This window comes from Humulus lupulus, chromosome 2 (genome assembly GCF_963169125.1).
Source record: "Humulus lupulus chromosome 2, drHumLupu1.1, whole genome shotgun sequence".
In the NCBI taxonomy this organism is placed as follows: Eukaryota; Viridiplantae; Streptophyta; class Magnoliopsida; order Rosales; family Cannabaceae; genus Humulus; species Humulus lupulus.
Window position 1 is genome coordinate 126,515,584 of NC_084794.1, and position 72,089 is coordinate 126,587,672.

At 38.4% G+C, this 72,089-nt stretch overlaps 2 protein-coding genes across 2 annotated transcripts; both read right to left on the bottom strand.

The window, feature by feature from the left end:
- Positions 1 to 12,184: 12,184 nt before the first annotated feature.
- On the bottom strand, positions 12,185 to 14,197 carry LOC133818477 (uncharacterized). The gene is made up of 5 exons (XM_062251362.1): positions 13,879 to 14,197; positions 13,566 to 13,780; positions 12,993 to 13,163; positions 12,585 to 12,820; positions 12,185 to 12,502 (listed from the first exon to the last, which is right to left on the bottom strand). The coding sequence occupies exons 1-5, from the start codon at positions 13,946 to 13,948 to the stop codon at positions 12,247 to 12,249; spliced, it is 948 nt and encodes a 315-aa protein (XP_062107346.1). The 5' UTR covers positions 13,949 to 14,197; the 3' UTR covers positions 12,185 to 12,246.
- A 27,517-nt stretch (positions 14,198 to 41,714) lies between these two features.
- On the bottom strand, positions 41,715 to 44,514 carry LOC133818478 (probable polyol transporter 4). The gene is made up of 2 exons (XM_062251363.1): positions 44,005 to 44,514; positions 41,715 to 43,491 (listed from the first exon to the last, which is right to left on the bottom strand). Exons 1-2 carry the CDS (start codon positions 44,225 to 44,227, stop codon positions 42,128 to 42,130), a joined length of 1,587 nt encoding a protein of 528 aa, XP_062107347.1. The 5' UTR covers positions 44,228 to 44,514; the 3' UTR covers positions 41,715 to 42,127.
- Positions 44,515 to 72,089: the final 27,575 nt, after the last annotated feature.

The following is a 72,089-nucleotide window of genomic DNA, read 5'->3' on the forward strand; positions in this document are numbered from 1 at the left end:
CGATAAAAGCTTCCCACTGAAGCAACAATAGCGAAGACAACTGGACGACGATAGAAAAAAGGCACTGAAAGAAGAAGTCGACAGGTTAAAAGTAATCTGATTCATTAGGGATGCTTTTTACCCCAATTGGGTAGCCAATCCGGTACTGGTCCCGAAGCCCAATGGGACATGGCGAACCTGCATTGACTATTCAGACCTCAACAACGCCTGTCCAAAGGACTGCTTTCCTTTACCACGGATTGACCAGCTCGTGGATGCCACAGCAGGGCATGGACTAATGTCATTCATGGATGCCTATTCTGGATATAACCAGATTGCCATGCATGCCCCTGACCAGGAACATATGAGCTTCATAACAAATAAAGATTTATACTGTTATAACGTCATGCCATTCGGGCTCAAAAATGCTGGAGCCACATACCAGCGACTTGTAAACATGATGTTCTCGGAGCAAATAGGGAACAACATGGAAGTTTATGTTGACGACATGTTAGTCAAGTCTCAACTTAACGATAACTATGTTGATGATCTCGAAGAATGCTTTGCCGTGCTCCGGAAATATAACATGAAGCTTAACCCTCAGAAATGCTACTTTGGGGTATCTTCAGGAAAATTCCTGGGTTTCATTGTAAATGCTCGAGGAATAGAAGCTAACCCAGACAAGATCCAGGCCCTGATCGATATGCTTTCACCTCGAAAACACAAAGATGTCCAGAGTTTGACCGGCAAAATGGCGGTACTAAGTAGGTTTATCTCGAAATCTACAGACCGTTGTCTTCCATTTTTCAACCTGTTGAGGGGAGGCAAGAAATTTGAATGGACAGAAGAACGTGAGTTGGCCTTCCAAGAGCTTAAAAAACACCTCGCAGAACCCCCTATCTTATCGAAACCTATTACGGGAGAAGTGTTATACTTATATCTTGCCACTACCAAGCACGCCATAAGTGCAGTGCTCGTACGAGAGGAAGAAAAGGTGCAAAGGCCCGTATATTACATCAGTAAAAGGTTACTGGGGGCAGAATCGAGATACCCCTTGATGGAAAAGCTAGCTCTCAGCTTAATTCATTCATCTCGGAAACTTCGACCCTGCTTTTAAGCGCACCCCATCCATGTACTAACTGATCAACTACTAAGACAAGTCTTGTCTAAGCCAGAAGCTTCAGGTCGACTTCTTAAATAGGCAGTTGAACTCGGGCATTTCGAGATCATCTATCATCCAAGGACGACCATTAGGGCACAAGCCTTGGTAGACTTCATAGTGGAATGTATTGGTATGACCAGCGATGAAGTTATAACCCTAGCCCGCGAGCTGTGGAAACTTTATGTTGATGGGTCATCTAATGAAAATAGATCGGGGGCAGGAGTAATTTTGGTCACTCCAACAGGAAGCAGATTTCATTCTGCCTTGAGATTTGACTTCAACGCATCTAATAATGAGGCCAAATACGAGGCTTTACTGGCGAGACTTCGTATAGCCAAGGAGCTCAATGCTAAAGCAATACATTGTTACAGCGACTCCCAGCTGGTGGTTAACCAAATTTTGGGAGAATACCAGGCTTGTGGCATGAAAATGGCAGCTTACTTAGAAAAAGCAAGGTCAGCATTGGAACATTTCGAGTTTTACGCGATCGAACAGGTCCCGGGAGAGCAGAACTCGAATGCGGACGCCCTAGCCAGGCTCGCTACCTCTACCGAGAGTGACGAACTAAATGTCGTACCAATTGAACATCTCTCGGCACCTAGTATTAACGAGCCCGAGCAGGAAGACGTGTGTATGATCAATTCCGAGCCTACCTAGATGACTCCAATAGTCAAATATCTCGAGACCGGCGTCCTTCCAAAAGATCGGAACCAGGCTCGAAGGTTGATATATCAAATCCCCCGTTACACCATTATGGATGGAAGGTTGTATAGAAGAGGATATTCCATGCCACTACTTTGGTGTGTGACTCCACCCGAAGCCAAGAAAATCATTGAAGAGATTCACGAAGGGTTCTGTGGAGACCATACTGGGGGGCATAGCTTGTCTAAGAAAATCATACGCCAAGGTTATTTCTGGCCTACCATCAAGTCAGATTATTTTGAGTACGTAAAGAAGTGTGATAAGTGCCAACGATTCGCCACAATTCCTCGAGCTCCACCGTCCGAGCTGACTATGATGACCTCCCCATGGCCATTTGCGGTATGGGGAATCGACCTCATAGGCTCTCTCCCAACTGGCAAGGGCAGAGTGAAGTACACGGTAGTCTCCGTAGATTACTTCACGAAGTGGACAGAAGCTGAACCATTAGTAACTATAACCTCCAAAAAGTCCTTGACTTTGTAGTGAAGAATATCATATGTCGATATGGGATGCCGAGGAAAATTGTATCCGACAATGGAACCCAGTTCGATAGTGATCTGTTTACCAACTTTTGCGAAAAAATGGAATAATAAAGAGTTTTTCGTCAGTAGCCCATCCCCAGGCGAATGGCCAGGTCGAAGCTGTAAACAAAACTCTAAAGAGTTCGCTGGAGAAAAAGTTGGAAAAAGAAAAAGGACGATGGCCCGAAGAATTGCCCCAAGTCCTATGGGGATATAGGACTACGACCCGAACATCAACAGGACATACCCCGTTCTCTCTGGCATACGGTTGCGAGGCTATGTTGCCAGTTGAGGTCAAAATTCCCACAATTTGAGCCCTCGCTTACGATCAAGCCTCAAACCACACTCAGCTCGAAATAACTCTTGGCCTGATTGAAGAAAGAAGGAATGAAGCTCTGCTAAAAAATGCTGCATACCAACAACGAGCTACCAGGTACTTCATAAAAAGGGTTTAGGATCGAAAATTCGGTGTGGGAGACTTAGTGCTAAGGCGTGTATTCTTGGCAACGTGAGATCCAGCAGCTGGCGTGCTCGGGCCAAATTGGGAAGGACCTTACCAGATAGAGTCAGTCATCTGACCCGGTGTTTACAAGTTGGCGAGATTGGATGGAAGTCTAGTACCGCGAGCATGGAATGGCGAACACCTACGACCTTACTATCAATAGTATAGGAAGGATGTTGCCTGTAACCATGCTTGTTTATCTGTACTGTTTTGTCTATTTTTGGGTTTTTCCAAATAAAGATTTATTTCGTTTAATATGTTATGTTTTTTTTATTGTTTTTGCAAACTCTCTTAATTTAATAACCTATGGTCACATTCATAGGATATTAAGGGGGCATCATTGGTATATATACCATCAGCTTGAAAAATAAAATAACATATACGAAATACATGCAAGTGTTTGGATATAACCAAATGCGCGAGCTAAGATAGTTTGGATGTAACCAAGCTATCAAACATAAAAAAAACGTACAAGTGTTTGGACATAACCAAATACGCAAACTAAGACAGTTTGGATATAACCAAACTAGATTAAAATGCAAGTGTATGGATTACAAACCTAACACAACCTTAATAGGTTTGGAACAAACCAACCAAAACTAATCGGCAGTAAGTTGGAGCATAACCCACTTCGGATAAGCCGAGACCGAGGCTGGAGTATCTTACAAAACAATAGTTTCGACCTCATAACCTCGGAGAGATAACCGAGGACGAGAAAAAGTAACTAAAAAGTAAGATATAACTAAATCGTTTGCATTACACACCATACAAGTACTTTCAGGTGCATGGTTAAAGTAATATCTGACCTTGACAAATAACGAGATCGGAAGCGAATAATTCGAGCAAACTGTGCATGAATGCATTGAACCTCGAGCTTAAATCCAAACTATGTTTGTATGATTGAACAAGCATATATGACTCTTTAATATAAAATGTGCAAAATATTTCAAACTGAGAAATGTAAAGCATATATATTAAAAGAAAGAGAAATTGTATCAGCCCTACGGGCATAAATTAAAACAATTACAAAAATAAAGGGACGCAACCCTGAGATAAGATTTATGAAGGAGCAGTCTCCTTAGCCTTCTCAGCATCAGCAGCACTAGATTCTCCAGGACGAATAGCATGATTACCCTTTTGAGCCTCTCGAGCAGCCTCCTGAGAAGCCTCCTCCGCTTCAAGCCGAGCATGTCATTTGGCCACGAATCCTGCCTCGAAAGAGCCAAGGAAGCCGGTGTCGAGGTCGGCGTTGCTGGCCCAGATCCTATACATGGCTAAATCAACCGCCTTGTCCTTCTTCTCTTTAAACTCGGTGAGGAGACGAGCCTTTTCATTCTCTATTATCTCGAAAGTGGCGGCCTTATCTTCCTCAAGCTTGGCATTGGCCTTCTCCAACTCCGTAAGCCGAGCATTCGCCTTTTCAAGCTCGGCTGTCTTAGCCTCAACCTCTGTCTTCATAGCCTTGAGCTCATCAGCCATCTTAAGTTGAAGATCCTTTGACTCTTGGGCTAAAGACATGCTCTAGTGCACCTCGTTGGTCAGCTTATAATTAAGCTAAGCGGAGACAACAAGAGCATGGCACACAAAGAGATTGAATTAGAACTTATGATAAGGCACATAAACAATTAAAAGTAAGTTGTGAAAAGTTACCGCGACAGTAAGCTCAATACTCTTATCATAGAGAGTATTGCAGTACCGAGCTTTATTCAAAAACTCCCAATGCTTAGCGTCGAAACCACCAAGGCTCTGACCCACCCGAGACAAGATGTCTGAACCAAGTATAGCCCCGTGGGTACCAGCAACATTGTCAATCTCGAACTCATCAACATGAGGTCGGATCGACAGCATATGTGACTTGGAAGTTGAGGGCTTCTTCGGGGGTGGGCCGAGTACTGGGTGGACTGTGATCGGGGGAAGCGCGGAAGAAGCGGCCGAGATGAATGCATCAACCTGGGCATTCGGGTCCTCGGCTGTGCTTGTAGTAGTCGGAGCTGGTGGAGTCTTCTCAGTGCGCTTGAGGACTTTGGTGGGTCGGTCCGACCTCCACGAGCCTCTCGGGCGCTTACTCTTTTGAGCCCCCTCGCCACTAGCGAGCACGGCATCAAGGTCGGAATCCATGGCACCTGCACAATTGCCATTAAGATTTAGCATGGCGCTAACAAACATAGAAGGGATAAAAAGACAAGTGGAGAAAAACCTAACTGGAACTCTCCCCCGAGCTTGAGCTCGGCGACCACGAAATCCCCCCATCTTCAGAAGAGGCGGGGGGGAGTACCTTCCCTATAGGTGGACGTCAACCTCGAAAGGTCCCTATAGTCGTTGGTCCCATATTGGATGGCTATTCCGTTCCATACCTCGTTCAGGCTATACATGATGTCGTATTTCCTGAGCCAGCTATCGAACCTATGAACCCATTCATCTACCCAAGACCATACATAAAAATGGTTTCTATCGTCCTCACACAATACTAACTTATTGGGTTTATGCTTTAATAGGGAGGGGGACCACATATTCGAGCTTAGGATGACTGTACCTTGCTCATCCAAGCCCGAGCTTAAGGCCTCGTCATTGGCCTCGTTCCCTGATTGCGGACTCCTTTGACGAACTGGAGGCGAAGGCCTCACCTCTCTCCTTGGGGGGAGGTTGCCCGTTGGCAGAGGCACGAGCTCCCAGCGGTCATATTTTTTATTGGACCAATCCGAGGTGGACTGATCCTCTCCCAAGAGCCTGTAAGCTTGGAGCTTGTCTTCGTGCAAAAGATACGAGAGGGATCTCCTGCCGTAAGGGAGTTGGAGCAGAGTCTCTCTATGCTCCTTCATCTCATCAGTGGGAGCAGGGCGATGACAGTTGGCTGGAAAATCAAACGCATTTCAACTAAGTACGGGACTAAAAAAAAATGTTTGAGTACAGAAAAGAAGGAGGTTGAGATACTTACGAATCCGTCTGAACAAGTAGTATCAAGACGGAGCTAGGCCATCTGTCCAGAAGAAGGCCTTCTTGAAGGCAGGAGGATGATTGGGAAGATCCTCGAACATCTTCTTCTCCTTGGGGTAGCTCGAGAGATAATAGAAGCCATCTCCTACCCGAGCTCGGGAGGGAATTCTTTTCAAACAAAAGAGATATAGGATCTCCTCTAGCGATGGTCCTTCCCACTTCAGTTCGTGGTATAGCAACATCAGGGAAAACAGAACCCTGTAAGAATTGGTGTTGAGCTAGAAGGGGGCCAACCCAACAAAGTCTGTGAAGTCTTTGAAGAAAGACTTCAAAGGTAGTACCGCTCCTGCCTTCATGTGCTCCTGGCTCCAAGCCGCGTATCTCAGCTTGTTGTCAGGATTTCCATCTCCTAGAGCGTGGTAGCTTCGCTCGTGGAAGGTCGGGGCTCGACACCTTAGCGAGCCTGATAATCTTGTACCATGAAGGGCCAGGATGTTGGTTATCTGGCCTAATGATGCAATCGAGCTCCAATAATGCTCGGCCTCGAAAAACTCCCTCCTCGGCTGTGAGGTAGAGGGCTCCCCCATCAGTGAAAACTGCAAATCACCTGGTTTGAAGGCAACTGTCACTTTAAACTTAGGGTCGAGGGGAATCGGTCTAGGCTCAGTGTCAGGGTCTGGATGAAGGGCGACCCTTAGTCTCTTCCTTTTCCCTTCCTCGACCTCGTCTATTTGATGTCGGAAGTGCTCTCGAGTGTCCTCTTGTTCACGCCTCAGTTCGTGCTTCTGAATTAGACGCTAGTTCCAAGTAAAAGGAGACTCCAGACTTGGAGCTACTGATGAATAAGGAATCGCGAGCTTTGACCCCCACCACTTTCCTGAATTCTACGACATCTAACAAGAAAGAAAAAGGGTGAGGGCCAAGCGAGCAAGAAATAATGAGAAATAATACCTAAGCTCGAATGATCGAGGCTACAAGGCAAGCTCGATCCAAAGGATGAGGCCAATCTCAGAGCGTGTCTTCCACCGAAAGGAAAGAAGGTGGACATGTTGTGGGGAATCCCAAAATATCAGGGAAAAAAGATGGTGGTTATTAAAAAAGTGATATTTTTGAGAATCGTGCATTCTTCAAAACCCAGATTTTGTACCCGATATCTTGGTGTACAAGATAGGTCCTCAAAAATTTTAAAAACTCAGAAAAAAAGACCATATTTGGGTCTTCCTACATATGAACTGGATTTAGAACTAGTAATGTGGAAACCTAAATCTAATGTCTATCGATCAAAGCATCTTAATGCATTAAACTAAAGAATGAACCAGCACAGTTCCAGTGACTAAGATGCAATAGAGGCAGAAACACCCGTAAAAGAGGAAAAAATATATAAAGCCAAGATCAGATACTTACACAATGTAATCGGTGGGAACAGAGAAATGGATGACTGAACGAGCGATTGCAAGTACGATCTCACCAATTCAAAAAGTCCAACCGTGTTTTGTCTTCTCGGCTTGGAGAACATGCAAGAATCGGACAAGAATGGCTCTGGTATTTTCGCTCTAAATAAATTTCGAATGTAAGGGAAAAATGAAGAAGACGAATGGAAGCTTATTTATAGGCCCATGGAGATGTTGAAAGTCACACCAATCTAGGCCATTGGCCAAATTCCGTGCCAAATCCGATGGCCAGGGACAAGTGACATGATGGTACTGTAAAGGTAGCAGGCGAACGATCGTGGGCAGATTTCCAAGGTACTCAAGTACATTGAGTGAGCAATACCCAACTGACGCGTGTCCATACTCGAGTATGTGTGACGGTGCGGTTCCCGAAGAAAGTAGTTCAAAAGTTTCCTTCTCATAGGATTCGAACTAATACTTTTGAGGGGGCAAAATGTTACACCCAGATTTCGAGACTTGAGGTTGTGACCTCGAAAGCTGGATTCGTCAGGTGTAAGCTCGCGATAGCTAAAATACATGTTCGTAATCTAGACGCCGAATCTTCAAAGTAGGTGGCAACCTCGAAGATGGGTAGCCTCGAAGTCCTTATAAGCTCGAAAGACAGAACATCGGAGGACGTCCATTGTCGGGTGTCCTCGGATCAAGAGGTCCGAGCTTGGCATAGGTGTGAGCTCGAAATAAGGTGGCTTCGGTGATATATACCCACTCCAAGCTGGTCTTGGGGAAAATAATGCAACTCGTAATTTATTCAGAGACCTAGACTGGCATGATGCTAATTGTTGATCTCAAACGACTTAATAGGTCACCTGAGGAGACACAGTCTATGCATCCAAGAGATATTTATTGTTGTAACTTCCCTACAATAAAGGGATATTAACTAGTCGGTTATACGCCCCCTGATCTTCAAGGGACGTTTCCTTGTATATAGGAGTTACAAACTTTAAAGTCATTAAATTTATTAATGTACAGAATAACTTCCCGAAACGTGTGGGATTGTATTCTGAGATCTCCTCTATAAATAGAGAGATCATGTACCTTTGTAAAGGACAAAAATTTTGTGATCTTGAGAGAATCTCTAGATAATCTATCCCTGAAGAATTTCCAGAAATTTCCTAAGTCTTAATAAAAAGGACTCGTGGACTAAGCAGAGTTAACTGCTGAACCACGTAAAAAACTCTCATTGTTTTATTGTATTATCTTTTTTTGTCATAGTTTTTACTGTTTACGTACTCTACATTTTAAGTTGACGAAAAACAGCATTAACAAATAATTAAAAAATAAATTATTATAAGATATATAGTTTTTTTAATTAATCATTATTATTTTGAAAAACTTTTATTAAATAAAATTTTCAATTTCTATATTCAAATAATTTAATACTAGTTAATATTTTACTAATGATATTTAATAAAAAAAAATTAAATCTCTTAAAATAATTTATTATTTATTTAATTAATCATTATTAATTTTTAAAACTTTTATTAAATTAAATTAAATTATTTAATTAGATAATGTTGAATCAAACTTTTATTATTTAATTTATTAAAAATAATTAAAAATTAAAAAAAATAAATTATGATAAGATATATAGTTTTTTCAATTAATCATTATTAATTTTAAGAACTTTTATTAAATAAAACTTTAATATGTTATAATATTAGTTATATATATGATTTAAATTCTCCTTATTCTAATCAATATGTTTCATTTTATTAAGCAACAATATACACGTAAAGTATATATATATGGAAGACTTCTCAATGGTTACTACTCATAGATGAGTACTAACAATTATGATGATGTAGCAATATAGTGACTTGGTATAGTAAGTCACCAATAGGTAAATATATTTTTTCTACATTAATTTCGAATTTAGCTTTTTTTTTTTTTTTTTGCTATAATTAATGTTGTTTCCAACCAATGAGAGACACTAGCTATATTTAGAAATTCACATGCATTTGAAAAATAAAAAGTTTACAATATTATATTTTGATAATAAATACACATTTTTTATCAGATAACCATTCAAAAAACATGCAAAAAGTCAAAATTTATTTTTAGAAATATTAATTAACAACTATAAATATGAACATTTGATCTTAATCTAATAGTTAATATTAAAGTAACTATTCATGGGTAGTAACTATTAAGAATGCACTCATATATATATATATATATATATATTCTACTCAATCATGCATACATCAATATATACCAAATATAATTATGAATTTTTTTTTTAAAAAAAAAAAAGCTCCACAAGAATAACACCACTACTTATCTGTTATATATATATATATATGAATTCTCTTGTAAGAAAATATCTGACTTCCACTACACAGCGAAGGACCAGTCCTTTAGACGTCGAATACCTATGTTTGAGATCCAATCGCTCTTGCAAAACCAAATCTTCACTGCGTAAAAGACCCAATATTGCTTCAAAATAAAGAAATTAATAAAAAAACGCATAATAATATCCTATACGACACTAACCACAGAGGGGCGTGGGGTCCGAAACTCCGGCGTGGCGTGGGGGCGGTGGTGGTGCTCGGACGGAGGGGCGGACTGAGAATAGGGTTGGCGGTGCTCAAACAGAGGGGTGGTGGTCGTGGTGGTGCTCAGACTGAGAGGAGAAATTTTTCTGAGAGAGAAGAGGAGAAATGGGATGGACGGACGAACCAATTTTTCATATATAACATTATTACCGGTGGGGACCCACTGCTATTAATATTCGCCCGCCGGTAATACACTATTAGCGGCGGGTCCCGCCGCTATCACTATAACCCATCGGGACAAGGGTTATTAGCGGCGGGAAGGGTTATTACCAGCGGATAGTCTGCCGCTAATTAGGGAAAATACCCACCATTAATAAATTTGAAACCGTCCTCTTCCTCGAGCATTGTATTAGCAGCGGACTACCCGCTGCTAATAATGGGTAAGTCCGCCACTAATAAAAAAAATTAATTTTTTAATTTAATTTTCCCATTATTAGCGGCGTATTCAGTACTCTACTGCTAATAGCATGTACATTACCGGTGAACTCCACCTCTAAAAACATTTTTTCTTGTAGTGTTAATTAATTAAAATATAAATAAATAAAAAGGAAAATTACATCCGGTACGGCATTTAAATTTTTTTTATTTATACGATAATATAAATTAATTACCAAAATACGGTGAATTTACACCACTTTGATACATCTCCTTTACTATTAACTGTAAATTTGTTTTTCTACTTTTCTTATTTTACTGTCTTAGTATCATACACAAAAATTCTAATTAAATATGGATTTTTTTACTCTTTTTTTCTCTCTATTAATATTACTTTTTATAATTAATTTGTTTACAGTTGTATTTTTATTTAAATTGATATAAACAATCTTTCAATTTTATTATATATATATTCATAAATTTTTGTAACATATATTAATAGTAGTAGGAGAGATAGTGATAAAAAATATTATATTGTTTTGAAAATCATAGCTAGTCAAATCTTAATCCAGTCAAAGTTTAAGCTTTGTTGCAAAAATATATTTTAAAGTTAAAAAATTAGTTTTGTAAATTTTTGTAACAATCATATTAAATAAATTTATAAATATTTATGTAAATGTTAGTTACAAAAATAAACTTCTTGATTGTGAAATTAGTTTTGCAAACTGTTGTTACAACAATGTAAAACTTGTTTACAAAATTATTGTAATTCACTACTCTATAACTGTATTTTTATATAAATATATATATAACAAAGTGTTTTTATAAATAATGAATATCTTAAATTTATATTTTTAAGTTGTATAATATAAATTTGATAGTTCATATAATTTTTTAATACAATATTGTAACATATGGAAAAGTATAATATTTTTATGTAAATTTTGATTACGATTTCTTAACTATAAATTATTTTTGTAAATGTTAGTTACAAAAATATATTTCCTAGTTATAAAACTAGATTTATAAACTATTTTTACAAAAATAAAAAATTAGTTACGAATTTGTTCGTAAGTTTTATGTACAAAAACTTATTTTTGTAAATATTATTTACAAACATGTAAAATATATTTACAATTTTGTAACATATATTTACAAGTTTGTAAACGTTGATCACAAAAAATTATATTTACCACTTTTATTTATCATTTAAAAGCCATTTCGTATTTACACTTTTGCCACTCCGTGTTTTTACCCAAAATATCCGTATTTTTGTAATGCACCGTATTTTTCATATTTATTTTAACTTTTAGTGCTTTTTTGTAGATTTCCCTAAATAAAAATATTTTGAATTTAGGCCCAAATGAGATTTAAATTCAAAACAAATAGATTGAGACTAAGTCCATTTGTGGGAACCCAAGAGTTAGATTTTTTGTTTATTATTTTAACTAATTTAAAAAAAATCCATTAAGTCGCATATATAAGGAATGCGATGTCTAGTGTTTTGATAAGTGGGTCTCAGTTGATTTATTGGGTAAGTGAAAACTTAGATAATCTAATCATTTCTTGGTCATTCATTCTCTTGTTCTTCCTTTTCTAATTCTATCTTATTGAGAACTTATCCACTCTTTGTTAGACATGATTTAGAGATAGACTTGAAATACTTTGGTACAATCTAAGTGGTTTAGATTCTAATACTTTGGTACAATACTTTCCTACCACTAGAAATCAAATATTTGCCATGTTATTTTATATTTCTATTATGTTTTCAAAAAAAAAATAATTACAAGATCCTACACTGCACACGCTCTTAGGGTGGGTGGATAATTAACTTATTTGGAATGATCATTTTCCTCCTTATTCATGATGTAGTACCCGTGATATTCATTGCTGCAAAAAAGAAAAAATAAATAAAAAGAGGTTGGAATCTGAAATATGTAAAGTTACTTTGGCAATTTATTTCAGTGCTTTACAATGCACAACTTCTTGCATAGAACATGACATAGTAAAAAGGCAAAGGTTTTATTTTATTATTATTTTGGTACCACATAGAAAGCATCTTTAATTAGAGATTAGTACTATGTTTATCAAGGAAAGTTATGATGAGTTGATTAGCCATCTCTGGTAGTTGTTCATGCACAAAATGGCAACCTTCTTCCGCGAAAATGATATCCAAATCAGGCACAAGTTGCTTCACTGTCCCACTCCTTATGTAGTCTTCCATTCCTGGAAATTTCAAGCAATAGTCCTTCTCACCCATGATTAGTAACGCCGGTGCATTCACTTTCGGATCACTTATACCAATATCCACTGACAAAGTCCTGCCACATAAAACCAGTAAGTTTTGATTAGTGGAACTTAATAAATGCTACAATTAAGCATATATAGAGGGAATTTTCTTGCCTGTATGGAACCTGCAAAGCATAACGAAAGCCAGACTTCTCATAGAGGGAAGCATAGGCTGAGAGGTCTTCCTCAGAGAACCAAGATGGTAGAGGAGTAGATGGATCAAACAAGTCCATGATTTCTTGGTTTTCATTAGCTACTGGGACCTCACTTCTTGAGAAGAGGGTGTAGATGTTTCTAATCACAGACTTCACATCAAACCGCCCAAAATCTGCTTCTGCTCGCCCCAGTTCCTAATGACCAATTAATTCTTAGTAAGACTACATTTGCAATATATTTGTTATGAACACTATACATAAGTGAACAATTTGAAAACAAGGACCACAGAACAAAAAGGCAGTTATGTGGCCCTGAGTTTGTGACACAGTCATTGTTGAGAACAAAAATTAACTAAGTAATGAATACCTGCCATCTTGTGATATAGAATCCCTCAGGAAGGAGATGGTTTTGGATAGAATTGGGACCTGGAAGAATGTAAGGAATACCTAGTGTTACAACTCCAGATACCCTTTCTGGGTGAATTGCGGCCACTAAGTACGCTGGAATAGCTCCAAAATCTTTTCCCACTAAAAAAGCCTGTTTTTTTTTTAACACAATCAAGTAATTATAAGAATCTAATCTAGTAAACACCTTTTAATTTTAAGAAAATACTACATCTCCATGCTAGCTGTGATTAAATTCATTGTTTTTGTTAAAAAAAATTGCACTTTAAACAGTATAGTAGAAGTGCTAAACAACCGATCACACAACACCCAAATATATCAAGGAAGTCAAAGCTACCTGGATAAATATAGCATGAAAGCTACACCAAAAATATTGAAAATAAAATTAAAGGGGTCAGGTATATTATTTTGTTGATTTGTGAATGAAAAGGGAAATGTTGTGTTCTTAGAGAACCCTAGAATCCAAAAAAAAAAAAAGGAAAGGTAATTATGGAATAGAAGATGGCTTATCATATAAGGAGGAAGAAAAAAATACCTTGTTGATGGCAAGGGAATCCAAAAGGCCAATGACATCATCTATAAGATCTTGGAAAGTTGCTTTCTCAGGCTCTAGTGGTTGATCTGAGAGTCCATAGCCTCTGAAATCGAAGGCTATGGCACGGTAGCCTTTGTTGGCCACTGCTATCATTTGGTACCTCCAAGTGTACCATATTTCTGGGAACCCATGCAAGAACACCACCACTTTTGGACCTGAAATTTCATATTAACCAAAATAATGAATAATCAAAAACATTGCAAGACACTTATATCTGTAGTGAATTATGAATATCACACGCACAAGTACTTACCACTTCCAATTTCGGCTACATGAAGCTTTAGTCCTTTCACTTCCACTTGCTTGTGCTCGATGTTTTCCATGTGTATCTGATGTAAGTTTTCAGGGCAGAGAAAGAGATAATGTGTTTTCTTTTGTTGCTCTCCTTATGAATTTTATTTAACATAGCCTTCATAGAATCAAATTTTGTCTTACAGTGAGTTGTCTCTTGTAATATTGAACTCCTATTAAAATGTTCTCTAATTTTGTCTCAATTTGAGTAATTGGTTATTTATTTTTTTTAATTTTTTGAAAAAGAGTAATTGGTTATTTAAGAACTCTCAAATACAGTCTAACTGGGCCACAAACCATGTCATAAGTTTCAGAAAATGATCAAGCCGGCCATGAGAGAATCTCATTTATTAAATATTCTGAGCTTTATAAAAAGTATTATTATTATTTTACTAACTACGAATATTTTGGACTTACGAAACAGATTAGCAAGAAGCCTATCATGTGTAAAGAATCAACGCATATCCCTCAGTTGAGATCCTTGTATACAGTCGTTTGAACAATTTGGATCCCAAACTAATAAATATATAGTCTATTTTCACTATTTTTTAGTGTCGTCATTGTCAACGTACACTTCTTTTTCTCTTCACACATTTACCTTTAATTAATTAATACGTAATTAATAAATCTATTTTTTACTGAAATATTCTTTTACAATGACGTAAATATAACTTCCATCCACTACTCTGTATATCTTTATGTCTATATTTATATATCTCTTTATAAATATGGAAAATTCTTAATTTTAACGGTTTTTTATTTTTTTAAATGTTATTTTTAACAGAATATTTTTATATATGTTGACGTTGTTTTTCGTCAATTTAAAACGTAGAGCAAATAAACAATAAGAACCATGACGCAAATGAATAATACAGTAGAACAACAAGAATTTTACTTGGTATAGCAGTTAACTCTGTCTAGTCCACGAGTCAATTTTATTAAGACTTTGAAAATTTCAGGAAATCTTTCAGGGATGAATTCTCCAGAGATTCTCTCAAGATATCAAAAATTCGTCCCCTACAAATGTTCATGACCTATCTATTTATAGAGGGTTCTCAGAGTTCGTTCCCACATATTTCGGGAAGATACTCCTATTTATTAATGAAAATAATGATATTAAATTCTGTAACTCTTATATACAAGGAAACGTCCCCTGAAGACCAGGGGCATATAACAGACTTGTTAATATCCCTTTAATGTTGGGACGTTACAACAATAAATATATTTTAAATGCATGGACTGCGTCTCATCAGATGACCCATTAAGTAGTTCGAGGTCGGCAATCAGCATCATGTCAGTCCAGGTCTATAGTTAAGTTATGAGCTAGGCACCTTTCCCCAAGACCAGCTCGGAGCGGGTAAATACCACGGAGGCTGTCACACTCCGAACTTATACTCATGCCAAGCTCGGGCTACTTAATCCGCAGACACCCGACATCGGGTATATCACGATGCTAAGTTCTTTTGAGCTTAGAAAGAACTTCGAGGTTAAAAAATGTCTTCGAGGTTGCCATCTTGATTCGAGGGTTCGACACCTAAGTCACGCATATGCGTTTCAGATATTTCGAGCTCACAATTGACGAGTCCAGCTTTCGATATCACAACCTCGAGGGTCTCGAAATCTGGGTGTAACATTTTGCCCCCTCAAAAGTATTAGTTTGAATGCTATGAGAAAGAAACTTTTGAACTACTTCCTTCGGGAACCGTTCCGTCACACACTCGAGTATGGACACGTGTCAGCTGGGTATTGCTTACTCAAGGTACTCGAGTGCCTTGAAACTCTGCCCATGATCGTTCGCCTGCCAACTTTATCGTACCATCATGTCATTTGTCCCTGGCCGTCGGATCTGATACGGAATCTGGCCAATGGCTCAGATTAATTCAACTTTTACAATCCCTGAGGGTCTATAAATATATCCCCTTTCGTCTTCTCCATTTTTTCTTCACGTTCAACTTCTCAGAGAGAAAAAACCAGACACTTCTTTGCCTAGTTCTTGCATGTTCTCCAAGCCGAGAAGACAAAGCACGGTTGGACTTTTTGATTCAGTGAGATCGCACTTGCAACCGCTCATTCAATCATCTATTGCTCTGTTTCCACCAATCACATTGTGTAAGTTTTCGGTTTATGGCTTCTTTACGTTATACATGTATGTTTTTTTTATATGCTTTTGCCTCTGTTACACCGTGAGTGCTAGGATTTATACTAGTTTAGTGCACTAGGATTAGGGTGCTTCGACTGATAAACATTAGGCTCAAACCCAGTTTCTGCGAAAGAAGGTCCAAAAATGGTTCCTTTTCTGGGTTTTCAAATTTTACAAACCATATCTTGCATACCAAGATATCGGGTACAAAATCAGGGTTTTTTAAGGAATGCATGATTCCCAAAAATATCACCTTTTAGACAACCGCCAACTTTCTTCCCTAATATTTCGGGACTTCTCATAACTGATCCACCTCCCTTCCTTTCGGTGGAATACATGCTCTGAGATTGGTCTCTTCCTTTGGGTCGAGCTTGCCTTGTAGTCTCGATCACTCGAGCTTAGGTACTATTTATCTCTTTATTTCTTGCTCGCTTGGCCCTCACCCTTTTGCTTTCTTGTTAGATGCCGTAGAATTCGGGAAAGTGGTGGGGGTCAAAGCTCGCAATTCCTTACTCACCAGTAGCTTCGAGCCCGGAATCTCCATTCACTCGCAACCAACACTTAATTCGGGAGCACGAACTGAGACGTGAGCAAGAGGAAACTCGAGACCATTTCCGATGTCAGATAGACGAAGTCAAAGAAGGGAAAAGAAAAAGACTAAGAGTCGCCCTTCATTCAGATCCGGACACCGAGCCTAGACCGATCCCTCTCGATCCTACGCTTAAAGTGACAATCGCCTTCAAACTAGGTGATCTTCAGTTCTCACTGATGGGGGAACCCTCTACCTCGCAGCCGAGGAGAGAATTTTTCGAGGCCGAGCATTACTGGAGCTCGGTTACGTCACTAGGCCAGATAGCCGATATTCTGGCCTTTCACGGTATAGGACTATCAGGCTCGCTAAGGTGTCGAGCCCCGACCTCCCATGAGCGGAGTTGCCGCGCTCCAGGAGATGGAAATCCTGACAACAAGCTGAGATACGCGCCTTGGAGCCAAGAGCATATGAAGGCAGGGGCGGTATTTCCCTTGCAGTCCTTTTTCAAGAACTTCACGGATTTTGTTGGGCTAGCCCTTTTCCAGCTCAACACCAATTCTTACAAGGTACTGTCAGCCCTGAGGTCGTTGTATCACAAGTTGAAGTGGGCAGGACCTTCACCAGAAGAGATTTTATATCTCTTCAATCTCTTCTGCTTGAAAAGAAATCCCTCCCGAGCTTGGGGAGGGGACGGCTTCTACTACCTCTTGAGCTATCCGAAGGAGAAGAAGATGTTCGAAGACCTTCCCAATAATCCTCCTGACTTCAAGAAGGCCTTCTTCTGGACAGATGGCCTAGCCCCGTCTCGATTCTATTCGTTCAAACGGATTCGTAAGTATTTCAACCTCCTTCTTTTTTTGTGTTCGAACTTTGTTTTTAGGCCCGTACTTAGTTGAAATGCGTTTGATTTTCCAGCCAACTACCATCGCCCTACCCCTACCAAGGAGATGAAGGAGCACAGAGAGTCTCTGCTCCAACTTCCCTATGGCAAGAGATCCCTTTCCTATCTCCTGCATTAGGACAAGATCCGGGCGTGTGGGCTCTTAGGGAAAGATCAGTCTACATCAGACTGGTCTAATAAAAAATATGACCGGTGGGAGCTCGTGCCTCTGCCAACCGGCAACCTCCCCCCAAGGAGAGATGCAAGGCTCCATCTCCAGTTCGCCATAGGAGTCCACAATCGGGGAATGAGGCCAACGATGAGGCCTCAAGCTCGGGCTCGGATGAACAAGGTGCAGTCATCCTTAGCTCGAATATGTGGTCCCCCTCACTACTAAAGTATAAACTGATAGGTTAATATTGTGTGAGGACGATAGGAACCATTTTTATGTATGGTCTTGGGTAGATGAGCGGGTACATAGGTTCGATAGCTGGCTCGGGAAATACGACACCATGTATATCTTGAACGAGGTATGGAACGGAATAGCCGTCCAATACGGGACCAACGACTATAGGGACCTTTTGAGGTTGATGTCCACCTATAGGGAAGGTACTACTCCCGCCTCTTCTGAAGATGGGGGAATTGCGTGGTCGCCGAGCTCAAGCTCGGGGGAGAGTTCCAGTTAGGTTTCTTTCAACTTGTCTTTTTATCCCTTCTGTCTGTATCGTGTTAAATTATTTTGCTTTTGAGATAGCTCATAATATGGTGTGAATGTGCAGGCGAGATGGACTCCGAACTTGACAACATCCTTGAGAGTGGCAGGGCCAAAAGAAGCAAACACCTGAGAGGCTTACAGAAGTCCGAGCGTCCTGCCAAGGTCCTTAAGAGGACTGAAAAGACACCTCCTCCACCAACTCCGGCCGCTACGAGCTCGGCTGTGGAGCCAACTCCTCAGGTCGAAGTGTCCACTACGGTCGAGCTCTAACCTCCTCCCATCATGGTTCACTCAACACTCAGCCCACCTCTGAAAAAACCCTCGGCTTCCACAACACGCATGTAACGCCCTAGAAACCCAAGACTGCTACATTGTGTGTTTATTAAGTGCTAGACTTGCTAATCAAGTCGTTTAATTAAAAACGTGTTATTGAAACTATAAAGGAACTAGGGTTAAAATGTTTTGGTCACATAAGTCATATTTTTCTTAAAGAGACGTTTCCTGATTACAAGGGATCCCAAAAATATTAAGTTTAAAGACCATTTACAAAAGTCACAAGGTTTAAATACAACATCAAGCCATATTAAGGCAAAACAGACAGTTAGGCAATCCCTGTCCTGATCCATTCCTCGACCATGATGATCGAACAGCTGGCTATGTACATTCAACCCCGCAACTCTCCATCTCAGGATTGGTCCAACTTTCCCTTGCCTTTACCTATACCACGTAGCACTCGTGAGCCAAGGCCCAGCAAGAAAACACAACAACAGTGCATAAGCAATCAACAGACAATCCAATATCTCATATTGCATTACGTATTCTCAACCACATAAACATTCAGTATAATCAATTATTCCACATACTAAACATTTATACTCATATCATATATCAATTCACAAATGATAACTAGGGCTAGCGCCCTCAGGCCGCTCCCTCCGTTATCCCACTGACTCCGGCCCGCTTAAACCGAGTTCAGTGAATATTAAGCTGTCCTTGGCTACCAGTGGCCAAGCCGCGCCCTGTGCGCAAATATTGTGTACGGCACCCTTAGGCCGCTATCACATGTCCCATGGCATAATACCATCATTGACACAATACAAATATCGGGAGCACTTAGTCCCATCACAAACATATAATCGGGTGCAGTTTTCTTACCTTTCGATTCGCTAGCTTTGATCACTCGACTCCTTGAGCACGATCCCTCTCGAGCCCTAGCGCTCACCTAAACACAACCACAGGTCAAAGTCATCACCAAACCTCAAGTCCAAAACCTAGCCTCAGGACCAACCCCGAGCCCCCGGGAAGTCCTAGTTCCACCAAACAAGGTGGTGGAATCAAACCCCAAACCCTTGGTCAAAACCCCTTGCAAACAACCCTAAAATCCCCTTCTGGAAACAGGGCAGCGCTACAGCGCTCTTAGGAGGGTGCTAAAATGCTACAAACAGGAGCAAAATCCCCCAGGAAACATGGCCTAGCGCTACAGTGCCCAAAGGCTAGCGCTGTAGCGTTAGTCACAGACAGGCAACCTCCCAATTTTCCCTCCTGTGATTTCCTCGAACCAAACTCAACCAAAACTTCTCCAAACCTTCACCAAACTCAAAAACAACCTTATTAACACATTCCACTCATCCCAAGCACCCCAAATACTCAAAACCCAACCACATGTATCCCTAATCTCAAAATTCACCATAGCTGACCCTAAGCTCAGAAACTCAGCAGAAACCAGTCAAAACATCAAAGTTAAAAGCTTAGAATTTATACCTTTAATGGGATTTCGATTTCAAGATAACCTCTACACCTCCTTAGCTTGCTCTTCCTCAACCTTTGGCCTGAATTCCCTAAAGTTCCCATCAAAATCCAGCTTATACACCATAGGTCAAAACTAAAACCAGAAACTAAAGAAGCTACAAAGTCTTACCTCAAGTGATGGTGTGTTCTTGCTAAACCCCTGCCAATTCCTCAAGCCTAGCTTAGGATCATTGATGCTCAGCCTAACCCAGCTCTCCTCTGAGCTTTGTTCCAAGAAAACTCAAGAAAAGTGGTGAGAGAACCACAAACCGACCCTAGAGAGTACAACTCTGTTTTTCCTTCCTTTTCTCTTTTCTTTCTTTCCCTTCTTTCCTTTCTTTCAGACTTCTATATTTTTCTACAACTTCCACTAACATAAAGCCTCAGTTTTACTTATCTCTATCTGCCAAATGACCACAATACCCTCCCCTTTAATCCCAAGTCCTTTAGTCCACTTAAGGGTATTTTAGTCATTTCACCCCAATTCCCGCTAACTCCTCGAATGTCTCTAATATTTACCACTTAATTCCCAATACCTAATTATTCACCAATAATATTCCTCAATGTTAAAATAGACTCCAATATACTCACTAAATTCCCATTTATACCCCTAGGCTCACCCAGAGTCGGGTATAAATCCCCGCCATGACTTGTTCGCTAATCTGCTCACTAGGATCGTCTCGAGTCACAGATCACAGATATATCCACATAATAATGTGGTCTTAACAATTATCACATATATCAATACAGTTATGCCAATAATGGCCAAAATTACGATTACGCCATTCTAACCTAATCAGGGCCTACATGCATACTAATACACATAGTCATGCATCTCGAATATTCAAATAGTCATATAACATGCTTTAAATCATAATCATGCATTTTACTCATTAAAGTCACACATAATTCCCATTATGCCCACTAGGCACACTAATCAAGGCCCTTAAGCCTTATTAGCGAATTTGGGTCGTTACAACGCAAGTTGTCAGTTTCTACTCACATCGATGAGTATGTAGTTGACAATGCTGCTGGATCCCATGGGGCTACGCTTGGCTCGGACATTCTGTCTCGAGTGGGCTAGAGCTTTAGTGGCTTTGACGCTCCTCATTGGCAGTTCTTGAATAATGCTCGAGATTGCAATACACTTTATGAGAAGAGTATCGAGCTCACTGTTGCGGTAACTTCCCTCAACTTTCGGTATTAGCTGTATTTTCACTTGGACCGTATGCTAATTTTATTTCTTTGTATGCTAGACTCTTGCTATCTCTGCCCAGCTCAACTATAAACTGAACAACGAGGTCCACTCGAGCATGTCAATTGCTCAGGAGGCGAAGGATCTTCAGCTCAAACTGAGTGATGAGCTCAAGGAAACAAAGGCAAAGGTGGAGGCAGGAGCTGAGGAGCTAAAGGCCAAGTCTTCCGAGCTTGAAAAACTGAATGCCCAGCTTACGGAGCTTGAACAGGAGAATGCCCGAGTCAAGGAGACCAATGCCAAGCTTGAAGAAGAGAAGGTCGCCGCTTTCGAGATCATGGAAGGTGAAAAGAGTCGTCTTCTCAAGGAGTTTAAGGAGAAGAAGGACCGGGCAGTCGACATGGCCATGTATAGAATCTGGGCCAACAATTTCGACCTCAACACCAACTTCGTAGGCCCTCTTGAAGCGAAGCTCGTGGCCCAATGGCAGGCTCGGCTGGATGATGAGGAGACTGCTCGAGATGAGGCGGAGAGAGCCGGAGGGAACGCTGATGCTGGGAAGGCCAAGGAGAATGCTTCTTCTTAATTCTTGCCTCGGGGCTGTGTCCCTTTGAATCTTTTGTAATAGCCCTTTTTATTTTTGATTTATTTTTTATGCCCATGGGGCCGAGACAATTTTATAGCTCGTGAAAGAGCTGGTATTACTTTTTTTAACTTACTTTAATACATTTTCTTTACATTTCTTCAGCCGAAATATTTTGCGCAATTTAAATTAAAGTGTCACATATGCCTGTTTATTCATAAAAACATAATTTGGATTTAAGCTCGAGGTTCAATGCATTCATGCACCGTTTGCTCGAATTATCCACTTCCGATCTCGTTATTTGTCAAGGTTGGATATTACTTTTACCATGCACCTGAAAGTACTTATATGGCGTGTAATGCAGATGGTTTAGTTGTATCTTACTTTTTAGTTTCTTTTTCTCGTCCTCGGTTAGCTCTCCGAGGTTATGAAGTCGAAACTATTGTTTTGCAAGATACTCCAGCCTCGATCTCGACTTAGCACGAAGTGGGTTATGTTCCAACTTACTGCCGATTAGTTTTAGTTGGTTTGTTCCAAACCTATTAAGGTTGTGTTAGGTTTGTAATCCATACACTTATATTTTTAATCTAGTTTGCATATTTGGTTATATCCAAACATTTTTTTTCTTTTGATAATTTGGTTATATTCAAACTATCTTGGCTTGCGTATTTGGTTACATCCAAACACTTGTATGTTTTTGACAGTTTGGTTATATCCAAACTTATCTCATTTCGCGCATTTGGTTATATCTAAACACTTGTATGTTTTTGACAGTTTGATTATATCCAAACTTATCTCATTTTGCGCATTTGGTTATATCCAAACACTTGTATGTTTTTGGCAGTTTGGTTATATCCAAACAGTTATATGTGTTTCGTATATGCTATTTTATTTTTTCAAGCTGATGGTATATGTACCACTTATGCCCCCTTAATATCCTATGAGTGTGACCATAGGTTATTAAATTAAGAGAGATTGCAAAAAAATACAGCATATTAAATGAAATCAAACTTTATTTGAAAAGATCCAAAAATAGAAAAACAGTACAGATAAGCAAGCATGGTTATAGGCAACATCCTTCCTACACTATTGATAGTAAGGTCGTAGGTGTTCGCCATTCCATGCTCATGGTACTAGACTTCCATCCAATCTTGCCAACTTGTACACGCCGGGTCGGATGATTGACTCTATCTGATACGGTCCTTCCCAATTTGGCTCGAGCACGCCAGCTGCTGGATCCCGTGTCGCCAAGAATACATGCCTTAGCACAAAATCTCCCACGCTGAATTTTGATCTCGAACTCTTTTGTTGAAGTACCGGATAACTCGTTGTTGGTATGCAGCATTTTTTAATTGAGCTCCGTTCCTTCTTTCTTCGATCAGGTCCAGAGTTTCTTCGAGCTGAGAGTGGTTCGAGGTTTGATCATAAGCGAGGGCTCGAATTGTGGGAATTTCAACCTCGATTGGCAACATAGCCTCGCAACTGTATGCCAGAGAGAATGGGGTATGTCCTGTTGATGTACGGGTCGTGGTCCTATATGCCCATAGGACTTGGGGCAATTCTTCGAGCCATATTCCCTTAGCTTCTTCCAACTTTTTCTTCAGCGTACTTTTTAGGGTTTTGTTTACAGCTTCGACCTGGCCATTCGCCTGGGGATGGGCCACTGACAAGAAGCTCTTTATTATCCCATTTTTTCGCAAAAGTTGGTAAACAGATCGCTATCGAACTGGGTACCATTATCAGACACAATCTTCCTTGGCATTCCATATCGACATATGATGTTTTTCACCACAAAGTCAAGGACTTTTTTCGAGGTTATTGTCTCCAAAGGTTCAGCTTCTGTCCACTTTGTGAAGTAATCTATGGCGACTACTGCGTATTTTACTCCGCCCTTGCCAGTCGGAAGGGAGCCTATGGTCGATTCCCCATACCGCAAATGGCCATGGGGAGGTCATCGTAGTTAGTTCGGATGGAGGAGCTCGAGGAATTGTGGCGAATCGTTGGCATTTATCACACCTTTTTACGTAGTCGAACGAGTCTGATTTGATGGTAGGCCAGAAGTATCCCTGGTGTATGATTTTCTTGGACAGGCTATGCCCCCTAGTATGGTCTCCACAGAACCCTTCATGAATTTCTTTTAAGATTTTCTTAGCTTCGGGTGGAGTCACACACCGGAGTAGTGGCATGGAATATCCTCTTCTATACAGCCTTCCATCTATAATGGTATAACGAGGGATTTGATACATCAACTTTCGAGCCTTGGTCCGTTCTTCCAGGAGAATGCCAGTCTCGAGATATTCAACTATCGGAGTCATCCAGGTAGGCTCGGAATTGATCATACACACGTCCTCCTGCTCTGGCTCGTCAATACTAGGTGTCGAGAGATGTTCAATTGGCACGACATTCAGCTCGTCATTCTCGGTAGAGGTAGCGAGCCTGGCTAAGGCGTCCGCATTTGAGTTCTGTTCATGGGGGACCTGTTCTATCGTATAGAACTTGAAATGCTCCAATGCTGATTTTGCCTTTTCTAAGTATGCCGCCATTCTCCTACCACGAGCTTGATACTCTCCCAAGATTTGGTTAACAACTAGCTGGGAGTCACTGTAGCAATGTATTGCTTTAGCTTTGAGCTCCTTGGCTATGCGAAGTCCCGCCAGTAAAGCCTCGTACTCGGCCTCGTTATTTGACACGTCGAAGTCAAATCTTAAGGCAGAGTGAAATAGGTTTCCTGCAGGGGTGATCAAAATTACTCCTGCCCCAGATCCATTTTCATTAGATGATCTGTCAACGTAAAGTTTCCACAGCTCGTGGGCCGGGGTCATAACTTCATCGTTGGCCATGCCAGTACACTCCACTATGAAGTCTGCCAAGGCTTGCCCCCTAATGGTCGTCCTTGGATTATAGGTGATCTCGAATTGTCCGAGTTCAATGGCCCATTTAAGAAGTCGACTTGAAGTTTCTGGTTTGGACAAGACTTGTCTTAGTGGTTGATCAATTAGTACATGGATGGGGTGCGCTTGAAAATAGGGTCGAAGCTTTCGAGATGAGTGAATTAGGCTAAGAGTTAGCTTCTCCATCAAGGGATATCTTGATTCTGCCCCCAGTAACCTTTTACTGACGTAATACACGGGCCTTTGCACTTTTTCCTCCTCCCGTACGAGTACCGCGCTTATGGTGTGCTCGGTCGTAGCAAGGTACAAGTACAGAATTTCTCCCGTAATGGGTTTTGACAAGATAGGAGGTTCTGCGAAGTGTTTCTTGAGTTCCTGAAAAGCCAACTCGCATTCCTCTGTCAATTCAAATTTCTTGCCTCCCCTCAACAGGTTGAAAAACAAAAGACAACGGTCTGTAGATTTTGATATAAACCTGCTTAGTGCCGCCATCCTACCGGTCAAACTCTGGACGTCTTTGTGTTTTTGAGGTGAAGGCATATCGATCAGGGCCTGGATCTGATCCGGATTAGCTTCTTTTCCTCGAGAATTTACAATGAAACCCAGGAATTTTCCTGAAGATACTTCGAAAGAGCACTTCTGAGGGTTGAGCTTCATGTTATATTTCCGGAGCACGGTAAAGCATTATTCGAGGTCATCAACATGGTTACTGTTAAGTTGAGATTTGACTAGCATATCGTCAACATAAACTTCCATGTTGTTCCCTATTTGCTCGGAGAACATCATGTTCACGAGCCGCTAGTAAGTGGCTTCAGCATTTTGGAGCCCGAATGGCATGACGTTATAACAATATAACCCTTTATCTGTTATGAAGCTCGTATGCTCCTGATCAGGGGCATGCATGGCAATCTGGTTATATCCAGAATAGGCATCCATGAATGACATTAGTCCATGCCCTGCCGTGGCATCCACGAGCTGGTCGATCCGTGGTAAAGGAAAATAGTCCTTAGGACAGGCCTTATTGAGGTCCCAGTAATCAATGCAGGTTCGCCACGTCCCATTAGGCTTCGAGACCAGCACCGGATTGGCTACCCAATCGGGGTAAAAAGCATCCCTGATGAAGCGGTTTTCTTTTAACCTGTCGACTTCCTCTTTAAGGGCCTTTTCATATCGTCATCCAGTTGTCTTCGCTTTTGTTGCTTCGACGGGAAGCTTTTATCGATATTTAGCGCGTGGCTCACTACATTTTGAATTATTCCTATCATATCTGAATGTGACCACGCGAAGACATCCTGGTTCTTCTTCAAAAAGAAAATTAATTGCTATTTGGTTTCTTCGTGGAGGTTTTTCCCGACCTTTACCATTTTTGGGGGGTCTGATTCTTCGAGCCTGACTTCTTCGAGTTCTTCCAATGGTTCGAGATCAGTTTTTTCCTCCACTCTTGGGTCGATTTCTTCATCGATCTTTAGGACCGCCTCGTCCTTATTCTGAATAATGACGAGCGCTTGTGTGCTCGCCTGCTTCTTTCCTCTTATGGAAATGCTATAGCATTCCCTCCTAGCTAACTAGTCTCCCTTCAATGTCCCGATGCCACTAGAAGTTGGGAACTTGATGGACAAATGCCTTACAGACGAGACTGCCCCCAGCCCTACTAGGGCGGGTCTCCCGAGCAGCACGTTGTAGGCCGATGGCAGGTCCACTACTACAAACTCCATCATCTTGGTTGCTGAGACTGGGTAGTCTCCCAAGGTTACAGGGAGTTCAATGGACCCCATACAGGCAATCCCCTCTCCTGAAAAACCGTACAATGTCATTGCACAAGCTTTTAGGTCTCGAAGCGCGAGTCTCGTCTTTTCTAAGGTGGCCTTATAGAGAATGTTCACTGAGCTCCCATTATCAATAAGAACTCGGTGAACTCTCTTATTCGCGAGCTGGAGAGTGATGACCAGTGGTTCATTGTGGGGAAACTGAACATGGGATGCATCGTCCTCAGTAAAGGTTATCGGCTGAGATTCAATCTTTTGGTACTTTGGAGCTCTAGGTTCGGGTTCATAAGGGGACCCGTCCCCAGTTTTTAGCTCGTTCACGTATCACTTTTGGGCATTCTTGCCCGATCCTGCGAGGTGAGGCCTGCCCAAGATTGTTATCACATCTTCTCCATCAATCAGAGGGGGTCTCTCTTCTTCTCTAGCTCATGAATTGTTGTTTTGGGCAGGCAGCAGCGCTGCTGTCCTCTGGCTGGTAGAAGCCTGGTTATTGTTCTGGTTCCTGACATACTACCTAAAGTATCCTCTTGAGATCAGCCCTTCGATCTCGTCCTTCAGTTGCCTGCATTCATCAGTAGTGTGCCCAGTGTCTCTATGAAATCGATAGTATTTGCTGGAGTCTCTCTTGGACTTCTGATTTCTCATAGGGTCTGGACGCCTGAAAGGGACCTGGTTTTCATTAGCCAAGTATATATTCTCCTGAGACTCGTTGAGCTCGGTGTACACCTTGTACACGGAGAAATACCTCTCCCCTTTCTTCTTCTTTCCCTCTTCCGCTTCTGGGTTACTTCCTTCATTCTTCTTCCTTTTGGAAGGGTTCTCTGTAGGGGGTTTCGAAGCTGATGGGTCTGCCGAGGTCGAGGTAGAGTTTACATTTATTGTTGTAGTTATGGGCTGAGAGGTCATATTCAGCGTTGACCTCGCCTCTTCTACATTGACAAACCTCTGAACTCGTCGATTAAACTCGGTTAAGGACCTCACAGGCTTCCTCTGTATATCATCCCAGAGGGGACTTCCCAACATTACCCCAGCTTGGACAACCATTAGATGACCGCTGTCATCTACATCCCGAGCTCGGGCGACCTCCAGATTGAACCTTGTAAGGTAGCTCTTCAACGTTTCACTTGGCTGTTGCCGAACGTTGGTCAAGGTCGATGCCTCGGGTCTTACCCTAATCATGGCTCTAAACTGCTTCTTGAAATCTTTTGATAGCTGATCCCAAGAAGTGATTGAATGTCTCTTATATTTTTCGAACTAGTTTTTTTCTGGTCCTGTAAGCGATGCTGGAAATAACATGCATCTAAGCTCGTAACCCACATTAATGGCTCTCATTATGGTGTTAAATGTACTCAGATGACTGTACGGGTCGGATTTCCCTTCAAAAAGTGGGACATGAGGAATCTAAAACCCTTGAGGAAATGGAGTGTTGGAAATATGGGGAGCGAATGGTTCGAGCTCCTCATCAGAATCCTCGTCCCGACTTCGACCTCGCTCATTCTGCAAGAGCCTAAATGCTCTTTCCAGCTGATCAATTCTATCTTGAACTGGGTCCACAGGGGGTCTCGCCTGAAATTGGCTATCATTGATCACAATTCCAGGCTCGCGTCTTCGCAGGGGATCTTTGCGCCCATTTAGGCGATCTCTCAGGTCTTGGTTCGAGGGATTACCACTACCCCGATTATGATTCAGGTGCTCCCGCAGGTCGAAGCGGTCCCTTTGGTTTCCAGTATTTCAACGTCTTTGATCATACATGCTGACTGAACTGGTTTCCCCTGAGTCATCACTGGCGAGGCTTGTTGCATGATTGTTCCGAGATGGATTTCTTTCATGCTGCCTCGTTTTCGCAGTGTGAGACCAAGACACTTGGCTTCTTGTAGGCTGGGCGCCTCTCCGTTCCCTAGTAGCTTCTCCATTCCCCTGTTTCCGTCCTGCCCGCCTTTCCTCATCACCCTGAGTTGGTCGTGCGTTCCTCTGAGGTGGTGAGGGATATCTTATTGGTGACGGAGGGAACCGTATGGGTGACGATGGCTGCCAACCATTTCGGGGTCTGGATGGTCCCGAGTTCGCCCGTGCTGACTCGGTAACATTCTGTGTGTTACCAGGAATCTGAGTCCGAGCCTCTGCAGGGGCTCAGTTATTCCCAGTTTCTGCTGGTAACTCTGCAGTTGAGTTAACCTAAGCCCTAGCCCGAGTGTTTCTTTGGGGCCTCGAGGGAGCAGGTTGCTCTGCCGATGGCGGAGGTTGCTCCATTCTTCTTGTGGCAATGTTTTTCTGAGGTCGGCCACGAGGCCTGCGGGGAGGAATGTAACGACCCAAATTCGCTAATAAGGCTTAAAGGCCTTGATTAGTGTGCCTGGAGGGCATAATGGGATTTTGTGTGTGACTTTAATGAGTTAAATGCATGATTATGATTTAATGCATGTTATATGACTATTTGATTATTTGAGATGCATGACTATGTGAATTAGTATGCATGTAGACCTGATTATCTTAGAAAGAGCATAATTGTAATTTGGCCATTTTGGGCATGACTGTGTTGATATCTATGATCTGTGACTCGAGACGATCCTAGAATGAGCGGGTTAGCGGAAAAGTCAAAGCGGGAATTTATACCTGGCTTGGGGTTAAGCCTGGGGAGTTTAAATGGGAATTTGGAAATATATTGAGGTTAATCTTGATGATGAGGAATGTATATTTGGTGATTAATCAGGTATTGGGTAGCAAGCGGGAAATTATTAGGAACACTCGAGGAATTAGTGGGAATTAGGGTAAAATGACTAACATGGCCCTACATGGACAAAAAGGTTTAGAATTAATAGGGAGGGCATTTTGGTCTTTAGGCTTGTTAGAGATAAGTTAAAGGTAGCTTTATACTTAGTGGAATTGGTAGAAAAAGAGTTAAGGCTGAAAAAGAAAGAAGAAGGAAGGAAAAGGAAAAGAGAGAAAACATAAGGGTTTGTTCCAAAAGAATCGGTTTGTGGCTCTCCCACCATTTCCCTTCATTTTTCTTGGAGTTTAGCTCAGTGGTGAGCTAGGATAGGCTGAGCATCAAGGATCCTAAGCTAGACTTTAGGATTGGCAAGGGATTAGCAAGAGCACATCAGAAATTTGAGGTAAGTTTTTTTGAAGTTTCAGTTTTAGGGCTTGACTGGTTTGAGTTGTGTATTTGAGCTAAATGGATGGGGATTTTTGGGGAAATCAGGCCAAGATTGAGAAGGATCAAGCTAAGGAGGTCTAGGGTTCAGCTCAAGGTTGAATTTCCATCCACGGTATGATTTCTAAGACCTTATCTTTGATGTTTGAATGAATTTCTGGTTTTAGGGTTCATTATGGTAGATCTTAAGTTTTGGGTTGCTTGAGCTTGGGGTATGAGTTCTTGGGATGCTTGGAATGAGTGTGAGGTGTTGATAAGTTTGTTTTTGGGTTTGGGAAAGATTTGGACAAGTTTGGGGTTGAAATGGTAGAAGGAAATCGCAGGAAGCGATTTTGGGTATTGCTGGTCTGCAACTAGCGCTACAGCGCTAGTCTTTGGGCGCTGTAGCGCTAGGCCCTGTTTCTGGGGAGGTGTGGTTCTGCTTGTAGCGCTACAGCGCCCTCTTTAGAGCGTTGTAGCACTGCACTGTTCACAAAAAGGGATTTTTGGGCTTTAGTTGAGGGATTTTGACCTAGGGTTCGGGGCTTGATTCCACCACTTTGTTTTGGGGATCTAGGACTTCCCGGGGGCTCGGGATTGGTCCCGAGGCTAGGTTTTGGACTTGAGGTTTGGTAATGACTTTGACTTATGGATTTTACTTAGGTAAGCGCTAGGGCTCGAGTAGGATCGTGCTCGAGGAGTCAGGTGATCAAGGCTATCGAATTGAAAGGTAAGAAAACCGTAACACCCGAGAACAGGGCATGGGCCCACAGTGTTGTTGCAGGGCAAGGCACTAGATTGTATTATGTGCAAATGTATAACCTTAAATGAATTATTATATGTTTGACTGATTATTTCGAAATGTACTATATGTGTGATTATAATGAAATGAACGGCTAAGGCCGAGAGCGACGAAGGCCGAGAACGGCCTTGGGGCCGGAAGTAACACTTAGCACATGGAGTGCTTATAGCCAGGGTGGGACCCAATGGATACATGAGTTATCCTTACGATAAGGACCGAGACCCCAGGCTTTGGTAAGGCCTCTGGGGCGGCATGGCCGTGCTTGTTCAGTCTAATGGTTTCCCTATTTATCAGTGGATTATATGTCAGCTATATTCTATGCATATGTTATATACTGTATGAGTTTTCTTGCTGGGCTTCGGCTCATGGGTGCTCTGTGTGGCAGGTAAAAGCAAGGAGTCAGTCAACCGGCCATGAGTATGGAGAGCGTGGGGCCGGCGCGTACATGTTCGGCCTGCCCGACTGCTTTGGTTGGGGGCATTTTGTATATGGCTGTATTAACTTATTCTTTTGATAGTTAACCTGGTGTAAATCTATTTTTGAGTTGTAATTATTTTGTAAACCTTATTTTTGGGATCCCAGATGTTTGATACTTAATGTTTTCAATGAAACTAAACATTTTCAAAGATTACAGCCTTAAACTCTGGTTTAGTCACACTTTTAGTTTTAGAAACCTTGTAGAGTCTGTTAGTCGCACAAATTCCGTTTTAAACTCACGTAGTAACGGCTCTAAGGTAGTAGGGTGTTACAATGAACATGAACGTCCCGCGGAGGTGGGGATTGGTTCTCCTGCGGAGGTTGAGGCTGAGCCACCTGCGTCTCCGCGGCTAACCTAGCCAACTCCTCATTACGCTTCTTGGCCTTAGCCAACTGTTTTCTTAACTGTCGGTTTTCAAGTTCCACAATGGGGACGTACCGTTCAGGATTATAGTACATGTCCATATCGTCCCTGGGAGCCGGAGGTGCTGGAGGTCCTCGAGAATCGAAGGACTCACTTCTCTCTTCAGGTTCAGGATTCATCATCGGCTGCTTCCCAAGGCGTCGCGGATAGTTTTCTTCAAGAATATTCTGATCATTCGCGGCCATAGCTAATCAGGGATTGTATTGCTTAAGGCTCTCAATGAAAGCACCAAACTGTTGATGCCATTTTTCGTCAACTTAAAACGTAGAGAAAATAAACAATAGGAACTATGATGCAGATGAATAATACAGTAGAACAACAAGAATTTTACGTGGTTCAGCAGTTAACTCTGCCTAGTCCACGAGTCAATTTTATTAAGACTTTGGAAATTTCAGGAAATCATTTAGGGATGAATTCTCCAGAGATTCTCTCAAGATATCAAAAATCTGTCCCCTACAAATGTTCATGACCTATCTATTTATAGAGGGTTCTCAGAGTTCATTCCCACATATTTCGGGAAGATACTCCTATTTATTAATGAAAATAATGATATTAAATTCTGTAACTCCTATATACAAGAAAACGTCCCCTGAAGACCAGGGGGCATATAACAGACTTGTTAATATCCCTTTAATGTTGGGGCGTTACAACAATAAATATCTTTTAAATGCATGGACCGCGTCTCATTAGATGACCCATTAAGTCGTTCGAGGTCGGCAATCAGCATCATGCCAGTGCAGGTCTATAGTTAAGTTATGAGCTAGGCACCTTTCCCCAAGACCAGCTCAGAGCGGGTAAATACCACCGAGGCTGTCACACTCCGAGCTTATACTCATGCCAAGCTCGGGCTACTTGATCCGCAGACACCCGACATCGGGTATATCCCGATGCTAAGTTCTTTCGAGCTTAGAAAGAACTTCAAGGTTAAAAAATGTCTTCAAGGTTGCCATCTTGATTCGAGGGTTCGACACCTGAGTCATGCATATGCGTTTCATATATTTCGAGCTCACAATTGACGAGTCCAACTTTCGAGATCACAACCTCGGGGGTCTCGAAATCTGGGTGTAACAATATATAACAGAATATTCTTATATATTAACGGTAGTTTGTAAACATCAATTAAACTTAAATAAAATAAAATATCTCAAAAATTAAAATAGGATATTTTTGAGATATTTTACAATAATAATTATTTAAAAACAATATATTTTTGAGATATTTTACAGTAATAATTATTTAAAAATAATAAATAATAAAAAAATGAAAATATAATATTTTTTAAATATTTTACAATGATAATTATTTAAAAATAATAAAATCATACGTTTTATAACTTAAATAAAATTTAATTAAACTTAAACTCACTTATTAGAATAATATCATATTAAACATATAATATAATATGCTTTCAATTAGCAACAATTGTATTTAAAAAAAAAACTAGCAAGAAACTTAAATTTAAAATCCACGTGTAATATTTAATATGACATTAAACATATAAAATATATTCTCTTGTTGTCACTCCTAAATTTAAAAACTAGAACAAGCATAAACTTAAACAAAAATAAATAAATTATTTAATTAAAATATGATATTTATTTTAAATTTATATGACATTAATATAAATTTAATAAAAATAATTAATAAATTCTATAAATAAAACTAAAGAAATGTGCATTGCACATTCCTTATATCTAGTATATATACATATATACATAAACGAGAATACCAAAGAAAATAGTGCGACACTCTAAAAACTATTCAATAAGATATTATTATTATTTAAATATAAATAAATATCTCTTTATCAATCTATACATATATTTATATATATATATATTCTAAACATTCTCTATAACTCTCATATAATTTCCTCTACTCTAATTTTTTTTTGTCTTCTTCGGTCTAAATTGTTTCAATTTCAATTTTCAATGAATTCTAATTCATATCTCCAAATTTAATTTATTTATATATTAATGATAACATAATCCACTCAGGTATTTATTCAATTATTAATATTTGTTAATCTTTAACGTTTTTATTTTAAATTATTGATCTTGATATTCTAACATCTTCATCTTCTTTTTCTATCATATTTTAGATGTTATAATGTATACACGTGATATTAATTTAATTAAGAACATTATTAATTAAATTAATAAAAGTATTTATTTTTAAAAAAATGAATGATTTTGCAAATATATATGTATATAAAGGAGAGCATCAAGGAGATGATAATCTAAAAACTCTTCAAATCATTCTATCTATTTTATCTTTTAATCTACTTTTTGTATTCATTTTATCAATATATATATAAGAGCATCAAGGAGATGATGTGTCACTCTAAAAACTTTTCAAACCATTCTATTTATTTTCTCATTTAATCTAATTTTTTTATTCATTTTATCTATATATATAGGAGAGCACCAAGGAGATGATGTGACACTCTAAAAACTCTTCAAACTATTCTATCTATTTTCTCCTTTAATCTAATTTTTTTTATTCATTTTATAGATAATAATAATAATAATGAATATAATTAATCTAATTTTTTTATTCATTTTATAGATTATAATTGTTGACACGGTTTTTCACCAACAGTGAATTCAGAAAATAACAAGGTTGAATTAGTGCTTGATGGTAAACCGAAGTAAGAAAATAACTCTAAAAAACACTGGTCTTTTTACGTGGTTCAGTGGTTAAAATCCACCTAGTCCAAGAGTCTATATTATTACTGCTTTTCTCTCTCTATTTTGACAGAGTTTCAGTATTACAGAATAATCGTCCCATTTCCTGTCCAATATTCTCGGTATTTATAGAGAAATTCCTTGGACAGGTTTGGGTAACCCCGTGAGTCAATCACGGATTTGCATATTTATTACATTTATTATGGAATATTCTCATTTATACTAGGATATGACCTGATCATGAAATAAATAGACTCCTAATATCTGGGGCATTAACTTTCACAGGCTGGCCATAAACGATCGTATAAAGTATCCGAGTCTTCGAGGATCCGCGGGCACCCCATATCTTCAATTTATCACGAGCTGAATACATCATCAAGCTCGTATCATGGAGGCCATGCCTTATAAAAACTATAAGCTCGTGCTTATCAATTTATGCATCCCTAGCTCGTACAACCATCATGAAAATCGTGCTGTCTATATGGAACGTACATGGACTCCTTGACTATTTCTTCCATGCACTTATTTTCCAACTGCATACGACCTGAGGGAAAGACCCGTGCTGAAATTAGGATACACATTTTCCCCCCAAGTCCCTGCTCATGGTTTGTGACGTCATCTTTTGACCTACACAGTAGGGACTTTTAGACTTCTATAGCAATAAACCATGCCTTAACACCCCAATCTGCTAATATGGTTTAGGACCATGATTAGCATGCCTGGAGGGAAATAAATGAGTTGACATGCTTATATATGTGAATTTGAATGAATATGTGATTAGAATGCATGTTTAGGTGGTATAAATATGCATGTGGGCCCCGTTTGCATGATAGGGGTAAATTGGTAATTTTAGCCCGTTGAGGGCATAAATGTGATAATTGTATTATGTGGTTTGCACCACGTGAGTGTGGTGTTATTGATGTGATGCACGTGCCGAGACGGTCCTAGAGAGCTAGATAACTCAAAAGTCACAACGGGATTTTATACCCGGCTCGGGAGGAGCCTAGGGGTACTTTGGGGAATTTCATGAATTGATTTGTGAGTTTGTGGTTAATGGTTATTGGTGATTGGGTAACCTGAGTAACCATTAGTAACTGCTGAGAGTAACAAGTTTAGATGGAAAAATGGTAGAATTGTAATATAAGTGAAAGGACAAGAGTGCCCTTGAGGTTTAGTTAGGAGAGGATAACTATGGGAGGATAGGATAGTAATTTGGCAGGGATTTAGATAACCTTCAGCAGAAGGAAAAAGGAATTTACATATTATACTTGGTGATAGTTGGTTTATGCTAAAATTTGAGACCTGGAGATAAAGCAAAAGAGGAGCTGAAGAAGGAAGTTGAATTTGAGTCTTAGGAGGAGAATCAAGAGGTTTGAAGTAACCAAGATTAAGCTTAGGCAAAAATTGTTCAGAGGTAAGAGTTTGTGCCCTATTTTTGTTGAATTTAAGTCTAAATTTTCAGAGATTGAGTGTGGGAATCTAAAGGGGGAATGGCTGGTCTTACTTGGAAATTCAACTAGGATAATTAAGAGGAAAGAGGTTGGAGGCTGGAATTGAGAAGGGTTCAAGCCAGATTCTTGATTGAGGTAAGAGTTCTAACATGTTTACATTTTGTTTCTGATGTGGTTTAAGATTTTAGAAGCAAGGTGCATATTTTTCAAGCTATGGTTTAAGTCTTAGAAGCCATGGTTTAGGTTTCTGAAATTTGAAACCCAAGAGTGGATTTTTGGGTGTGATTGTGTGATTGAGTTTGTTTATGATGTTTATAGGTTGTTAAGGGTTCATTTGGGGTTTTGAATTGGTTTTGGGGCTTAGGTACTTGCTTGGGATGATATGGAGTGGTTTTAGCTCGGGAAAAACACAGGGGAAAACCCAGATTTCTGGGTTCGCGAAGGAGCACCGCGACCCTGTTCTTGGGCGCCACGGCGCGAGGCTGCTTCAGGACAGGGGAAGGCTTTCTGACTTGCTGGGCGCCACGGCCCTCTAGGGCAACGCCGCGGCGCTAGGCTAGTTTCAGAGCATGGAATTTAGCAATTTTGAACTTTTGCTCTGGGGGTTCAGGGGATGTTTCCGATGAATTGTTTTAGGAATTTGGAGATTCCGAGAGTGTGGGATTGGTCCCGGGAAATGGTTTTGGATTGATTAGTATTAAAGGATGTTTTATATGTGTTGTGACTAGGTCTTTGGAGAGGCTCGGGTTAGGGGACCGTGCTCGCGGCCTTGGGGCATCAGAAAGCTCAGGATACAGGTAAGAAAACTGTAGCACCCGTGGAGCAGGGCTTAGGCCCTTAGTATTGTTGCAGGGCGCGGCCCTAGATTGTATTATTGCTAGGGTGTAGCTCTAAATTAATGATTTTATACTTGATTGTTATTTGGGAATGCTAAATGTGGTAATAGCAAGGGGAACGACGAGGGGCCGGGAACAGCGAAGGGCCGAGAACGGCAGTGGGGCCGGGAATACCACTTAGCACATGGAGTGCTTGTGGTTAGGGTGAGACCCCAATGGATACATGGGATATCTTTACGGTGTAGACTGAGATCCCAGACTTTGGTAACGCTTCTGGGACGGCATGGCCGTATATGTGTTAGATTTTATGGACTGTCTGACTAGATATGAGCTATCTGTTGTAGTGACTGTATACTATGCATATGTTATGTACTGTTTGAGTTTTCTTGCTGGGCTTCGGCTCACGGGTGCTCTGTGTTGCAGGTAAGGGCAAAGAGAAAGTCAACCAACCATGAGTACGGAGAGCGTGGGGGTGGCGCGTACATGTTTGGCCTGCCCGACTGTTTTGGTTGGGGGCATTTTTGAGAAATGGTTGTATTAAACTATGTTTTTGGTAATTTTTCAACTGTAAACCTGTTTTGAGTTGTAAATAGTTTACAAACCTCGTTTTGGGATCCCAAATATTAAACTAACGAAACTTTTAGTGAAATGGAATACTTTTAAAAATTACAGCCTTGTCTTTTTGTTTAATCACACTTTTGTTCTAAAAACCTCGCTTAGCGAGTTAAATTGAACATCTTAAACTCACTTAGTAACGACTCTAAGGTGGTAGGGCGTTACACCTGCCCATTACGTGAGTACCGGACACGTGGAACGCTACAATTGGCGTCTGTTCGGGTTTCGAGGACTGTAATAATTGTCTTGTCAACTTGTTGTCGCCATTTTTTCCTTTGAAACACAGCCCTTGGATCTTGTATTGACCTAATCGGATGGCTCAAATTGATTAATGTCGTTTACGTATAAATAGGGTAGACAATTTCCACAGTTCATCACCTTTTATTCGAAAACTTCCTCTATATTCTCTCTTCTATGCTTTTCAAACCTTCTTCCTTCTCAGAGAAAAGAAAAACCCAAAAACTCTTTGTTGCAAGATCTCTCCGACATCCGGTTGTTCAATTGCTCAGGAGTGAGTCTCCCAGGCTTTGCGAAACATACTTCTTCAACCAACGAACACACTGTAAGTATTGTCATTTCAAATAAACTCTTTCTTTACTGATTTCTGCCTTTTATTTACCATGGTCATCCATGCTTTGCCATAGTGGATATTAGGGTGTTTTCTTGATGTTTTTGGCACATAGGTTTCAGCTTTAGGTTTACTGAGAAGGTTTAGAATATCTCTTAAAACTATGACATTCACGAAATGGGTATTTTCTGGGTAGATTTGGGTAATTTATGGAAAATTTTAGGAAATACCCATTCGAGTTATAGAAGATGAAAGGTTAGGGTTCAAAAATCAAATTTCTTAGGGAACACGTTTCTTGGGTGGTTTTTTTTTTAAACCGCCCCCCAAGGACAGTATTGGCCGGATTTTCTGACACATAGATCCCTAAATGTTAGGGATCGGTTGGGAAACCGAGACGCGTAGTGTAGGGTAGCGCGTGGGATCACACAATGGGTTGAGACTAACTCAGCTCGTATATCATATATATTATTCTCCCTCATACATCCATGTCATAACCTATACAAAATCTTAGGTTGCCTACTAAGTGACTCGTCATTCTTGTTCGTCTGATGGACCTTTCTTTGAGGGATCACACATGTGGGTCTAATTGCACTGACGGGCATTAAGGTTGTTTCGTAGGTCAGCCTGACCTCGGAACGCGCCATTGACCTCGGGACAAGCCACCTCCATTTCCCCATCGGACTCAACATTCTCATTGTTAACCGAGATGTTGATGTCGCGCTCTCTGCCAACATGGAAGTTTTGCATGCTAGCACCTTAGCCATTGTTCCTGTGGTGATGACGAGGTGCATGGGGATACCACCTTCTGGCCTCGCGCGATCCATATTGGCACGACTGGGCGGAACGCCCCGGGCTCCACGGGTGGTGATCGCCTGGCATTGTCCTCGGGCTCCTGAGCCTTCACCCATGCTAGCTGGCCTCGAGACCTGATTGTCTTTAGGGTTCCGACGAGCCTTCTTTGGTTTGGGAGCAGGGTTATCGTCAACCTTACCTTTGCCACGGTCCTGTGGCATAGGTGGGGTTCCATCTCCAGCTGGGTGCACATGAGGCACACCAACTGTCGGATCTCGGACCATCTCAGCCAGGTGCTCGAGAGGCACACCGGTCTAAACGACAGATGGCATTCCAGCTGGGGGCATAGGTGGCACACCAACTGGCGGCCTAGATGGAACTTTTCCATGGGGGTCCACTCGCAGCCCTTAGGCCGCCAGAGTAGCCCTCATGGCGTTAACCATCTCCTGCAGGGTGGCGATGTTACCCTCTTGGGTGTCGATTGTGACAGTTAGAATCCCGTGATCCGTAAGGGGAAAGACCGGGTAAGCTGTGCAATCCCACACCGCCTGGGGAAGGTCAAGTGTAATGTTTCTAAGACTGTGTAGGTATGGGACTACACAGTTGAAGAGGGCTTAAATAGATTGATGGGTACTACCTATATCAACAAGGTGCATCTTCTTTTCGGTAGCCCACCACTTGAGAACTCCATGGTTAAGCGTGCTTGGCCTGGAGTAATCTAGGGATGGGTGACCTCCTGGGAAGTTTTCCCAGGAAGTGTGCGAGTGAGGACAAAGCACGCTGGAAAGACTTGTCTTGGTTTGTAGGGCCAGTCGTCATTCCAGAAAGCAGCCTTAGTGACGTGGGGTGTCACAAATGGTATCAGAGCCTTGACCCAGCCGGAAGTGTGGCCGACGGGGATGTCGGGCCCGTAAGGGGGGGGGGGTGATTGTGACAGTCAGAATCCCGTGATCCGTAAAGGGAAAGACCGGGTAAGCTGTGCAATCCCACACCGCCTGGGGAAGGTCAAGTGTAATGTTTCTAAGACTGTGTAGGTATGGGACTACACAGTTGAAGATGGCTTAAATAGATTGATGAGTACTACCTATATCAACAAGGTGCATCTTCTTTTCGGTAGCCCATCACTTGAGAACTCCATGGTTAAGCGTGCTTGGCCTGGAGTAATCTAGGGATGGGTGACCTCCTGGGAAGTTTTCCCAGGAAGTGTGCGAGTGAGGACAAAGCACGCTAGAAAGACTTGTCTTGGTTTGTAGGGCCAGTCGTCATTCCACAAAGCAGCCATAGTGATGTGGGGCGTCACATCGATCTTCTGTTGTTGAGTGGCCACCTAATCACGGAGCGACACCACTTCTGGTGTCTCCTCCATGTCCATGGGATGAGGATATTCCTCCTCATAGTATTCATCATCTCCTCCGTCGTCAATGCCATCGTACTCGGCATTTTTGTCGTAGTCTTCCACCGCATCAGGGTGGTTTTGCGACGACATGTGATTGGTTTCTCCTCCCTCAGCTGCGACGTGAAGGGCGATATCATCTAGTGCATTCCTTCGAGTGGTCACCATGACTATTCTCCAAGCTTCCTTCAAGCTCTTAATGAAAGCACCAAAATGTTGACTGCCTTTCTCGCTGTCAACTTAATCTGAAAGTTTGAAGGAAAAATAAGGAAAGAACACATGATTTTACGTGGTTCAGGCTGTAAAAAAGCCCTAGTCCATGAGTCTCTATTATTTAGTGGGCTTGAAGCTTGCTCAATGGTGGTTCTCAAGCAGCGTATATATTGCACTGAGTTACAGAGTTTCTCTCTCTAAACATCGAACCATTTACAAGGAGATACCCCAACCCTATTTATAGAGGTCGGGGTCATTAATGTTAATCATCTCTCATTAATATCAGATTCTCCCCTCTTGGGGTATTAATGTTAAGTTAATACAAAAAGGGTTGTGCTAAAATAAAGACTATGGCGCACGCAGATTCTACGGGGCCCATTGCAAAAAGCCACGCTCCAACTTTATGGGGAACATACAATTGCCCATGTCAGGCAGCGTTGTGGGAAATGTCGATTGTCGAGTGTACGAACTCGACACCACTAATCGAGGCTCACCAAAAGTTGTCAAATGATCATCTCGAGACCCATACCCGTAGGGACTGACACCTGGCATCAACTCCAGGTCCAAAGACTGGAGTCCTTGACTTGGAGAATGGTCGAGTGAACATGGCATCTTAGGACGTGACCTTACCTGGAGGCATCCTCGCCCTGAGGATATGACTCGGGGCGTGGCCTCACTCGAAGACATCCATGACTTGGAGACTAGCTCAGGACGTGGCCTCACCGGACTTCTCGGAGGAGCTCGCCCTCCGAGAACTTAATGGCTTGTCGCTAATTACTCATAATTGTCACGTGTTGAGTGGCGAAAACATAAACAACAAATAATTATATTAATATAAATTTAAATATTATAAAATATTATCACTATAATAATATTTAATACAAGACTAAATATTTAATACTTATATCAATATAAATTTAAATATTATAAAATATTATCACTATAATAATATTTAATACAAGACTAAATATTTAATACTTATATCAATATAAATTTAAATATTATAAAATATCATTATAATAATAATATATGATGCACAATCATAATTTTTATTAAAAAAATCATATTTAAAAAGGTTATCATATTATATATACATATATTTTAAAAAAATCATAAACAATATTTTGGTTTAATTTTTTTTATTTAATATGTTTATAGCATTCTTTTAAATATAATATCATTTATTTATTTGAAATTTATATGACAATAATACAAATTTAATAAAAATAATTAATAAATTTTATAAATAAAACTATGTAAACGTCAATTGCACCTTGTTTGTATCTAGTAATAATAATAAGATTGAACACTTATTCTTTATATTTATATTAACTTAGCTTATTGCTTCCATTTGAATTTGAGTTTTATAAATTTAAATTAAGTTTTTAGTTAATGTTATGTCCCTACTAGTATATAAGATTTCAATCACGTTTCCATTAATTTTTAGAATTTTATAGTGAGTTTTTTTTTCTCTAAAATATAACTTCCTATAAAATAAAAATTATAATAGGATGAAAAAAATCTATATCGACATCTAAAAAGAAAAAGTTAAATTTATTTAAAAATTATAAATATATAAACTTGGAAAAAATAGTAAAACATTAGTCATTGAAAATAAAAGGGAATTATACTTTTCTATAATTGTAGAATGATTAATTTTTATTTATGAATTATGTTTTAAAAAAACTGTTTTTAAGTTATCATTTTATTATAATAGTAATGGAATACTTCGAGGGAAAAAAAGCATTTTTAATATTATTATATTATATATAATTAGTAAAATCATGATAACTTTTACATTTAAATCTAATATATTCTATTAGATAGTCATGTTAAATCTAACTGTTAACAAGAATTTCCGTGTATAAGTATTATAATTAATGACGTGATAATTAATTTACTTGTATTCTTGCTATAGACAGAGATATATTATTGAGCTTCATTCCACCACATTCCGATACTAGTCTTGTAGTACTAAAGAATAGTTAAATTGAACTCGATACATATTTATAGCTAAGCAGATACACTCTTAAATAGAACAGGACTGGAATCATACATCAGCACAAAAGGACTCCCACTTGGTACTGAAAACTGATTGATATAGTTGCAGAGGTTTTGTTCTATTATAGCAGGTTTTCCTGTATGGGGATCTATCTACTGTACATGCTCAAATTCACCAAAATATCTCATATTTGTATCTTTTCTTGTAATAATTGCACCAACGATCTCAAAAACCAGAAAATATGGACAATCCCACATCATCCTTTTAAGCCAGCTATATTAAAAATATAAAGGCTCGTACAAATGAAATTCTTAGAATTCCAAACCAGTCATTGTTTCTGAACAAGATGCTCAACATCTCCTAACTCCACTTCACTTCCTTGCCATTCGCGGTTGTCCTGAAATAGCAGCTCAATCTGCTCTAATGATTTTCCTTTGGTTTCTGGGACAAGGGTGTGGACAAACACAACAGAAAGAGCAGAAATCGCAGAGAAGATAAAGAATGTCCCCCCAATTGAAATTGCCCTGGAAACAGAAAGGAAGGACATGGCAACAATGCCACTGCTCACTCTATTTCCAACTGCTCCAAGTGCAGAGGCTTGAGCTCGTAGCTTTAGAGGAAAGATTTCAGATGTTAAAACCCAGCAGACAGGGCCAATTCCCACAGAGAAGAAAGCTACATTCCCACAAACTGATAAGATAGCCAACGCAATACCAATCTCTCCCTTCCCCAGAAAAGTAAGTGTGAAGCCTAAACTGAATAAACAAATGGTCATTCCTATAGTGCTAATATAGAGCAGTGGTTTTCTACCTACTTTATCGATGAAAATAATAGCAACCAATATGAAAATAGTCTTTGTCACTCCCACAGCCACAGTTGCAGCCAGTAGTTTTGAGTTGCCCTCAATTCCAGCTCCTTTGAAAATTTCAGGGCTGTAATACACAGTGGCATCTATTCCTGTTATCTGTTGGAAACATTGAATTCCAAAACCTGTGATCAGCATCCGACGAATTGCAGGAGAAGGCCTTAAAAGTTCACACCAGACGGCTTTCTCTTCTGACTTGTCAGCATTGCCACTTCCAGCTGCTAATAGAATTTCAGCAAGTCTTTCCTCCACCTCACTTTCAATCTCATTTGTTTTCAACAGCACGGATCTTGCTTCATCAACACGGTTCCTCATGACTAACCACCTTGGAGACTCAGGGATTACAAAAAGTGCAAAACCAATAAAAACTGAAGGCAGAATTCCCACAGCAAGCATTATCCTCCAGTTTATATGTGCTGGGAGACCTGAAAATGCATAGTTTGAGACGTAGCCAAGTAAAATTCCCAGATTTATAAAAATCTCTGGGAATGAGGTGAGTGAGCCTCTGGAGACAGTTGGTGATATCTCAGCAATATAGACAGGAGCAATCATGACTCCCAAACCAATTCCGACCCCAGCCATGAGTCTACCAATCATCAGTACTTGGAATGAAGGAGCAAGGGTCATTACTGCTGCACCAAGTTGAAAGATAATAGCAGCTAATCCCATTGTCCACTTTCTACCAAGAACATCAGATGTTTTACCTCCAGCTAAACTACCAAAAAGTGATATAATGCTCAAAATTCCAACAAGGACTTCTTGTTGTACTTCTGTAATCTTTAAATCTTCCTGAATGAATAAGATTGCTCCACTCATCACACCAACATCTGTCATTTGAGAAAATGAGAACTTTAGTTTTACCCGATGGAAAATATTTAAAATTTATATCCATAATTGATGGATTGCAAATAAATAATTGAAACCCGAGCCTTAATGACCAAACTATGAGCATGAACATGAGCTTAAGATTCTTTCAAATATTCCAGATCTCTTACTACTACTAATGCATTCACATATCTCTTACCTCTTATGCTTAATTGGTAACAAACAATATACATACTCTTGAAAACTACAAATGCCTTATGGGCTAAAGTGAGACTGAGCTCCATAATCTAATCATATTGGTCGGTCGATTAATGATACTTTCAAAAAAGCACAGAATAAGGATATTATGTCTATCCATCTCCACCAACCCTCAACCAAAAAACAAAGGGGAAAGATAAAAAATAAAATCATAAAGGAAATTGCATAGAGAATACAATACACATAGAATGAAACGTAATCCAGTTTACTTAAATAGGAAACATAAACAGAAACAAATGAAACAAAAAAAACCATACCATAGCCAAGGAGAACGTTGTTAAGAGAAGCAAAAACAGCACAGGCAAAGACATATTTCCTGATGTTACTTCCTCTTTGTTCTTGATAATGATTATGAGAAGGGTTATCATGATCATCTGAGAGCTCAGAATTCATTCTCTTGTATTTATTCTTAGTCCCCAACGAAATACTAGACAGCCCCATCTCTCCATGCCCATTTTCTTGGACACCAACCAGCCCCATCTTTCTTTTCCCTCTCACAAACTCCCTCTTCTTGTTCCTAAAACAACAAACTAAGCAGACCCAGAAGCCTTTGACTATTTAGAGCCTGAGACTGAATTCATGGATTGAGTTTTAGATCTAAACTAGAGCAGAGGAGAAGGAGACACAGCAAGTGGGGTATTTTTTTTTTCCTCAAGCAAGGGAGAACTACTTGACATTATCTACACGTGTTAAAGGCCGACATCACTGTGGAACCCCTTGGCCTTGACCTTTTACTTTATTAAGCTAAAATGGAGCTTTCGAGGTTACAGCTGTGGAGTCTCTGAAAAAATGGCATTCTTACTATTTTTTAAACAGCCAATGGGCTTTACAAAATCGTTCTTTCCTCAAATATTTGTGGTTTTGTCTTACCATTTGTGTTTGTAAATACTATAATAATGACCAATCGAAGAGGAGTTTGTCTCGAAGAAACACTGTACATTTGGTTACTTGCTTGTGTCTCACGTGGGTAAGAGTTCATTTCTCCTTTAATTTTTAATTTTTTAATGTTAATAAAAAAAATTCAAGATAAGCAATGTATTAAATCTTAAAGAAAAACATAAAAGATAATATAAATAAAGCACATTGATAGAAACAAGATTAATGAATTATGTATTTATTTGGAAGTAAAATAAAATTTCATAATCTTTTGTCGGTGGCACAAAATTAAATTTTAAGTTTCAGTTATGGATTAAAAAAAACTTAATTTTCGTGACTCTAAAAATGAAAGATAAAATAGAAAACTGGAGGAAATAAAATTCATCAAATTTCAAATGCAGAATTATTTTTCTTTGTGTTGATTATTCTACATGTAAATGTAATGATCCCAAACTCATTCAAAATTGTTAGGCAAATATTTGAAGGTACAAGTTTACGTGACTCGCACTCACTTTGAAAATATATGCAAAATGTTAATCACATTACATGACTTTGACTTTGACTTTCACCTTATAAAGAGTATACATGAGAGCACCCAACTACGAACGATTTGTTAAAATTATAAAAATAAAAATAAAATGACAAATAAAAAATAACAATAATAACTTAGAAAAAAATTTATTTTAATTTTATTTGGATACAGAAATTTGTGTCATCATCACTAGACATGTATTAATGAGATCATTATATGTTTCTTAAGAGTAATATCATATTCTTGCACATTAATTTAATATTCCCCGTTTATTGAAGGGCATAGACTGTACATTTAAAATTGGAAGACAATAGAACAATCTACTACTGGTAATTGAAATGTCATATAGGATTATTTTATTGTTTATATAATAAATAAAAAATATTCTTAGGCAATTTCAATTCAGATATTTGTCCAAAAAGTAGATAAATGGTACATACTAACTATAGACTATTCAAGATTTATGTTATCATTTGAAAAATTAATATCAGTAACATTAATATATCTTTAAAACTACACGGACATGAGTTTTCTTTTATGAATTTTTAACAATAACCACCAAAATTGTGCTCTTAAAATGTAAGAAATCTCGAAAGATGGACTTTCAGTAGTTTTCAAAGCGTCTTTTATACCTAAATTATATTTTACATTTGATTTAGTTTAAATATTAAAAGTGCGTACTTTTGGTAACTTCAAAATTAGTAAGGCGTTTTTTTATATGTATAATTAGAAGTCATAAATGGAATTAAAGCTGAAGAGATGTCAAAACTTGAGCAGAATGTGCCACATAAAATGGGGAAAAGTTGAGAAAAAGAAAAAAGTGGCAAGTGTGTGGAACGTAATCTATGATGTAAAATACTTAATGGCTTCACTTAAGTTAAAGTAAAATTATGAATTTTTGTTGTATGTATCTATAATTGATTCTTTTTTATCTAAATTGATACAATAAAGTATCTAAGTATTCATAAAAAAATTGGAGACATTTGGAGTTGAATTGGTGTGAAAATGAGATGGCTAACCATGCCTTGTGGTGACATGTTGTATTCGTGATGGGGGACATGTCGCTTGAGGTTTGAAAACCAAGTCTAGTGTAGAACAAGCGATATGTCACTACTTATGTGGCAATGTGTCACCGCTCCTGTATGAAAGGACTCGATTTTAGCACCTAATCTATTTGTTTATAAGAGTCTGATGAGGTATTAATCACACCTTTTAATTCTCTCTCACTTCAAGATGACTCATTTTTTCCAAGAACTTATCGAGAAGTACTTGAGTTGGTGATTTTTCAAGGCTTATTGTATCACTTCTTATTCCGCCAATGTAGAAGTCTCAAGTATCATTCTAAGGATTGGAAATATTTGGACATTGACTCTTATCATGTGCAAATTTTGGTGATTAAAGTTACGATTTACGTGTTCTAACTCTTTTGTTTTTCGTTTTATGATTTAAGCTTTCACTTTATGATTTTATGTGATTGAAATACATCGTGTTTGTCATCTATAGTTGTAATCTCCATAAAAATTGTGTTAATAACTCAATAAATAGTGGGTATATTATTGAGTTGAGGCATTTGTAAGAGTGACAATTTGAATCAAACACGATAATATGATTCGAAAACAACCCACATGCTTGACACGAGTTGATAGGATTAATGACAAAATGAGTAATGATATGGGAACCCAAAACATATACACAAACATTACACCCAGTTGTTATTTAAAATAGTTGGTCCCATTTTTTATAAATGTGATTGGCTAGGTTAAATAATCACGTCACATTATATAATATTTATGTGCATATTTTGAGTGCACATATCATTATTCTGCAAAATTTAGCAAAATTATAATAAAAATAAAATAATTTTTTTAATCATTTTCATATCAATAAAATCAAAAGCATAAACTTGACGAGCTAAATTATATTATTTATTAGAACTAAATAGAATTTAACTAAACTAACCATTATATTGCTTAAGTATTTTTTTAACATATCAATTAGAATGGCAATTTTCATTAATTGGGTTATGTTGACGGTGATAACTCGTCAACTAAGTTAGGTTAGAAAAAGTGCAAAGTAAAGATTATCAAAAGAAAAGCTTTAGAAATCTAATTATAAACTCCAAGAACAATTGCAGAAGAACAATGGTGAAATCAGTTCGTATTCACTATGGTGCACTTGCTACAGTAAATTTTCCCACCCCCTTTCAGGTGGAGTTAGAGCTCATTTTATAGTAGGCTCTAATGGCCCTGGGTACATGGTGGTCCAAGGGACCAAATGGTACACGAGTACACTAACAGGAGAGTGGTTCCGCGGGTAGTGGTGTTGGCTCTGGTACATGGTCAGAGTTCGTGGGAGCACCTCAGCTTTTGTACCCGGTCATGACTCCACTACTTGCCTTGTACGGGTATCAGAGACGTGGTGGTGGCGTTGCCATTCCTCGTACTACTCCCAACCGCCACTATTTGTCGGGTACAGGTGTCAGGCCTGTCTCTTGATCCTTGCAGGCATGTACATACCCCTTCAGAGGTACCCTGTTCGTATTCTTTTTGTCTCTTGTGGGCCACCTTGAACCCTGACATCATGCACGTGAGGCCTTTGGACGAGACCCATTTGGGCGAGGCCGCCATATACGCGTGGCCCCTTGGACGAGGCCACTAGGCGTGCATGGTCCTTGGGCGAGGCCCTTTGGGGCGTGGACACTAGGCGCGCGTGGCCCTTGGGTGAGGCCCTCTGGGGCGAGGCCACTAGGCGTGCGTGACCCTTGGACGAGGCCCTTTGGGGCGAGGACGCTGGGCGTGTGTAGCCCTTGGGCAAGGCCCTTTGGGGCGTGCGGATCCGTTGGTGTCGTGCGACCAACGCGCGCGCAGAGCAGGGGTGTCGCACGGTCAGTGCGCGCGGGTCATTGGTGGCACACGAGGGGCTCTTTGCGGGGCTGTCAGGTGCTGCGAGGTGCGAGGCCCCTCACTTGAGAGGCTATCAGGTGCACGCAAGGCGTGGCCTCGCTGGGTGCGTGGCTGGTGTGAGACAATGGGGACCCGAGAGCGTCGCGGCACAATCACGTAATTAGGCGCTTATGGGACCTTGGCACTTGTTTTGGGTCTCCTAAAAGTATGAGATTTTTAGCATCCACAGGTTATAAGCAAGTAATTTAAATTCGACATGGATATAATTAGGTCAACACGAGTCACACGAATTTCCACCCCTGGGCCTATGCAAGAAAAGTTAAGGTCACAGAGTTAATGAGAATTTCAATTACTTTTAATAAAGGCTAGAAGAACGAAAAAGGGAAAAGAGAGACTATAGAAAATTATAAAGAGTTCAATAATAAAGGATAAATGAGATTATACCCAGAGAGAAGACAAAGGAATATTTGTATGTATTGTATTGCTTACAATGGAGAGAGAAGGAAATGACGCGTGTTCCATATATAGCTATTGGAAACTATACATCATGCACATAAATAATAACAAATATAAAAGAATAGTAATCCTGGTGCTTAGGGAAGTAGGCGTGTAACAACACTGAGCTTGGTACGAAGCGATAAAATGTGCTGCACTGTGAGAAGAAACAGTGAGCAAGATGAAAGTCAGAGATGAAATATGGCGTACAAGGAGACTCTGAGAAGCAACTCGTTCTCTAACAAAATGAAAAACGATGTCAACGTGTTTCGTGCATGCATAAAGAATAGGATTAGCAAAGAGATAAATGGCACTAAGATTGTCACACAAGAGCAAATGAGGTCTCGAAGGATGAACATGAAGATCATGAAGGAGAGCCTCAAACCAAGTAATTTTGAAAAAAAAAATCCATTAGCAGGATTGCAGTATTCAGTTTCGGTACTTGATCGAGAGACGACTTTCTGTTTGGCAGAGGACCAAGAAACAAGGTTAGCCCCAAGGAAAATACAATTAGCACTAGTGCTACGACGATCATCCAAACAAGAAGCTTGATTCGCATCTATATAACTAATAAGATTAAAGTCGGAAGAAGCTTGAAACCAAAGGCCAAAGTGAGAGGTCCCTTGAAGATATTGTAAAAGGCGCTTGATAGCGAGCCAATGCGCATTAGTTGGGTGATGCATAAACTGACAAAACTTATTAACAACATAAGCTATGCCAGGCCGTGTAAGAGTACAATACTGAAGAGCACCGACTACACTATGATATTCTGAGCCATCAAAAAAATGAGACCCATCATATATAAGTCGAAAGCCTAGGGCTAGTAGTCATAGGAGTGGAAAAAGGCTTGCAATCAACCATTGAAACTCTGTGAAGTAAGTCTGAGATATATTTAGTTTGGTAGAAATGCAAACCTAAAGAAGTATGGGTAGCTTCCAAACCCAAGAAGTAATGTAAATGGCCAAGGTCCTTGAGGGCAAAACGTTGCTGCATATTAGATATTAAACCAGAAATAATAGTCTCATTTGAAGCAGCCACAATAATATTGTCCACATAAATGAGGACCACCACAGTTTGAGAAGCAAACTAAGCAATAAACATGGAAGAGTCATATATAGATGCAGAATAACCCATGTCAAGAAGAGCAACGATGAGCTTATGAAACCAAGTCTGAGGAGATTGTTTGAGACCATACAAGGCTTTAGAGAGTTTACATACATGATGGGGCTGTTGTGGATCAATAAACCCTTGCGATTGAGACATATACACATCCTCACGAAGATCACCGTGAAGGAAAGCATAGTGGACATTCAATTTCTTGATTATCCAATGCATAGAAATGGCCACACTAAGAACAACACGTACAGTAGCAGCCTTCACAATGGGGCTAAAATTTTCAAAATAGTTTGTTGTACCCTTAAAACACTAGCTCAACTATCTTGCCCAGGGTACAGCTGGTGCGAAAAAAATAAAGAAGACAAGATCTCAGAGACATTTCATTAACTCCTCACCAAACAGCTCGAGGCTGTGTCATTGAGTCTAGAACAGTTTAGGATCTTCCAGACCGTTAGAGATGCAAATGACAGAGATCGAGGTACTTGGCATCCAGATCGCATGCATCAAGTCCGAGCATTATCTAAGTCAAACCATCATGTTCCAGTCATATCCAGCTCGAGAATAACATCTATCTCAGATGGGAGAATCCCTAAAAACTTGGATGCCCAATATGTGCAATAAATACATACAATTGTTCCAAGCTTAATTAGAATATTTGAGTGTCCATCAACTTGGGAAGCTACCCAATATTGTACGTTACCATTTATAGTACGGTTACCCAATATTGTCCACCATAATTTCCTATAAATACAAGGGGAATGGACGGAAAAGGGAGGGCCATTTTGTATGCAAAAACTCTATCAAAATTGTCATAAACAATTTCATCTAGGGTTCCTAAACAGATCAATAATAGTGACTCGTGGACTAGGTTGATTTTAACCACTATTCCACGTAAATTGTGATTGTTTTTATATTTCTTTACATTAAGTTTACAATAAGCTTAATCTCTCTATTTCAGATTTCTAAATCCCCTGTTGACGAAAAATTGCGTCAACATAGTCCAAGCCAGTGGTTTGGTGGTACCCTTTTGCTACAAGACAAGCCTTGTAGAAATCAATAGAGCCACTGGGATGGAATTTCAACTTGAAAACTCATTTGGAGCAGACCACCTTAGCACCGGGAGGTGGAGGAATAAGAGACAAAGTATTATTTCGTTGAAGAGCCTGAAATTCAAGTAACATAGCCTACTGCCATTCAGAAGATTTGGAGGCTTGAGCATAAGTGTGAGGCTCTGGAGGTGCACCTGCATAGACACTCAAAAAAGCCTTTGGATTAAACACTCCAACTTTGGAGTGAGTGACCATAGGATGGTCATTAACAGTCAAATGAGTGTTTGCATCATGTACTTATCAACAACAAGAGGAAGAGATGGGGGAGAAGGAGTAGCGGAAGATGTACATGGAGAAGAAGAAGGGGAGGAGAGGGAGAGGTTGGGACTAAAACCTGAAGGGGAGGGAGGCAGGGAGATGCTAGGTGAGGAGAAAGGGGCAAGAGAAGGCGAGGAAGTACCAGGAGCCGAGGGAAGAATGGAGAGGGGAATAGAAACATTAGTAGATGAGTAGGGAGAAGAAGAGAGTCCCGCAGGAAAAGAGAGAAAGGAAAGGAGGACTCATTGAAAATAACATGTCGAGACACATAAAGTCAACCAGAGGATTTATCAAGTCATAAATAGCCTTTGTGATGAAAGTTGTAGCCAAGAAAAGTGCACTAAAAAAGAACAAAAATGGCGTTTGTGAGAGATGTATGGTCGAAGAAAGGGGAAGCATGAACAACCAAAGACACGAAGGAAATCATACCGGGGTTGTTTAGAGTAGAGAGTGGTGGTGTAACACCTAAGTGGGCAAACGATTTATTAAATACACATTAGTTTGGAATGCATATGACCAAAATTGCAAAGGAAAAAGGGAGTGAGAAAGAAGAGACAGCCCCATCTCAACTACATATCAGTTCTTACATTCCAAACGCCTATTTTTGGCAGTGGTATGAGGAAAAGAATGACAATGTAGCATACCATGGTTGGAAAGAAAAGTATTAAAAGATCAGAATTCCCTCTACTATCTATTTGAATGACTTTGATAGATCTGTTAAATTGAGTAGCAACCATAGTATGAAAAAGTTGGAACATAGGTAGAGCCTCATCCTATGATTTTAACAATGAAATCCTGGAAAACCTAGAGAAATCATCAACAAGAAGGAAAAAATAACGAAAACCATTAATGGACAAAAGAGAAGCAGGGCCCCAAGAATCCATATGTATTAAATCAAAAGCATTTACAACCCTAGAATCAGACAAACTAAACTGAAGATGATGGCTCTTGTCCAATTGACATGAGTTACAAAAACTAGAAGCAGAATCACATGGAATATTAGAAAGAGATAAGACTTGGTTTACAACTTTGGAAGTAGGATGATCTAAACGGAGGTGCCAAACAGTGGAATTAGATGTACAAGCAAGGACGACATGAGGCCGAAAGGAGAAGACAGGCACTAAAGAGGAACATGGCAGAAAGACCTGATACAAACCATGATCAAGAACTCTTTGGAGGAGGATTTTCTTTGTGACCTGATTTTTGACAAACAAAAAAATTGAGAGGAAAGAACTCAACATAAGCATTATTATCATGACAGAGTTTAGTAACACTAATAAGATTGTGGGACAAATATGGTGTATGTAAAACATTAGTAAATTTAAGAGGATAGGAGGATGTTGTAAAATGTACATGACCAACATGAGCTATAGGTAGAGATTTACCATCACTAATTGTAACCTACTCATGGACATGATAGGAAAAGGCACCATCAAGAGTGGTGGAATCTGGGGTAAAATGGTGTGCAGCCCAGGAATCCATAAACCATGCAAGGTCAAAGAAAGAGAAACCTGTAGTGAGACCGTGCATAGATCCAAACAGTGAAGGTTCAGAAGATGCAGTCACAAATGTGTTGAAATTTTTAGGCCCTGTAGATGGTTGGCAATGAAGATTTGTTTGATGATAGCACACTGCAACAATATGGCCCGACTTACCACAAATTTGACACTGAGGTTTGTGACTAGGCGATGGAGATAATGTTAGGGTTGGTGCCCTAAAAGCACGAGAAAGACATTTTTATTGATTTAAATAAAAGTATATTTTTATTATATTTGAATATCATAATTATTGTTTGAATAATTTATATAAATATTAGAAAATTTCATATTCATTTGTGAGAATATGATCTTGTATGCGTACGAGAAAATTAAGATCATATGTGATGAGTAAAATAGTCAGCAACACATTAAAGTGCAGAATCTTTAATGAATGGTTGTTAGTATGGTTTACTAAGCATATGGGATGCGAGTAGTCTAGATTCACATTACTCATATGGATAGACATCTTGGTAAAGATACTTCATATAATAGTGATTATATATGATAGGACCAATGTGAATTAATTATCTTTATAAACTTATCGTTTTCCATAAAGAGTTAATTCATATCTTAATAAATGATCATTTGTAGATCAGTCTAAATCCTGAGTTATCATAAACTCATGTTTGTGTTATTAGATCTTTTGATTCATTCGTTAAGGTCTCTTAATATAATGAGGCTAGTGACTTTTGTTTTTGAGATTCAATATCATGAATGGCTGGGAACATGATTTTACAATAAAGGAATCTATGCTTTCCTAACAAATCGAATATTGGTTCCCTTAAGGGTTAATTTTGGGACTGAATAATTATTGAGCTCAAATATATAATATGATTATAGATTAATTATTCACTGGTGAATAAATGGTACTTAAGGAACAATATGTAATTAGAAGGATAAAACATTATTTATTGACTTGCTCTAATTAGCGAACCAATAAATGGATGACAGAACTACATATATTGATTATATCAATGAACTACAAGCGAATATTCTGTAAATATAATTCTATAATTACTCAGAGTGAAATTTCATATTTATAGTGGGGTAATAATTGAACTAATAAATAAGTTATTTAATTAAAGAATTTAATTAATAGTCTAGTTTATTAGAGCTTCATATTATAAGTCCATGGTCCCCGAGTCGCCTCTATCCTACATTTGCAATGGTAAGGATGTCTCGGGCAATATTAATGGACAAAATGATTAAATTGCAAATGAATTAATTTTTCGGGGCTAAATGATAATTATGTACAATTAATTAATTATTTAACTAATTAGTTTTTATTTGAAAAACTTTCTATTAGTTGAAATAAATATTAATATTTAAGAGAGTTAATTATTATCTTAGTATAAGATAATTATTCAAACTATAGTTTTTAAAATAATATTAATTTTGAATTAACTGATATTTATTTTTTGGGAATAAATATATTGTCTTAAAATTAATTATACAAACAAATGAGAAAAATTAGGGAGACAATTAAAGTGACGCCACTTTGTGGTGCCACATGTCTCTGAGATTTAAATTTTGAATTTTAAATATTATTTGTTTATTTAATTATTATTTTAAATTTGATTTAAATAAATTATTAAAATAAAAGATAATTGATCAGTTTGAATTAATAAATTAAAAATATATATTTATCTTTATAAGTCTAAAAAGAAGAGATTCTTTTATAACAATTGTTTAATTGGTTATCAGACTCTCTCAGAAAAGCATTGATAGAATATTCTAGGCCTGAAAATTCTAGAACTTTCTACAAGTCTTCTCTCTTCTCCAAACTCTCTAGATCTCATGTGTTGAGAATATCAAAAGAGCCCACACACGTCCTTGTGTGTTTGAGGAACGACTTGGAAGACTAAGATGTGAGCCTTCGCTGGATAGGAAGATCGATTGATTATACTAAAAGACTCAAGAAATCTTGATAGGCTACAATAGATAATCTCTTTTTCCTTATATGTGTTGATTTAATATATAGATATATGTATTGATCTTGGTTCGGTATTAATGATTTTTTAAAATCCCCCCACCCCACCTTTCGATGCGTCCCTGATTTTATTCATATTAATACCAACAGATAGCAAAGAATGGATCCAATAAGGAATAGGGGATGAAGAGGAGTCATGAGAATTACCATGAAGACCAGTAGATGAGGAAAAGTTAGGAGAAGATTTAGACGAGGGATATTGGTTAGGAAAGGCATTAGGAAGCTGAGAAAAGCCATGAGTAGTATAGGAGGAGGATCTTTGTTTGTAACGAAGGGGGTAAGGAAAATTGTTTGGTTGTTGAAATTCGACCTAATTGGATTGGAGGTTGAGAAGTTTATCTTGGGAATTCTATCACGCAAGTTTGAAATCAAAATTCATAAGGAGATTGTGAACCACGTCGGGTGTGGGTTTATTGTGCCTGACCAAAATCGAAGTGACAATAGGATCGCAATCCCAATCAAGACCACCAAACAAATAGATTAAGTTATTAGAACAAGAAATTGGTTCCCCAATGGTAGCCAAATGGTTGCATATACTCTTGAATTTTTTTCAAATACTCAATGATTGACGTACTGCCCTTCTTGATATTCTGTCAAGAGTTCTACAACTCTGTTACATGGGCCATGGTGGTGTCCTCATACAGTTGAGCTAATCCATCCCTTATCTCCATGGCAGTGGTGTAGGTGGCGATGTGCGTGAGAAACCCCTCCATCAATGAAGCGTAAAACCAACTCATCAACAAGCGATTGTACCATTGCCATTGAAGATACTTAGGATTGACTGACTGTTGAGTGAGATCTGAAAATTTTGGGGGGCAAGGACGGGTACCATCGAGAAAATCGTCAAGACCATAGGCACCAACAACATAGAGCAACTAATTTTTCCATATTAGAAAATTTGTGATATAGATTTATTGTGAGTGTTTGGGTAACAAAGGTTAAAGTGGGGAAGGAGGAGTGAAGAGGGGAAGATGTGGTTGAAGTATTTGGAGTGAAGGGAGTTGTAGCCAAAAACGTGGTAGTCGATGGAGAAGAAGAAGAAGAAGAAGAAGAGTTGGAGGGGGAGGAGGCCACAGATTGGTTCTGATACCATAAGCGAGATTATTCCCAAAGAAAGAAGACAAAGGAATATTGTTTCTTAAAATCAAATAAGCAAGTATACGCAATCGTTAAACAAGTAATATAGTGAAAATAAAGTGTCGAACCCACAAGGATTATTTACCAAGTACCAAAAATTAACTATTATTTCTAATTGGTGCAATGAAAATCAAGTTTCAGAAAGCAAGTAACTAAATTAAAATGCAATTAACTTCAAGAAACTAGAAAAACTCAAGAACAGATTTAAAGTTTAATTCAATGGATTAAAGATAGGGCAATTGATTTCATCAACTTTCCACTATATGCTTCTCCAACACAATTTCTGGAATTCCTATCTCTATTGTGATAGCAGATCAACAATTGCAAAATATATTCTTATTAGGACATATAACTCTCTACTATATGTAAACTTCCTATATCTTTATGGTAAATTAAATATATAGCAAGCATTAAGCAAAAAAAATCCCTAAGCTGCATGATGGACCCAAAACGAGTATGTTTTAAATATTTATAAAACGCAAGCGCACAAATCGTTCATATAGAATAGTGATCGTGTAAGTAAAGATGTCGAACCCAAAGGAGTTATCTAAAATTGAAAAGAAAACTATTTTAAACCAAAATTAATAAATTCTAACCTAGTTCCAAAGATTGATGAGAATTTGTGGCAATAAAATCTAATAAGAGACAATAATAAAGAAATTTAAGACAATAAATAAAAATAAATTAATATTAGAAATCAAGATGGTAAAATAAGATTATTAAGGATTAGAATCCACAAAATATAAGTTCAATAATATTTATAAGTACATTGATTCCCAAGTCTTAGTGATAGTTAAAATAAATCAAACTATCATTTTCCAAATAGATTTATACTTTTAAGCACAAATTACTTCTAAAAAGATAGGATTTTTCTTCACTTTTTAAAATTATAATTTCAAAGTATTTAGTGTAAATCAATCTAGTGAAATAACAAATAAATCAATAAACATTATTTATAAGGCAAAACATGATATTTTTGTTCTAAGCATGGATGTGTACAATTTAATGACACGTCTTACATAAAGAATATTATGTTTGTGCACTAATGAAGAAAAAAGTGTAAATATGTGCTAACAATCCAAAATCCATGATATTTAAGATGAAAGAAGATATCTGAAGAAGAAAATTCCATAAACTTTGTTGCACAAAATGGGAAATCAACATACAAAATAAATACTATCTAGTTACATATTGTTTCATCATCACCTTAATAATCTTAAAAAGGTTAGAAACTCATAACTAGAATAGCATATACAAACCTAAAATTACAAACATAAATAGGAAAATTTGGAGGATGAACCCCCAAATTGTTCCTCTAAAAATACATAGAAAATTAACAAAACAAAAAAAAAGAAGATGAAGAGAATAGAGAGGTTTGAAAGTGTAGAAACTTTGTAGTATGGTAACCTCCCTCTCAAATAAGCACCTTAAATCCTTTATTTATAGCCAAAAAATGAGTATTAAAATAATTAATTTAAATTGATTAAATTAATTTAATTAATTATAATATGGAAAATAGGGGTAAATTATAGGGTGTAATAATGATGTCTTGGGGTAAAATGTGTAGAAAAGTTTGGGTAAAAAATAGTATTTTTGGCAAAGGGAACAAGGGTACAAAAGTGAGCTTTTGTTGGCTCAATAAAGAAATGGCACAGAGGCTTGGCAGGCGGCTGTGGCAACAACTGGGTTTGGCTATGAGGTGTTTGGGCCTGGTGGAGTGGAGCAGTTGGGGGCGTGTTAGCTGAAGCAAATGGGGAGGTGTGATGTTTCAGTTTCTGCAGCTGGCTGGAGGAAGTTGGTGCTAGGTTGGGCTTTGGAGTTTGGTGGGCCTGCTGAAGTGTGAAGGAATTGGTGGTGTGAATGTGTCTTCGGCTGGGCTGGAGTGGCAGCTGAGGAGAGATTGGGCCTGGGCCCATGGGCAGTTTTGGATCAGGCGGGCTGCTGGGAAGAGGCAAGAGGCTGCGTTGGGCCTGGGCTGGCAGCTGGGAAGAGGCCCACGGTTGCTGAAAGGCTTTGGGAAAATGCCACATTCTCCATATTTTTTCACATTTAATTCTTGTCTTTCCTCTTCTTTCCAAAGTACCAAAATGCAACATTATTTTCTACAAAATAAATATTAAATAAATCATAATAAAATATTTTCAACTATAAAATAAATCAATTTAATTATCTGAAAATATTAATTATAATTTAAATTTATATTTCACATTTAAGTTCAACAATACAACATTTTTTTACCTCAAATTAAACAACAATAATTCAAATAATTAACTACAATATTTTACAACAAAATAACTATAAAAACATACAAAAATATATAAAATCAAAATAACACTAATAAATTCAAAATTACCTAAAAATTAATAAATCAATTAAAAACTCAAGAATTAAGCAACAATTAGCACATAAAAAGTGGTAAAATAACTCTATTTTGTAGAGTTATCACTGCACAAACCATACAGGTACTCTCTTCCAATATCAAAATCATTCGCAAAGAGCGCAAGTGCAACATGTGTGGTGGTCTTGGCCATAACAAGGCTACATGCAAAGCTAGGCTATAAACTCTTTTTTCCCATTTGGACTTGTTTTATTAATAACTTAGCTTGTTTTCCCTCCTTTTTTTATTTGATTTTTCTTAAAAGTTATGTTAAGCTTGATGTAAACTCATTATGAACTCGATAATATGTAGCTCGATAATGGTTCGATATGAAAATGATATTTCTCAATTGAAGCTCAATATAACTCGATAGTAATTCGATAATGGTTCGATATGAAAATGATATTGCTCAATAACAATTCGATAACAGTTCGATATAGCTTGATATTAGCCCGATAACAGCCCATGAAAGTTATAAAAAAATGTGAACAAGAAACTGTACATGTAAAGACCCTGTATATATACAATCATCAAGGTAACAAATTTTGATACCACAAGTCTGTGTTTCACTTGTTCCTGAACACCTCCATATTTTCATCGCAGATAGTTTCCAATGGAAGACCGACCATTAGATGCTCAATATGCTTGACAGCATACACACCACAATCCCCACTGTAAAAAAAAGTAAACATTATGTGTACATTACTATAACTTTAGTTAGAAACAAATTTAGTATGAAGATGATGTTTGTTACCTTCTCTCTGGCTTAGTGAGCTCGTGTTTCTGTTTGTGACGCCATCTGAACTGATATAACCTCTTTCCTGCTGATGGAATCTTCAACATCAAACTATCAGTAAACAGTTTACTCTGCATTAACAAAGAAGGAAGCAAAAATCACCACGGACTCATAATTTCATCAAGCTTTGCGTCACTAATCACCAAGTTGTCCGAATTGTAAACAATCAGGGTCCAACTAGAAATGGAAGCCTCAATGGCAAACCAATGTTGTTGTCCATAGTTCTGGCACCAATATACATCCTCAACTCCTCCCCAAGATGCCAGAAACTGCTGCTCGATGCCGGTCAACATGGACATAACGTCATAATCCCAAGTATACTTTGTTTTGTCGGCTGTTTTCTTGTACTGATCATATCTGGCAGGTATCACTTGTGAGAAATAACTGTTCATCACAACTGCATATTGTCGATATATATTGGGAAAATACTTGCGACGCGTACGAAGCATGTGTTCTGCCGCATCAATATGCTACAAAGAGAGTACGATAAAAAAAAGTTAGCAAAGACCATCATAAATTGTTGTTGTCGAGCTCCATTGAGCTCACATCGAACTACTATCGAGCTCAAATCGAGCTAATCTCAAACAGTAAACAACAACTCTATTTTAACATACCTATCGAACTCCTATCGAGCTCCATCGAGCTCACATCGAGCTAATCTCAAACAGAAAACAACAACCCTATTTTAACACACCTATCGAACTCCTATCGAGCTCCATCAAGCTCACATCGAGCTAATCTCAAACAGTAAACAACAACCCTATTTTAACATACCTATCAAACTCCTATCGAGCTCACATCGAGCTAATCTCAAACAAAAAACAACAACCCTATTTTAACATACCTATCGAGCTAATCTCAAACAGTAAACAACAACCCTATTTTAACATACCTATCGAACTCCTATCGAGCTCCATCGAGCTAATCTCAAATAGTAAATAACAACCCTATTTTAACATACCTATCGAACTCCTATCAAGATCCATCGAGCTCACATCGAGCTAATCTCAAACAATAAACAACAACCTTATTTTAACATACCTATCGAACTCCTATCGAGCTCCATCGAGCTCACATCGAGCTAATCTCAAACAGTAAACAACAACCCTATTTTAACATCCATATCGAACTATTATCAAGCTCCATCGATCTCACATCGATCTTAGAAACTCCCATCAAGCTCCTATCGAGCTCATATCGAGCTATCATCGAGCTCATATCGAGTCAGTAAAAACAGAACATGTATAAATGGCTTACCCCATCATTGAGCCACGACTGGGGTGTCTTCCACGTCAGAAACCACGCTGGACCGTGATTCCCCGTCTTTACATCCCTCGGGGTCTTGTTGGGCATGTCTCCAAGCAGCCACTTGCACATTGTCCTATATTGTTTGGGATCTGGCTCCTTGAGAGGGTCCAACACCTATGTAGCCTCCTCTGCTGGTGCAGCTGCATCAATGCGAGGTCTTTTCCTTGTGGGATTGGTGTAGTCCTCAAACCAATCTGGCTTGCGTCTTTGGCGTCTAGTCCTCTGAAACTGAACCCCAGCAATATCCTCAGGGTTGACAATAACTACTCCCAGAGTCGGCATCAGGTGTCACAATGATGGTAGGAGGCGTGGTTGGATCATCAACATAGTCTAGAGGAATATCCAATGACTCTGAGTCTGAATCTTCATTGGAGTCCATCGGTTTCTCCTTAATAAATTTCAGGATCGGATTGACTACGTCCAAGATCACTGACTGGTTCTTCAGGGTGGTCTCCTGTCGACCCTTGACTCTGTCCAAACGCTCAATCAAGTTGGCGAGCTCAGGGGCTGAGGCTGAGGCTGGTGTTGGGGTTGGTGTTGGGGATGACGCTGAGGTTGGGGCTGATGTTGGGGCAAAGGCTGAGGCTGGGGCAACAGGAGGGGTGGGACCTGCAACCTCCTCCCCCGGGGTAGCATCATCAAATATCTTGGCTGCCTCTGCTGCCTGAGAAACTATCTCCGCGATTTTCTCAAAAGTCGCATCCTCCTCCTCATCAGCCTCTGAGGGATCCTGGCCAAGCTCAGGATAAAGGGGAAGATCTCCCTCTTTCAAAGACAAATAATAGTCTTTTTCTGTTGGTCGAGGCTTCAACATCAGAAGGACAATCAACTGCAAACAACATAAAACATTTTGTTAACTCAAATAATGATAAAAGATAAGCATATAGATAAAAACATATAACTTACATTCTTCTTCAATAACATCGGTGAGATGACGAACTTGGTGAAATCCTTGTTCCTCCGATGCGACCAACTAAGCATCCTCGGGACCATGTTTCCCGAGCTCACAACAAGCTCCGTCGCAAGCTGCTGGATAGCCTCATATGCCCAATACTGTAAGGTCAGGGCATAACCATACATACTGTACTTGGACTCTTGCTGCACCTTGGCATCCTTCTTGGCATCATGGTTGGCCTTTCGCTTCACCATGTCATTCTTACAAGACTGCAATAGCCTCTTATAAGAGTACTTCCCCCATGGATAGCTGAAGAAGTACTCTACGTCCTCAACAATTTTCAGAATATCTCGCCAAATGTGCAACTTGCCCTCAATGGCATTCAGAACCCCCTCAACAAACAAACATAGACCAAGCTTGTACACATCTTCCACAACCGTACAAGTCTTGAAAGCATGGTCCACCTGTGAAAGCTTTACTTTCTCAGCATCATTGAAATACTCCTTTATCAACCGGTCGCTGAGATTACGCCCTTCCAACTCTTCTGGTGACGGGAAGGTACTGAAATTCAACCTCGTCACTAGGGCAAACTCTCCCATGCCGAATCTACAAGACTTCGACCCCAAGAAAAAATGCACCTCATCTTCGTTGTTGCTTGCGATTTTCCTCAGCAACAGTTGATGCACCAAGACTCCAGAAAAATTAAACTCTGAAGCCAAAAAGAACTGCTTGAAAGGGGATTCCTTAGCCATTTCAAGCAGTCTGAGCTCCACAAACCTAGTCTTAATATGATTTAAAGTACTACTACCCCGATATGTCACTCGACCAGGAAAGTGATCACTGAACGGAACAAGCAACTTAGGCATCTGCAACAACACATGAAAAAATTTTGGTAAGAAAACAGAATGTTAAACATAATCAGGAAAAAATTCAAAAAAATTTCATCAAAAAACTGAAATAAGCTGTCATCGAGCTCTATCGAGCTATAATCGAGCTGAAACATACACTATCGAGCCAGTGTCGAGCCTATCGAGCTAAGCAAAATCTATCTACATAAATAACCATCGAGCCTATTATCGAACCATTATCGAACCTATCGAGCTCTGTTTATTAATACCACAGATTCATCGAGCCTACTGTCGAACCCTTATCGAACCTATCGAGCCCTTTTAACCTGATACCGCAAATCCATCAAGCTCTTATCGATCCACCATCGAACCATTCAAATTACCCTATCAAGCCTACTATCGAACCATAATCGAGCCTATCGAGCTAGTTTCATATATTACCCATGGATAACATCGAGCTTCTATCGAACCTATCGAGCCCTTTTAACCTAATACCACAGATCCATCGAGCTCTTATCGATCCACCATCCAACCATTCAAACTACCCTATCGAGCCTACTATCGAACCATAATCAAGCCTATCGAGCTAGTTTCATATATTACCATGGATAACATCGATCTTCTATCGAACCTTCATCGAACCTATCGAGCTACTGGTTCAAACCCAGAAAAAACCACAGAAGAACCCAGACCAAAGAACTACCATCTCCATTCCACACCACCAGATTCAAAGGGATCAAAACAACAAAAATAATCACGAGGGTTCAAGAATATACCTTAATGAGAAATGGGTTTGATTGATGGGTTCGACGGGTTCAACCGATTCGACGGCGTGGGTTTCGAGCTTTGTTGTCATCGTTGGCTTGACAAGTTCGACAGGCCGACTTTGGAGAAGAGAAAGAGAGAGCTTGAGATCGACGGTGATGGTTATCGTAGAGGGTTTCCTTCGGTTTTTGGGTTTCCTTCAGATTGGGTTTGGGTTTCGGGGATTAAGAGAGTGAGAGAGTTTGTGTGGGAAAAAATTTGAGTGGAAAAAAATGAGAGGGGTATTTTTGGTACTTGGTGAAAGTTTAGCACCAATTTGAAAAATTTATTAGTGCTGGTATTATTTAGTAATTATACCCACTATTATGCATAAATAGTGAAATTTCCCTCCTCATTAATCATGCTTCTTTTAGAAACATGATTATCTAGGATTGTCCTATTTGTTTATATGAATTGTTTTTTTGGTGAAATCAATTGCATGTAAACTACTAAGTATTAAATTAGTTAAAACTTGGTAACTCACACCATAATAAAGGCAATAGTTTTTATAGGCCTTTAAGATAACCAACTTTATATAAAAAAAAAAAAACGTTTTAGTAAAGTTAGATGAATGTAATGGGTAATTATTTAGATCACATTAATTATAGAAACAGACTCTTTTATAATTATGTTTTTTGTAATTAATTACATTCATAGAGTTATTAATAAACTAGTACTTAATTTGAAATTAATTGATTAGTTTAATAAAAACACATTTAATCTAAAATAGTAAGTGGGAGAAGGTGAACATCTTAATGTGACCTATGGTCTCCATTATTAGTACAACATTGTTAGATATGAATAGGGCCTCGAGGCGGCTTTGTTTTGTCCCCCTAAGGATGGTTTCTAGACATATCAATACCAAGGTTGGCTTCTTACGAAGATAGGAGGAAGTGATGTATTTTAGGCTTGATCGACCCTAAGGCGACACTCTCTAAGTTAAGTCATGAAATCCAAAATGATGGGTTACACTTACAAAGATGTAATTAAGCTTTCGCGGTGGATAATTGCATCTTGACCAAACCAGCGGTACTTTATATTTAAAATAGAAAATAAAGAGTTATTTTAAGTTTTAAATTATAAAGATAAGATTGTCTTATAAGTTATCTGAATTTAACTTCACTGACCCTAAGGCAGCACTTTATTTGTTGGGTAGTTTTATAGTGGAAAAGTAAATGTTAATTTATGTGTTTTAATTGTTGCATTCATACATCATGTTTACTTTTCAAAACATTAATATTTTTTCAAATGATAATATTATTATTTTTTATTTATTTCAGTAATGTCGAACGGTGCCAATCCAATAACTGCTTTACTATCACTTGAAAACCTTAATGGTGATAATTTTATAAGATGGAAATCAAATCTAAATCTTATGTTAATCTGTGAGAACCACAAATTTGTCCTGACAGAGGAATGTACTGAAGAGCCCGATGTCGCTGCCCCGAAGAATGTTTGGGACAAGTATGATGCCTGGATTCAATCCAATAATAAGGCAAAGTGTTACATGCTTGTGAGCATTAATGATGCTCTAAGAACAAAGCATGAAACAATGGAAACTACATTTGAGATAATGGATTCTCTGCAGGCCATGTTTGGGCAGCAATCTAATCAAAGTAGACATGAGGCTACTAGAACCTACATGACTACTAAGATGAAGAAAGGTGTTTATGTATGTGAACATGTTTTACACATGATTAATGTGATGCATGAAGCAGAAATACATGGGTCCATCATTGATGAGCATACACAAGTAAGCATCATACTGGAATCGCTCACTCTTGCCTTTTCTACATTCACCACCAACTATATTATGAATAAGTTGGAATTCAACATGACCCAGTTGCTGAATGAACTGCAAACATTTGAGTCTCTTAACAAATCTATTACTAAAGAGACTGAAGCAAATGTGGTAGAGGAGAAATCCAAGAAGAGAAAGAAAAACAATAATAAGGACAAAGGAAAGGGAAAATAGTCTAATAAAGGCAAGAAGACACCAAAAGCCAATGAGAAGAAAATTGACAACAACTCCAAGAAGAAAGAACTAAAAGGAAAATGTTTCCACTGTGGAGTTGAAGGTCACTGGAAGAGAAACTGCAAGAAGTATCTCTCTAAGCCAAAAAAGAAAGGTAAATATGATTTACTTGTACTTGAAGCTTGTGTAGTGGAAGACGATTTGTCATCCTGGGTTTTAGATTCAAGAGCCACTAATCATGTTTGTTCTTCCATGTAGATACTTGAGTCATCAAGGGAGCTGGCATATGGCGAGGTGACCATGCGAGTTGGAAGTGGAGAGCTCGTCTCAATAAGAGCAAAGGGAACAATCCATTTAAATTTTGGGAACAATTATTTAGTTTTGAACAATGTTTATTTTATTCCTGGGTTTTCTATAAACGTAGTTTCTTTATCTATGTTGCATGAACAATTTTTTTATATTTATTTTAGTAATAATGCGATTGTTATTTCAAAGAATAGTTTCAAAATATGCCAAGCATAACATAATAACGGACTGAATTTGCTCAAACCAAATGAACGAACACTCAATAATTCAGAATTATTTAAAGTAGCAAAACCGCAAGGTAACAAAAGACAAAAAATTTCAAACGAGGATGACACATATCTTTTGCATCTTAGACTTGGTCATATAGGTCTAGATAGGATAAACTGGTTAACAAAAGATGGACCTTTGAGAGAACTAAGAGTTGGAACTCTTCCAATTTGTTAATCTTGTCTAGAAGGTAAAATGACCAAACGTCCTTTCTCAGCGAAAGGCAATAGAGCCAAAGAACCTTTAGAGCTTGTACACAGTGATGTCTGTGATCTAATAAACGTACAAGCAAGAGGTGGGTATGAGTATTTCGTCACTTTTATTGACGATTACTCAAGATATGGGTATACTTACCTAATGATTAGGAAATCTGAAACCTTCGGTAAGTTTCAAGAATTCAAAGTCGAGGCTGAGAAGCAATTAGGTGAGACTCTATAGACACTTCGATCTGATCGAGGTGGAGAATATTTGGATTTAGAATTCAAATATTTCTCGCTGGAGCATGGTATTCTATCCCAACTCACAGCATCAAGAACACCACAGCAAAATGGTATTTCTGAAAGAAGAAACAGGACCTTGTTGGACATGGTCAGATCTATGTTAAGTTATTCTTCACTTCATCTCTCATTCTGGGGATATGAACTTCAAACGACGACGTACGTTTTGAATGTATTCCCATCTAAGACCATTTGCAAAACGCCACTCGAACTGTTGAATGGAAACAAACCTAGTTTGCACCATTTTCGCATTTGGGGCTGTCCTGCACATGTTCTTAGACCTAAATCAGGGAAACTTGAATCAAGGTCGGAAGTGTGCATTTTTGTTGGCTACACTCCATAAACAAGGGGTGGTTATTTCTATAGTTCCAATGATCAAAAGGTATTTGTTTCAACAAATGCGACCTTCCTTGAACATGACTATATGAATAACTATAAACCTCAAAGAAAGGTAGTATTGGAGGAACTCACAGCTGATAAGATTCCATCACAATCATCTTCATCATTAAATGATAAACAAAAAACCGAGGAAATCATGATTCCTAGAAAAGAAACCTCGGCACAACGTCGCAGTGGGAAGATTGTGAGACAACTTTTTCGCTACGAACATGAGGCACATGTCCTTATTTCTGATACAGACAAGGAGAATCCATTAACCTTTAAAGAGGCAATGTATGATCTTGAAAAGGAGAAATGGAAAGCAGCCATGAACCAAGAAATGGAATCGATGTATTCCAATTCTGTCTGGGAACTTGTGGATCCACCTGAAGATGTCAGGCCCATAGGGTGTAAGTGGATATACAAGAAGAAAAGAGGTGTAGATGGGAAAGTAGAGACTTTCAAAGCGAGACTTGTAGCCAAAGGTTACACTCACAGAGAAGGTGTTGATTATGAAGAAACATTTTCTCCTGTGGCCATGCTCAAATCCATTTGTATCCTCTTATCCATAGTGGCTGCCAATGATTATGAGATATGGAAAATGGACGTCAAGACAGCATTTCTGAATGGCTATCTTGATGAAAGTATCTATATGGTACAACCAGAAGGGATCATAAAGAAAGGGGAAGATAAAAAGGTGTGCAAGTTGCTGAAATCCATTTATGGATTAAATCAAGCACTAGAACTTGGAAAATCACTTTTGATGAAACAATTAAAACATATGGCTTCAAACAGAATGTCAATGAAGCATGTGTGTACAAATACATCAAAGGAAAAGTGGTGGTTTTCTTAGTTTTTTACGTTGATGACATTTTTCCCATTGGGAACAATGTAGAGACACTATCAAACATAAAGAAATGGTTAGCTGAAAAGTTCCAAATGAAATATTTGAACGAGGCAAGCTACGTTCTAGGAATCCAAATCCTAAGGGATAGGAAGAACAAGCTCTTGGAACTTTCTCAGGATAATTATATAGATAAGGTGCTTGAAAGATTCTCTATGGAGAATTCCAAGAAATGTCAATTACCAAATAGACATGGAATTACTCTCTCCAAGGAACAATGTCCCAAGACACCTCAAGAGGAAGAGGATATGAGAAAGTATCCCTATGCTTCAGTAGTTGGGGGTCTAATGTATGCTATGTTGTGTACTAGGCTCGACATATGTTATGCAGTTGGGATTGTAAGCCGTTATCAATCAAATCCTGTTTTGCAACATTGGATTGCAGTAAAACATATTCTCAAGTATCTTAGGAGAACGAGAGACTATATGCTGGTATATTCAGGGGGTGAGCTAAACCCTACTGGATACATTGATTCTGATTTCCAATCAGACAAAGACAATCGAAAATTGACATCTGAATTAGTGTTCACTCTTGGTGGAGGAGCTATGGTATGGAGAAGCATTAAGCAATCCAGCATAGCTGATTCAACCATGGAAGCTGAATACATAGCAGCTTGTGAAGCATCTAAGGAAGCGGTTTGGTTGAGGAAGTTCTACACTAATCTCGAAGTTGTTTCATATATGAATAAGCCACTAATCCTGTACTGTAACAACAGTGGAGCAGTAGCTAATTCCAAAGAACCTAGAAGCGACAAGAGAGAGGAGCATATAGAAAGGAAATACCATTTGGTAAGAGAGATTGTACACCAAGGTGATGTGACTGTTATGAAGATAGCGTCAGAACAAAACCTTACTGACTCGTTAACCAAGACACTTCCTGCAAAGTCGTTCATGGGTCATGTGTGCAATATGGGATTAAGGGAAATGCCTCACTTGCTTTGAGGGCAAGTGTGAGATTGCTATGATTAATGCCCTAAAAGCATGTAAAGACATTTTATTGGTTTTAAATAAAAGTACAATTTTATTATATTTGAACGTTATATTTATTGTTTAAATTAATTATATAATAATATCAAAAAAATTCTATATTCATTCATGAGAATATGATCTTGTATTAGTACGAGGGAATTAAGATCATATATAATGAATAAAATAGTCAGTAACATATTAAAGTAATGAATCTTTAATGAATGGTTACTAGTACGGTTTGCTAAGCATACGAGATACAAGTAATCTAGATTCGGATTACGGATGTAATAGACATTTTAGTAAACGTGTTGTATATAATAGATATTATATATGACAAGACCAATGAGAATTAATTATCATTATAGTTATTGAGCTCAAATCTATAATTAGATTATAGATTAATTATTCGCTAGTGAATTAATGGTACTTAAGGATCAAGAGGTAATTGGAAGGGTAAAACAGTAATTTTGACCAGCTCTAATTAACGAACCAATAAATGGAGGACAGAACTACATATATTGATTATATCAATGGACTACTAGAGAAAACTCTGTAAATATAATTCTATAAATACTTAGAGTGCAATTTCATATTTATAGTGGAGTAATCGTGGAATTAATAAATAAGATTATTAGATTAAAGAGTTTAATTAATAATTTGGTATATTGGAGTTTCGTATTATAGGTCCACGGTCCCCAGATCACCTTTGTCTTACACTGTCAAGGGTAAGGATGTCAAAAGAAAGATTTTTTTAAGAGAAATGACTAAATTGCAATAGAATTAATTTTCCAGGGCAAGGAAGTAATTATTAGATAATTATGGGTAATTGATTAATTATGAATTAATTAATTATTTAACTATATAGTTCTTAAAAACTATAGGTTAAAATTAATATTAATCTTGTTTGGATTCATATAAAGAGAAAAAATAATATATATCATATTTATAATATGATATTTATTTATTTAATTTAAAACTGATATTTTAAGATAAAATTAATTTTAAATTAACTGATATGTATGTTGGAATAAATATCTTGTCTTAAAAGTTGATTAAATAAACAAATGAGAAAATTATGGCAACCCTAATAGGGATGGGCGACACACGTTGTACAATACAGTGTGTGGTGCCTAGCATCAGAGATTTTATCCCTGGGATTTGAATTTTGAATTTCAAATAAATTTGTTTAATCAATTATTTAATTATTCTTTTTAATTGTGATTTAAATAGATAATTAAATGAAAATATATAATCAGATTTTAATTTTAATTATATTTTAATTACATAAAGATTATTTAATTAGATTAAATATCTTAATAAATCTGATATACGTGATATTCAGGAAAATGATGGATAATCAAACTCTCTCTCTAAAGTGATAGTTTTCTCTAAACCTAAAAACTATTCTAAACATTCTCTCTGTCAAAACTCTCTAGATCTCATGTGTTGAGTACATCTAGGGACATAAATCAACATTTTGAATCTTACATGCCCACACACATCCTTGTGTGTTTGAGGATTGGTCTGGAAGATCAAGGTGTGAAATCTCAAGACACTGGATAGGAAGATCGTTGATTTATACAAAAAGACCCAAGGACACTTAATAGGCTACAAGAGGTAATCTCTGATCTATTTGTATGTAATTTAATATTTATATATGTATATGATCCTAGCTAGTATTACTATTTATTAAAATGAGTCCATATATTTTGCTGCATACCTTTTATTTGATCATTTAATACCAACAATTGGTACCACAGCAGTTTATACATATATATATATTATTTACTATGTGGGTTCCTTGCATTTGTTAAATGTATATTGATATGTATATTGAATGAATGGATATGTGATAACTCTACAAAATAGAGTTATTTTACCATATTTTTTAATACTAATTGTTGCTTAGTCTTTGAGTTTTTAAGTAATTTATTAAGTTTTTAAGTAATTTTGTATTTATTAGTTGTATTGTAATTTTCTAGATTTTTATATGTTTTTATAGATATTTTATTGTTTTATGTTGTAACTTAATTATTTAAAATTAGTATTGTTAGTTTGAATGCTAAAAATATTATTTTATTGAAATTAAATGTTATGTAAATTAAATTTTAATTAATATTTTCATGGAAGTTATATGATATATTTTATTAGTGAAAATATTTAATTTTAATTTAGTTTATGATTATTTTGTAGAAAACAATGTTGCATTTTGGTACTTTGGAAAGAAGAGGAAAGACACGAATTAAAGCTGAAAAAAATAAGGAAAATGTGGCATTTTTTAAAAGCTCAGTCTAGCCGTGACCCAAGCTACCTGCCCCTTCAGTTCGGCCCAATACCAAGCTCCCTGCCCAGCCGTGCCTCCCAACCTCCTTCGGCCCACGCCAGCCCACCAGGCCCATCACTCCCCTGCCTGTCCCAGCCACCCAACCAAGCCCCCTTTGTGCTTTTTGAGCCCAACAATGGCATTCTTGTCCTCTTGTCCCCAATATCTAAAAATGTCACATTTTTACCCAAACTTTTTCACAAATTTTACCCCAAAATCATCATTAACCCTAAAATTTACTCCTATTTGCCATATTATTATTAATTTAATCAATTTAATTAATTTAAATTGATTATTTTAATACTCTCATTTTGGTTATAAATAGGGAATTTTCAAGACCATTTGGGGAGTGCTTATTTTAGGAGGAGGTTACGCTATAATTTCTACACTTTCAAGACAACTCCATTATCTTCAGCTTTTTCTTCTTTTTGGTCATTTTTTCTGAGTTTTTAGAGGAAAAATTTTAGGGTTTCTCCTCCAAATTTTCCTATTTATGTTTGTAATTTTTTGTTTGTAATTTCTATTCTAGTTATGAGTTTCTAATCTTTTTAAGATTTTTAAGGCGATGATGAAACAATATGTAACTAGATAGTATTTATGTTGTATGTTGATTTCCCATTTTGTGCAATAAAGTTTATGGATTTTTTTCTTTAAATATTTTATTTCATCTTAAATATCTTGTATTTTTTATTGTTAGAACATATTTACACTTTGTTCTTCATTAGTGTAAAATCATAATATTCTTTGATTAAAGCGTGCCATTAAATTGTACACATCAAATGCTTAGAACAAAACTATTATGTTTTCCCTTATAAATAATATTCATTGATTTATTTGTTATTTAATTAGATTGATTTACATTAAATACTTTGACATTATAATTTTAAAAGTGAAGATAAATCCTACAATTCTATAATAATATGTGCTTAAATATAAATATCTAATTTGAATAAGTAATAGTTGATTAATTTCTACTATTAATGAAACTTGGGAATCAATGTACTTATAAATATTATTGAACTTATATTTTGTGGATTCTAATACCTTAATAATCTTATTTTACCATCTTGATTTCTACTTGTAATTTATTTTCTTAAATTTCTTTATTATTGTCTCTTATTTGATTTTCTTGTCACAAATTCTCATCAATCTTTGGAGTTAGGTTAGAATTTATTAATTTTGATTTAAAATAATTTTCTTTTTGATTTTAGACAACTCATTTGGGTTCGATCTCGTGCTTACACGAACACTATATTTCATATACGATTCGTGCGCTTGCGAGTTATAAATTTTTAAAACATACCCGTTTTGGGTCCATCAATATGCTTTTTGAATGTATGGTTGAATAATGGATCGTTAATTATATGATGATATTGAGTTAGGAATTTTATTGTGTTTTCTAGATATTGTGTAAGCCATAAAGGACATAGGATTTTTGTAATTTTATTTCTTGAAATTTAAATTGAAAAATCTGTACACAAAGATAAACAAGAGGACCCGAGCCACCAGCCATGGCAGCAGCCCGAGCCCTCTCGGCCACCTGCGCACCCATGCCTAGCCCCCACGCCAACCTGCGCACCCTTGCCTGGCCCCTGTGCGCGTCCCTATGTGCCAAGCCTGATGCACCTACATGCCCAACCACCCATCCCGAGCTTGGCACCTTGTGTTGCCTGCCCTAAACCCTAAATCCTAAATTTTTTATAAAATATCTTTTATTTAATTAATTTTAAATTATTTGAATT

Bases quoted from the DNA above. Each gene is read 5' to 3' on its own strand.
- LOC133818477 (XM_062251362.1), bottom strand. From the start codon at position 13,948: ATGGAAAACATCGAGCACAAGCAAGTGGAAGTGAAAGGACTAAAGCTT. The intron at 13,781-13,878 runs GTAAGTACTTGT...ATGAAATTTCAG, and splicing joins TGTAGCCGAAATTGGAAGTG to GTCCAAAAGTGGTGGTGTTC. The intron at 12,503-12,584 runs GCAAGAAAATTC...TTTATGTGGCAG, and splicing joins GCTTTGCAGGTTCCATACAG to GACTTTGTCAGTGGATATTG.
- LOC133818478 (XM_062251363.1), bottom strand. From the start codon at position 44,227: ATGGGGCTGGTTGGTGTCCAAGAAAATGGGCATGGAGAGATGGGGCTG. The intron at 43,492-44,004 runs GTATGGTTTTTT...CTCAAATGACAG, and splicing joins CAACGTTCTCCTTGGCTATG to ATGTTGGTGTGATGAGTGGA.